General features: G+C 37.6%; 2 protein-coding genes and 1 long non-coding RNA gene across 3 annotated transcripts in view; 1 reads left to right on the plus strand and 2 right to left on the minus strand.

The window, feature by feature from the left end:
• Window positions 1–13595: 13595 nt before the first annotated feature.
• ca9 (carbonic anhydrase IX) lies at window positions 13596–46672 on the minus strand. The gene is made up of 11 exons (XM_689890.10): window positions 46503–46672; window positions 32398–32430; window positions 29354–29524; window positions 28102–28244; window positions 24925–25017; window positions 24737–24803; window positions 24506–24663; window positions 18487–18610; window positions 17581–17637; window positions 15659–15752; window positions 13596–15557 (listed from the first exon to the last, which is right to left on the minus strand). The coding sequence occupies exons 1-11, from the start codon at window positions 46609–46611 to the stop codon at window positions 15470–15472; spliced, it is 1137 nt and encodes a 378-aa protein (XP_694982.4). The 5' UTR covers window positions 46612–46672; the 3' UTR covers window positions 13596–15469.
• Window positions 46673–64049: 17377 nt separating this feature from the next.
• The window catches only part of dcp2 (decapping mRNA 2), a 20949-nt gene continuing 12909 nt past the window's right edge, over window positions 64050–72089 (minus strand). The window contains 4 exon segments of the mRNA NM_200152.1: window positions 64050–65048; window positions 67059–67110; window positions 67189–67269; window positions 70337–70466. Of these exon segments, the coding sequence (NP_956446.1) occupies window positions 64912–65048; window positions 67059–67110; window positions 67189–67269; window positions 70337–70466 (400 nt within the window). The 3' untranslated portion in view covers window positions 64050–64911.
• LOC141376297 (uncharacterized) lies at window positions 66545–71058 on the plus strand. The gene is made up of 3 exons (XR_012386100.1): window positions 66545–68997; window positions 69344–69721; window positions 69772–71058. It is a non-coding gene; the product is annotated as an uncharacterized lncRNA (long non-coding RNA).

Genomic DNA, 72089 nt, shown 5'->3' on the forward strand with positions numbered 1-72089 from the left:
TTGTTGCCTCAACAGTCTGTTGCTGTTTTTGTTCTGGTTTTTAAGTTCCAACTGTGAAACAAACAGGTTAAAGGCTCTGGTATACTTTAAACTGAGCTTTTTTTTTCGGTCCTCGTAAGAATATAAAGAATTTCGAAAAGGCTAAGTGACCGTTTTCGAACACTCCGACAACCCCACACTGCAAGAGACAGGGTTTTTTTTTAAGTGTCTGCTTGAGTTTAGGCTACTGCTAAATACAACAGTGGCAGTTGAGAAAGGATGTAGTTTTTTTTAAATATCTGACAACAGCCTTCTTCATCGAAATCGTCACCGCCGTATGCTACATTGCTTTACATTTGCAGTGGACAGACACCGACTGTAACAATGGTGTGCTGGATATTTTTCTCCTGTTTGATTCTGATCTCCAAATCACGTCTAAGATGGCAGTTCTGTGTTCCAGAACACACCCATTGATTGCGTAATCGACATGGACTAATGGTAGCTCAAAGGAGTTTGGGACCAAAAAGAAATCCCCTTAAACAGTTGGTTTTGGTGGGCTGTTTTAAACTACCAAAACAAGCTCAAAAATAGCTCGTTTTGGCTGGATTTTGTTCAGAATGATGTCATTTCAGTTTTTTTTTTCTTCGATAGTGTGTGAAGCATACCAGGGCTTTAAGTGTTGACGCTTTGTGAACAAATTAAAGGATGTAAAAACACCTGAAGCTGCAGGTGTGATCAGTGCTTATGTTGTATGAGCGGTTGAAATAAATGGGTTGTGAGCGTCACATGATGCACACTATTCTCATAATGTAGTGTACTGATAAAATCTGAAGTATGCTTTGGGCTTTAGGATGTTTCACCCTTTTTTACTAATGTTATTTTGACCATTTCACACATACATGTGTATTTATGCCAATGAGAGTCTAGAGCATTTCACTTACTGACATTTATAGTGTTGTCAAAAGTATCGGCTTTATATTAAAAATAATAATTTTAAGGTGACCTTTTACCTCTAACATTTAAAGCGCCTTTTCAAATGCTCCGATGTCTGGATCAGTGTCCAGAAATGATCATTGTAGCCAAACACAGGCAAATCTGTTGAAAAGTAAACACCATGGCAAATTAGGTGTGTAAAGTCCATATGAAATAAAATTTCAGTGTTTATATGGCTAACACACATTGTTAGGCTTTAGGTGAACAGTTAAAATGTGCAAGTTAATCCACTGGAGGGAAAAAAAGCAAGTATTTTGGTCAGCTTTAATCAAAAACTGACCGTTTTCTTCCTTTCTGGTGGCTCAGTGGTCAGCACAGTTGCCTTACAGCAAGAAGGGAATAAAGTTGTGGTCGCACTGCACTTTTCTTCCCATAGACTTCCATTCAAAAGCATGCAAATGTGTTAGACCGGAATTGCAAGCTCGTGCTGCAAGTTTCGCATTTCGATGCGTTGGAAAGTTCAAGCTTTGTGAACTCTGACCTGCGAAATCGAATCACATGATTGTGTGAAACACACTAGGATCAACACATGACCTCTCTGGACAGAAATGTAAAACATGGACCAATCGCTCCCTTTTTTAATTGTTTAATCATCTTGTTTAGTCCTGCCCATTTTGCAACGCCATGCGACAGAACTTCGCACACAAACTTTAGTGTGACCACAGCTTTAGAAGAAGGAAAATGAATGCTTCCTGTCTGAAATGACAGTCCTCCTGTAAACTACTCGATATTCAGTTTTAATTGGAAATACGTTTTTAAACTGACATAAAAGTCTGCAATAACTTCCAATTTACACAGACTTTAACTTACTGATTGGTCCAGCAAGTCACTACTTTTGACAACCCTTTCAAAGTTGTTTTAAAAAACAATTTTAAAACAAGTTCTTGGTGTTGTGACGACTGAATGCGCAATGTGAAATTGAACATCTCAAAAGGAACAACTGTCCTGCCCATCTCAATGTGTAATTATGCAGTTAATCAACCGAGTGGTCATCACAGTGTTTGTCAGTTTTCAGTGAAATGCTGAATCATATATATATAACACTTTATTTTACCGGGACCTTGTTGCACATGTGCTTACTATAGAAAATATGCATAATCACATGCAAACCAAAATCTAATCTTCTTAAGAAAAGTGCATGGTGTTTGATATTATCACTAAGTACAATTGAAGTCTGAATTATTAGCCCCCTGTACTTCCCCCCCACCCAAATTTCAGTTTGATGAAAATAAGTTTTTTTAAAGCTTTTCTAAACACAGTAGTTTTAAAACTGATTTATTTTATCTTTGCCATGATGACAGTACATAATATTGTACTAGAACATTTTCAAGAGACTAGTATTCAGCTTTAAGTGACACTTAAAGGCTTATCTAGGTCAGTTAGGCAGCTAAAAGGTCAGTTAAGGGAGCTAAAAATATTGATCTTAAAATGTTTCTTAAAAATTTAAAAAAACATTATTATTCAAATATTCTAGCCAAAATAAAACAAATAAGACTTTATTTAGAAGTAAAGAATATTATAGTAAATACTGTGAAAAATCCCTTGCTCTGCTAAACATCATTTGGGAAATAATTGAAAAAGAAAAAAAAACTCACAGTGGGGCCGAATCATTTTGACTTCAACTGTCAACTGTATATTTACACCCTAACAAGGACACTTTAAACTAAAGTGAACCGTCATTTGTTGTTTGTAGCTCAATTGTACAGTATAAAGCAGTTGAACGTTCATTTTTTAAATATTTCTGACAACTGAATGCAACCTTTACACACATACGGACAGAAAGCAATATCTGGATGTTCCAGAATCTTCGGTTCATAAAAGGGACAGTTCACCTAAAAATGAAAATTCGGTCATCCTTTACTCATCCAATGAGTTTCACTCTTGTGTTGAACACTAATGAAGATGTTTTGAAGAGCGTTGTAAACCATGAGCCATTGATATCCACACTTTTTCTTTTCTACACTCAAAAACAGTACATTTGTTGTTTGTTCAAACTACTTATACAATATGAGTTGAACCAACATAATTCTACATTTTTGTTTTATGTTCAGTCGACTTAAGTTTGTAAAAATGATTTGCTTAATCGATTTCTTTTGGCACAACATGAAGGATTGTGTGGAACCCAGTATTTTAAGAGTTCACACTTAGCTGATGATTTAAAGCTTGTTTGTATTAAAATTGATGAATTATATAAATTATAAAGCGGGTTTGGCATGCTGTCCCTGGAGAGAACCCTGAGCTCATAAGATCCTTGAGCCCGGGGCTTCCTACCGTTGTAAGGCAAGAGGGGAGTTTGAGCTCAGGTAGAATTCGAGAACTCCCCTGCTGTAGTTGGTAATGATTGAGTGATTGCTGTTAAGAGATGACTACTTACCAGGAGCATGTCTATGGTGCCGATTTGGATTAGTCAATTAACTTAAGTTGCATGTTTTTGGACGGTGGGAGGAAACCGGGGAATCTGGGGGAAATCCATGTGAGCATGGGGAGAACGTGTAAACTCTGCACGGAAATGTCAGCTGGCTTGGTAAGCACCAGTGACGTTCTTGCTGTGAGGCCAGTGCTAACCACTGGGCCACCGTGCCACCCAACGAAGAAAGGATGAGGAGAATGGGTGGAGGGGGAGGGGGGGGGGAGGGATTCTCCAAAAGGAAGATGGCTGTTATACGGAACTTAGGGTATTTATAGTGGCTTAGGAGTCATCTGATTTGTGAATCACAAATTGGATAATGCGAGACCAGCCGCAAGTAATCATAAGCATGTGATCCTCTCGAAATTAGTTTATAAATAAACTCCATTCAACATATTTGTGTTGGGACAACATGAAGAAATTGTGTTAACTTATTAGTTTTTACAAATGTAAGTGAATTGAACATAAAACGATAAAGTTAAATTGTGTAGTTTCAGCTCATTTCAAACAAGTAGTTTGAACAAACACACAGCAAACGGCATTTTTTTGTGTATGGTTGTCAATGGCTGTCCGTTTCCAACATTCTTCAAAATATCGTATTTTGTGTTCAACAGAAATAAAAAGAAACTCATTAAGGTTTGTAAGGGTCATTTTTGAGTGAACTTTCCCTTTAATATCTGCTTCATAACTGGTGCTGCCCGTCGGCCATGTTTTCTTCAGTTGTAGTATTTGAGACTTAGGCTGCGTCCAAAATCGCATACTTCCAAACTATGTAGTACGCTAAGTGAAGTTTATTTATAAACTAATTTCGAGATGAGCACGCGCTTATGATTGATAGCAGCTGGTCCTCATTAGCTAACGCATGATTCACCAATCAGATGATTCATAAATCACTATAAATAACCAGAGTATCTTATCTTAGCCATCTTTGTCTTGAAGAATCCCCCCCTTCCACCACTACTCCTCCCATTTCCTTGTCATGGCAGCACGGAGGCCTAATGGTTAGCATGATTACCTCACAGCATGAATGTCACTGGCTCAGATCTTACCTGGCCAAGTCGGCGTTTATGTGTGGAGTTTGCATGTTCTCCAGGTGTATGTGTGGGTTTTCCCCGGGCTCTCCGGTTTCCTTCCACAGACAAAAAAACATGTGACACAAGTTAATTGACAAAACTAAATTGACATCATAGACAAGCGTTGAATCCAGTATTCACTTTCTATAGCATTCATCTAATTCTACCATCATCAAGCAGGAGAGTTCTCGAGACCTACCTAAACTCAGGCCCCCGTTTACACTAATGCGTTTTAGTTTTAAAACGTGTAAGTTTTGCTACGGTCACGCCATCCGTCCACGCTACGCCAGAGTTTTCGAGCGCAGAAAACGGAGCGTTTTGGAAACGCTGGAGAGGCCGTTTTCATTCTAAAATGCTGCTGCTCCGTCTCAGTGTGGATGAGGGAAAACGGAGACATCTGAAAACGGAGGCGGGGCTGCTGAGATTCGCCTATCTGATTGGGGCTTTTGTGTCATTGCGTATCCCTCCCTTATTCGTCAAGCCCCTATCACATGACTATAACACATGGCTTTAACACTACCTGAAGACAGCAGACCAGCCTTCACTGTAAACAACAACATGGACACAGAAATGGGAGCGTTGTTTGCACTATTGTCTGTTTTAGGCGCCATTGTGCAGTTATTTATTTGCTACGTTTAGTAACAACTCGACCTCGTCGTCTGTTCACAAAAATACCTCTCGCTTTCTTTGCCATTGCGTTCATTGTTCAACCGGCGTTTGTTGACTAACAATAACCAAATGCCGAGCGAGACACATGCTTTCTGTTTATACTAGAACGCGCATGCCCAGAGTGTGGAATGGTCACGCTTTATACGTTTTTGGTGGCGTAGTGTAGGCGGAAATATTTTCTGAAACGCTAGTGTGGACACGGTTCGTTTTTGATCTAAAACACTGTTTTAAAACTAAAACGCACTAGTGTAAATGGGGCCTCAGCCTACCCTCTCACCCTGCAATGGGGTGGAGCCACAGGCTCAAGGATCTCTCAAGCTTAGAGCTCTCTCCCGGGACTGCATGCCAAACACGCTTTATAATCAACCATCAGCTAAAGGCGAACTCTTGAAAAACAGTATGCAGGCCGAGTAGTATGTCCGAATTCATAGGCTGCATCGGAAATCACCTACTACTCAGCAGGTACTCTGTTTGAATTTAAATGTACTACTCTGCCATTAGAAAAGTACATTCTATACAATATAAATGGAACTCGGACATACTACATCCGCTATTATGTAATCACTTGACCTACCTGTGCGAGTTTTGTCGCTTCACTCCCATTTATGAATCGAGGCATTGTGGAATAGTGCGACATCCATTCGATGCACACTTCAGGATCTTGCCATTAGTAGTAAGTCATGCGGATACTTCTCACATACTGGTTTTTGAATTGTTTTCGGCACATATTACTCGGCTTGCATACTATATAGTATGGAAGTATGCGATTTCGGACGCAGCTATACTCTACGCTGCTAGATTTTACACTTGTCTTTGCGGTTTAGCTTTAATTCTTATGCTAGCATATTAACTCCACAGCGATCACTTGCAGGGTTGTCCAGTCATTTAGCCTTAAAGCACATTGACCACGCTTATTGCGGTACATCACAGATTACAACTTTGTTTTTCTGGATGTTGGCAGCTCATTGTGTCGAGGCATGGCTTTTATTTCATTGTGTGTTGAATGTGATCAGCACTCTTCATCTCCACTTCAACACTTCTGTGCATTAATGTATTCTTTCCTGTACTCGTTTTATGCTCTACGTTTGACATTCTGTGTTAAAAACTGTGCAGATCAAACCCTCTCCACATTCTGTTCTGTATATTTGGACACAATAACTCGGTGCTTATCTGAATTTGAATTATAAAAGGACTTCTTGTAATTATGTAACATTTTAATGCTGCTTTATATACAGTTTCTAAAAAAAATACGATGTGCCAAACAGGGATTCGGATTACTGTTCATGCTAAATTGTAAAGAGATTAAAGACCCTGTCAATCAGTTCACGGAAGCAAGAGTTATTTTGGGGGAAACTGAAATATTTATACACATTGATACACATTTATGCGTGTGATGTTTGTTTTTACTCATATAGGACAGTGGTTTTCAAACTTTTTTCCACCAAGAACCACCTCAGAAAAATTGGTCCCTCCAAGTACCACCATAATGTCCAGTAATGAAATAAAGCAATGAAGTTGGCCAAATTAAGCAGCTACAGCACTGCACAGTTCAAAAACAAGTCATATTCATATTTATACAATTTTTAATAGATTTTAAAATATATGTTGCATGTATACATATGATGTATTTGTAAAACTTTTTGAAATCTAAACATTAATCTGCATGTAGATTGCTAGGGAACCCGCTTTTCTCAGAGCATTGCTGCACTCTGATGCGAGAATTATTTATGGAGAAAATTAAGCACTGCCGTGTAAGAGATAATAAGTCTAACGAAGTTATATTCTATATAAAATATGAAGCTGATCAGTTGATTCTTGTCACGTTACTCGCGGTGCGGCATTCTGAAAAGATGTTTTCAACTGGGTATGCCTGGAATACGCAAACACGTTGTGCCGCAGTTCTTACTCATTTTTTCTAGCCTGTGGGTTCAATTTTGACGCTCAAGTGACTGAGATGTAACAAGAGAATATGGTCATTTTTTTTTATTGTATTCATTTTTTCTTTCATTACTCAGTGATTCCTAAGCGTACCACTGGAAGTAAGCCCGCGCACCACTAGTGGCACACTTACCACAGTTTGAGAACCACTGCTAAACGATATTTTAGTAACACTTTGAGAACACAGTGATGATGACACAAAGAAAGAGGAAAAAGGAAATAAATGTGTAAAGACTTTTGCTTTACATTTTTATACAAATAGGCAAGGAGATAATATTCATATACACTGTAAAAAGAGATGAGCTACCTAAACCCTTTGTAATTTGTACTGTTAAGCTGAAGACTTCATTTGTAGAAATATGCACGTTTACTTAATTTTAAAACAACAGATTTACTAGTTTTTTTAATGTAAAGTCAACTAATCGCTTTAAAAGTGTAGCGGAGGCCAGTAGAGCAACCGACTCCCATGCAGAAGGTTGCCGGTTCAATACCAGCTCAGAGTGGGTTGAGTGGTGTAGAACCAATGGGGGTTACAGTGGCGCCGTGACTCGGATGGGAGTGAGGTTTAGGGGGGTGAGTGTTGCGGAGGCCAGCTAGTGAGTGCTGTGCAGGTAAACCTCACTCCTCTGACCTCTAAAGGTGCTCTAGCGAAAGATGCTATAGAGACCATGGTCTATAGCCTTCTTGGTAGAGCAACCGACTCCCATGCGGAAGGTTGCCGGTTCAATACCAGCTCAGAGTGGGTTGGGTGGTGTAGGACCAATGGGGGTTACAGTGGTGCCGTGACCCGGATGGGAGTGAGGTTTAGGGGGGTGAGTGTAGTGGAGGCCAGCTAGTGAATGCTGTGCAGGTAAACCTCACTCCTCTGACCTCTAAAGGTGCTCTAGCGACAGATGCTAGAGGCCATGGTCTTAAGCCTCCTTGGTAGAGCAACCGACTGCCATGCGGAAGGTCGCCAGTTCGATACCAGCTCAGAGTGGGTTGGGTGGTGTAGGACTGGTGGGGTTTACAAAACGAACAGGCTTATTCATTTGATAAAGTTCCTAATGTAAGTTTGGGAGGAGCCTGATAAGTCAGGTGGGTGAGTCAAAATGTTTGAAAAAAGGTGGGGGGTGGGGGACTGAGCAGGTGAACTCGTGAATTTATATAAAGTAAACTAATCGCTTATTGCAGTGTGTATTCATTTAGAATCATGTGACTTAGTTTAGTTTCAGGCAGAAATTGAGACATTTGAAGCAAACAACAGAACAGCATTCAAGAAATAGTTCACACAAAACAATGAATATGTTGTCTATCTCTAAAGGATCTGCTCATCTTTTACTTGCTCCATACACTTTTGAGTTTCCTTATTTTGTTGAAGATATTTTGAAGAATGTATTCAGTATATTATCTTTTGTGTTCATCAGTACAAAAAAAAAAAACAACTGGTTCTCTTTTATCATGTGTCAAAGCACCAGTTAGGACGCAGTACGGTGCTTCCACTAAAGCCATTTAGTGTCACTGGCAGCATTTCAACACAGGGCAGAGCACGCCTGTTCTTCCATTGTGTGCTTGCTAATTAACAAGATGGAAAACAGCGTGTTTACCAGGCGTTTTCATCACATGCATATTGTTTAATGGCTGCTTTGAAGAAATTATCAATGAATAAACACAGACATATGCGGATAATTCTTCAACTACGGGCACTTTTATATTCTGTGATCATATATCCAAATATATATCATTTAGTTCAAATTCCTCTTTTAAACTTCAACAGTGAAAATACCATTTTAAAATATTATTTATCTGATATCTATTAATGTATCTTAATTAAGCACTAGTGAAATAACTTAATTGTTTTATACCTATTAATGAGAGACTATTATCAATATTATTTTTAATGCACAATATAGCTGTCGTACAGTATCAGTGTCTTTTTCACCACATTGTAATGTCGCTTTAAAAAGTTTGTGTGAGATTATTTAGGTGGTTTCAATAAAAATGAATAGTGCCATCTGAGAACATCTTCAAGATGGAGGGAATTTAAATTTTTATCAACAACACGAAGAAAAATCAAGGTAAATATTGCTTGATAAGGAAATATATTTATTCTGCGTCATTTGCAAGCATGTTGTACCTTCAAAGATGTTTTTTTAAAAAAACAACCTAAATGAAGGTAAATAATAGTGTTGGTAACAATTTACAATAAGGTTCATTAGGTAATGCATTTACTAACATGAACTAATCATGAACAACACATGTACAGCATTTATTAATCATAGTTAATGCACCATGAGTTAACATGAACTAACAATGAACTACTGTATTTTCAATAACTAACGTTAACTAACATAAACAATTACAGTAGTAAATGTATTGTTCATTGTTTGTTCATGTTAGTAAATGCATTAATTAACATTAACTAATGAACCTTATTGTAAAGTGTGACCAGTGTTTGTATACATAAAAGGCAATCGGTGAAGCTATTTTGTAATTTCCACCTCTGTCATTTTCATCACCACACACATTTATAAAAAAATATTTCAAAAGGTCTCATCACACATTGAAAGTGTATTTACAATCTATAAGTTCATGCTCTATTTAATATACAAATTTAGTTTATTTATTTTCTAATAAGCTCTTAACCAGATTAATATTAAATGTTTGAGTGTGACAGGTGTACAATTCAGCCAACAACTAATTTATTTCATTGACAAATGTAATATTATTGTATATTTGTGGAAAGATTAGTTAAACTAGAAACAAAAATGATCTTAGACAATGTTTTACTGCCATAATTTAATTCATTTTGAAATAAAAGCTGTATATTGAGATGTGGCGGAATTGATATTTGTTCAGTTCATTCATTAATTTTCTTGTCGGCTTAGTCCCTTTATTAATCCGGGGTCGCCACAGTGGAATGAACCACCAACTTATCCAGCATGTTTTTTTACACAGCGCATGCCTTTCCAGCCGCAACCCATCTCTGGGAAACATCCACACACTAATACACTACAGACAATTTAGCCTACCCAATTCACCTGTACCGCATGTCTTTGGACTGTTGGGGAAACCGGAGCACCCGGAGGAAACCCACGCGAACGCAGGGAGAGCATGCAAACTCCACACAGAAACGCCAGCTGACCCGGCCGAGGCTCAAACCAGCGACCTTCTTGCTGTGAGGCGACAGCACTATCATGTACCGTATGTACAGTCACGTACCGTGGTTCAATGTGGCATGTGGGCCAAGCAAAAGCTGATTGTGTTGGCCAGAGCTAGGCCAGAGATATTTTGCTATGTGGGATGTCTTAACTCGACTTCTCTTTAGTTCCATTAAGACCCTAATTGGATTAAATTAATCAAAAATCGCTGTTTACATGGGTAACTCCTAATCAGAGTATTGTCTTAATCGCATTAAAATCGAATGATCGGTGTCCATATAAACTGATTGGGCCTCCAGCAGAGTTTGGACATCCCTGAAGTAGACAAATAACCAACTTTTCTGAGGCTTTCAATTCTATAAAGCACCGCACGAGCATCATCAAAGCTCAACTTCCATATGAATTGAAAAGCTGGCTCCACTGCACACTACGTGCCAGTGGAAACCTATGATGGAAACTCAGCATTAGACTTGTGTGATCTCTGACCTTCTGTATATAAATAGCCCTCTGACGTGTCAAGAGTATCACACTGTAAGTCGCAGAATTGTTAAAATTCACACAAATCCTCAACGTAACCTGCCTATAGGCCTGTATAATGTGTGTACAATTGAACGTACGGACCTTTATGTGAAAACAAAGAGCTTTCAGATTTCAAAGTTTAATCGTCTTAAGCGCTGCTGGTGCTGACAGGGATCCTCGTGTGAATGTTTAGTATTCTGCACCATGTTTCAAACAAACCTGCAGTAAAGAACAGCACAGTCTGAGGGATCATTATATAAACTGTAGTTTCTGAAGTCCACCTTTAGACACATAGACAGCAGTCACAATCTGAGTTCATCAAAACATACACTGGATTTTTGTTTAGTATTATACACTCACGGCCACTTTATTAGGTACACCTTACTAGTACTGTGTTGGACCCCCCCTTTTGCCTTCAGAACTGCCTTAATCCTTCGTGGCATAGATTCAACAAGGTACTGGAAATATTCCTCAGAGATTATTGACATGATAGCATCGCGCAGTTGCTGCAGATTTGTCAGCTTCTGCAGCTTCATTCACATCCATGATGTGAATCTCCCCGTTCCACCACATCCCAAAGGAGCTCTATTGGATTGAACTCTGGTGACTGTGGAGGCCATTTGAGTACAGTGAGCTCATTGTCATGTTCAGGAAACCAGTCTGAGATGATTTGCGCTTTATGACATGGTGCGTTATCCTGATGGAATTACCCATCAGAAGACGGCACACTGTGGTCATAAAGGGATGGACATGGTCAGCAACAATACTCAGGTAAGCTGTGGCGGTGACACGATGCTTAATTGGTACTAATGGGCCCAAAGTGGACCAAGAAAATACCCCCCACACCATTACACCACCAGCAGCAGCCTTAACTGTTGATACAAGGCAGGATGAATCCATGCTTTCATGTTGTTGATGCCAAATTCTGACCCTACCATCCGAATGTTCTGCAGAAATCGAGACTCATCAGACCAGGCAACGTTTCTCCAATCTTCTATTGTCCAGTTTTGGTGAGCCTGTGTGAATTGAAGCCTCAGTTTCCTGTTCTTAGCTGACAGGAGCGGCACTCGGTTTGGTCTTCTGCTGCTGTTGCCCATCTGCCTCAAGGTTAGACAGGTTGTATATTCAGAGATGCTCTTCTGCAGACCTTAGTTGTAATGAGTAGTTATTTGAGTTACTGTTGCCTTTCTATCAGCTCAAATCTGGGCATTCTCCTCTGACCTCTTGCATCAACATGGCACTTGCGCCCACAGAACTGCCGCTCACTAGATATTTTCTCTTTGTCGGATCATTTTCTGTAAACTCTAGAGATGGTTGTGCGTGAAAATCCCAGTAGATCAGCAGATTTTGAAATACTCAGACCAGCCCAACTGGCATCAACAACCATGCCACGTTCAAAGGCACTTAAATCCCCTTTCTTCCCCATTCTGATGCTTAGTTTGAACTGCAGCAGACCGTCTTGATCATGTCTACACGCATAAATGCGTTGAGTTGCTTCCATGTGATTGGCTGATTAGAAAGTTGCGTTAAGGAGCAGTTTAACAGCCTAATGAAGTGGCCGGTGAGTGTATTAATGTTATTGCACATGAAGAGTTTAGATGAAAAAACCTCTAAATGGCAGGTGATAGTTTTTTTATTTCCCTAAAATCTGCATTTTTCTCCTTCTCTTGTGTGTAGACCCAGTTTATAGTGATGAATAAATTCTTTTCATTGCCTTTAAAGTGAAATAACTGAACATAAACATAGGAGGCTGAAAAATAATATCCTTTAAGGAGAACAATTCAGACAGCATTTATACAGCAGGTGTTTGCATGTGAACGCTTCACATGTTGTGGATAGATGTGGGAAAATGTAAAAGATTATTTACAATCTTGTGTTTTTAATTACCTGAATACAAAGGTTTGAAAAAAAAAGTAATTGCGTTTATTCATGAGTCGCCACAGTGGAATGAACCGTCAACTTATCCAGCATATGTTTTACACAGTGGATGCCCTTCCAGTTGCAACCCATTACTAGTAAACACCAATACCCTCTCACATTCACACTCACACATTACAGCCAATTTAGTTTATTCAATGCCCCAATAGCGTATGTCTTTGGACTGTAGGGGAAACCGGAGCACCCGGAGGAAACCCACGCCAACACTGGAAGAACATGCAAACTCCACACAGAAATGCCAACTGGCTCAGCCAGGACTCGAACCATTGACCTTCTTGCGGTGAGGTGACTGTGCTAACCACTGAGCCATCGTGTCGCCCCAAATATTTTATTATTATTTTAAATAATAGATACTTGCAATCTTGTAAGCTTGGGAATGTATTTTCTTGACCCTAAACATGAGTTTGCATGTTCTCCCCGTGTTTGCGTGACTTTAACTAAATTGGCTGTCGAGTGTGTGTGTGAATTTGAGTGTGTATGGGTGTTTTCCAGTTTTGGGTTGCAGCCAGAAGGGCATCCACTTTGTAAAACATATGCCGGAATAATTGGCGGTTCATTCAGCAGTGGCGACCATTGATAAATAAGGGACTGAGCCAAAGGAAATTTAATTAATTACATTCAAATGATATTAATTTACATTAATAAATGCTAAAATTGAAATGTCTTGAACCTTATAGTTACAAAATATATTTAGTTTATAGTCTATATTTAAAATGCATATTCAGCTGAGTAGTTTTTAAAGAATCAATGGTAATGACAATCTGCCATGAGGATAATTTCTCTGATAATATTTAAACAATCAAGATTTCTGTCATTCAGTGCATAAATGAAATGAATAAATAAAGTGCTTTTTATTTAACTCATCAAAAAGGTTTGCAAATATCTCTGAATTGTTTTGTTTACTCATGCACTGAATAATTTTGTTTTCTCACGCAGTGATACTAAGGAAACATTTATTAAACCAAAAACAAAAAAGCCATGAAAGAAATGAACTTTTATCTACAATCCACTGTAAGAAACAGTAAAACAAAGGCAATATATCATTAAAACAAAGAGGTATTTTACAGATCTGAAACTGTATAACAGTTTTGGCTAAGAAACTGTGCATTTATATTTACAAAAAAAAAACGTTTTTCTACATTTTTTACTAATTTTTGTAACGCTTTCTTTTACAACCAACAAAGTACCGTGTAAGTACAGTACTTTTCTGTAAGTATAGTACCCAAGCATTTCAGTTTGTTCCCTTATACCTACACATACGTTCTTTAAACATACTCAGTGGTGTAAAGTAATACTTAAATGACTTTAATTGAGTAGTTTTTCTCAGAAATTGTAATTTACTAAGTAGTTTTAAAAATGTGTACTTTTATTTTCCCTTGAGTACATTTTTAGTGAAGTATTAATACTTTTACTCCACTACTTTTCTTCAACCTGCAGTCACTACTTTATTTCTTTCTTTCTTGTCTATGGAGATTGGCTAAAGTAGAGAAATCAGTCCTGTGGTTCATGTCTGATCAAATGGCACATAGTAAGTAAATCAGATGATACTGAACAACATCAACACATGAGTGCTTTATAAATGCAGCAAATCTTTTAGAAGCAGTAAAAATGTCCAAGTTCAAAATATTTACACACATTGAGACACAGACTTTTAAAAAACTGGATATCACTGATATCACAGAAAATATATGTTTGCTGTAAAAAAAAAAGGGATGTCGACTGTAAGATGACTGAAATCACCAAACAGCCTTAAATAATCACTAAATGGAATGAATGAAAAATGGAAGGACCGAACGAAGAAAGGACTGAACTAATGAAGGAAGGAAGGACCAAATGAATGAAGGAAGGATTCAAGGAAAGACTGAACAAACTAAGGAAGGAAGAAACCAACGAATGAATGAACAAAGGACCTAATGAGGGAGGGAACAAAAATTATGAACGTAAGAACGAATGAATGAGCGAACAAATTAAGGTAGCAACGAAAGAAGGGCCAAAGAAATAAAGGAAGGAATGAACAAACGAATAAAGGAAGAACAGAACAAAGTACCTAATGAGGGAAGGAACAAAAATTATGAACGAAAGAACGAACGAATGAGTGAACAAATATAGGAAGGAACACAAATATAAACGAACGAACAAACAAAGGACCAACTGAACGAAGTAAGGATTCAAGGAAGAACTGAACAAACTAAAAAGGAATGAACAAAGGACCTAATGAAGGGAGGAACAAAAATATGAAGAAATGAAGAAATGATAGGAGGAACAAAGGAAGGACCCAATGAATGAAGAAATGAACAAATGAAGGAATAATAGAAGGACAGAACAATCAAACAATGGAAGAAAGTTGGAAGGAACAAACGAATATAGGAAGATCGCTAAACGCACTACAGAATGTTACGTTTTCACATCCCTGCACAAACTGCATGTAAATGCAAAGCAACTTTTTAATACTCACTACTCACTACTCTTGAGTACTTTTGAAAGACCTACTATTTACCCATACTTTGCGTAATATTCATAACAGATACTTTTACTCGACTTGCACTACATTTTTGGGCAAGTAACGGTACTTTTACTTGAATATGATTTTTCAGTACTTATTCCACCACAGCTTATACTATACTTACAGAAAAGTACACTGTTATTTCACTGTCCTTACACCGTACTTAGCGGGTTGTAAAAGAAAGCGTTACTCTAATTTCATCATCTGAAATCATTTTTTTTTACTAATTTGCAAACGTAGAAATTCCAAAACGAACAACAAATCAAAATAAAATAAAATAAAAAAATCATCAACAATAAAAGTGACTTGTTCACGAGACAGTAACAGTAGTTTGATCAGTGTCTTTTCCTATTGGAGCTGGTTTATAAATGACATCTTGCTTGGAGTCTTTTTTGAACCTGTAAAAGTAAAAGTGAGAGAGAAACATGAGTTGTTTTGTGCGACTGCTTTGCTTTCCAGAAATGCAGTCAGAATGACCCTTGATAAATGATGAACATACTTTGAGTACTTTTTGTGCTGTCGATACGTGTAAATGGAGAAGATCAGGAACGTGGCGGCAAACAGAACACCGAAGGTCACTGCCAGAATGTGCCCTGTTAAAGAGGGATGAGCTTCAGAAACACAATGTTCATGTTACTAAAACTAAACTGTATTGTGAAGTTATTATAGTAGTTCGTTGTAAATACTATTGTGTTTTTGAACCATAATATAGTCAAATGCTTGAATTATTCTGCTGCATCACTATGAGAATACAACAACTATAATATAAACAAATTACCCAGTACTGAAGTCTTTCAACAACTATAAGGTGCAATATATTACAACACCTAAAGTAAACCTAAAGTACACTACAGTATTTATCACAGTTTATCAGTTCAGTTAATACTACATTATGCTGTAGTGTACAGTTGAAGTCGGAATTATTAGCCCCCCTTTGAATGTTTCTTTCTGTTTTAAATATTTCCCAAATGGTGTTTAACAGAGCAAGGAAATTTTCACAGTATGTCTGATAATATTTTTTCTTCTGGAAAAAGTCTTACTTGTTTTATTTCAGCTAGAATAAAAGCAGTTTTTTGTTTATTTTTTAAAAAATATTTTAAGGACAATATTATTAGCTCATTTAAGCTATGTTTTTTTTCATTAGTCTACAGAACAAACCATCGTAATGCAATAACTTGTCTAATTACCCTAACCTGCCTAGTTAACCTAATTAACCTAGTTAAGCCTTTAAATGTCACTTTAAGCTGTATAGAAGTGTCTTGAAAAATATCTAGTAAAATGTTATTTACTTTCATCATGGTACAGATAAAATATATCAGTTATTAGAAATGAGTTATTAAAACTATTATGTTGACAAATTTGTTGAAAAAAATCTTCTCTCGGTAAACAGAAATTGGGAGAAAATTAAACAAGCGGTCTAATAATTTAGGGGGGCTAATAATTCTGACTTCAACTGTATGTAACCAATGGCCATAGATTGACTCCATAAAATATTCCTTTAAGTTCAATAACAAACGTCTTTCATTCTTTTATCCCCACAGATTCTGATTACAGGGCACAATATTAATACCTACATCCACAATATTTCTTGCACAATGCAATGTTTATCCTTAAAACCCTAATAATTGTGACTTCAACTGAATACAGCATTTATAGCCTAAAGCAGCAAATAACATAAACTTGAGACAGTCAGCTAGAGACCATTTATATGATGTCAAGTAAAAATAGTAATAATCTTATAACGTTTAGACAAGGACGTTTGAAATTCCAAAATCTATTTTATGTTATATTATGTTTATGTTATTATACATTAAAAATACTGTTAAAACTATTCAAATGATTATATTTAAATTTAGTTTAGTTAATTAAGTGAAAATGTATTAACTAATTAAAAAGTAATTCATTGTAAATACTACAAAGTATTTGATTACTATAATAAAGTGTTTTGCATGCATTATAATATTTGCACATTTTAATAACTCATCTCTAGTAACTGATTTATTTTATCTTTGCCATGATGACAGTAAATAATATTTGACTAGATGTTTTTCAAGACACTTCTATACAACTTAACTAGGATAGTTAGGTTAACTGTGCTGGTTAGGGTAATTAGGCAAGTTATTGTATAATAGTAATTTGTTTTGTTGACTATCGAAAAATATAGCTTTAAGAGGTTAATCATTTTGACCTTAAAATTGTGTTTAAAAAGTAAAAAACTGCTTTTATTCTAGCCAAAATAAAACAAATAAGACTTTCTCCAAAAGAAAAAAAATATTATCAGACATACTGTGAAAATTTCCTTGCTCTGTTAAACATCATTTGGGAAATATTAAAAATGAAAAACTAATTCAAAGGGGGTGAATAATTCTAACTTCACCTGTCTGTATAGTACAAAAAAAGTTGCAAATTGTTGATGTATACCACTAGATTCCTTGATATTCTTGTCTTGTGTTTCTGTCGGTGTAGCTCCTCTGGTTTCTGTTAAAATCAACACAAAATCCACATGTAGATGTTATGTAATTCATAAATTATTCAAATGGCACCGTTAAAACAAATGAAGCTTTGTAGCATATGCGTGTCAAGCATCTGTGTTTGCACATACTTTGGGCTTATAATAAAAATGGTAACACTTTAGAGACCAATTCTCACTATTAACTAGCGCATAAATACCAGCCTATTATAAAAGTATTGACTGTTTATTAGTACTTTAAAAAGTACATATTCTGAATGACCTCATTTTCTGGAGTTTATTTATAAACTAATTTCGAGAGGATCATGTGCTTATGATTGCTTGCGGTCGGTCCTGCATTATCCAATTTATGATTCACCAATCAGACGATTCCTAAGCCAATATAAACAACCTAAGTTCCATATCACAGCCATCTTCGTTTTGAAGAATCCCCCCTTTCACCCATACTCCTCCTCCTATGCGAACACGGGGAGAACATGCAAACACCAACTGATTCAGCCGAGGCTCAAACTAGCAACCTTCTTGCTGTGAGGTGAAAGTGCTAACTACTGTGCAGCCGGTTTTCTTAATTTGTTAGTATTTGTCTATTTGTATGTGTTTCCGTAACTTGCAGCTGATTCGATCTCTCTAGGCCAGTGATTCTCAACCACATTCCTGGAGGAGCACTAATTCTGCACATGTTGCCATGTCTTCTTAACTGAACACACCCGATTCAGATCATCAGCTCATTAGCAGAGACTAAAAGACCTGCAATGGGTGACTGACAAAACATGCAGGGTTGGTGGTCCTCCAGAAATGTGGTTGAGAAACACTGCTCTGGGCCACCGTAAAAGAGAGATCAAAGACATTGCACATACTTCCACTATCAGATGTGTGAAAAGACGACTGTATCTTTCTCCCATGCAAAAGTTGTGGTGCTCTGAAGTTTTTGGACAGAAGCTTGTTGTGTTCAGTTTTCAGCGATTCCTCCAAGGCTGCGAGCTGATAAACAAAAAGAGAAGAAAACAGTCATCTAAATGCCTGATCTAAATGTTTCACTCTTTCTGTTTCTGATGAGATTTAAAGTGCACCTATCATGCAAAATCAACATTTGAAATGTGTGAAACGCCATAACCCGGTGCCATTGGAACCGGTATTCACCGGATCAAATCAGCATATTAATTTCGGTGCCTAATTTCGGTGCTGCAACTAGAACGTAAACCAGGTCGCACACCAGAAGTGCGCTAGGCGACGCCTAGCGCCATGCATTTTAGAATTCGCAAGTCAGCAGCTGTCCGCGGACCCAGCCACGACTCATGAATGTTTCTATTTCTGCCATGCCACAGTGCGCCATCTGAATAGTTTTAAATAAAATAATAAGTGAATGTGCACGTCTGGTGTGTGATACTATCAACTGTCATGTGCGCGCCGTGCCGCGGCTCTGAGCGGCGTATGCGCTGTGTGATGTGCTTAAGAAGCCTAAAGGGGTAAATTAAAACCACACATTTAAATTAAAGACAACATTAAAGCCGAACTGAGTCTGGTTTCTCTCAAGGTTTTGTTTTCTTCACTCTCCTATTGGTGAAGTTTTTTTCCCTCTCGGCTTCCATGGTTCAGGATCTGTAGAGTTACACATCGATGGATTTGCTCTTCAGTGCTTGGACTCTCAGTAATGACTTTAAACCACACTGAACTGAGCTAAACTAAACTGAACTTAAAGGGCCATGAAACCCCCTCGTTTCAGCAGGGTTTTTTCACACCTCTACTTTGGAAAAAGTCAGAAAAGTGGGCGTGTCCAGCTCTGTTTAGGGGGGAGTGTCGGAGGAAGAAAAGAGGCTTGGTGTGGGAGTGTCTATTTGGGCACGTGACTGTGTTTACATGGGCATTTGTAGTCGAATTATTTGCCAAATTATTAAATGGTGGACTTTAACTGCAGTTTGGCTCTTTCATTCAGGGAATTCATTCATGCCCCTCGCGACAAACGAGATATTTGATTCGAGGAACTGCTCTAAGCGTGTATTTTTCATGCAATGTTTGATACCGCACGACGAATGAGAGAAGAAAAAAAACTCAGCATTTCCCGGAAACTTAGATGCACACGGCAGGTAGCGTCAGAAAGCCGTGTGTGTTAATCCGGTCACAAAATGCGGTAAAAATCCTACACGGGGTTAAAGTTGGGTTGTTGTGCTAACATGATTACACTCTGTGCAATAGTTTGTTCGATACGAACAAACTGAATAAACAAAGAGCACTGGCTGCTCACTTACCAAATCTGTAGAGACAGGACAATCACCAGCAACTAGAGCCGCGTCTTTATTAAGAGGAGACTACAAGCGAATCCGGATCTCAGCGTTTGCAGATGAAAACAACTCTCAGGTGAACAATAATCCTCCTTAGACACGCAAGTTATTGTTGTCGAGCGTCGCGTACACTGTTAATCCACACGTGAGCCTGAGCTCTCACAGAAAGAAAATGAAAACAAAACTTAACTGCAGCAAACTATAAAAGCAACACTTCATGCTTGTTTTGCCAACACAATGTGGCGTCTCTGTCGTCTAAACATGGTGACAGTAATGTCAATATTAATTAATAATGTAAATATTAATGAAGTTGCACAATAGAGCGCGCTGATTGGTTTGAACCAAGCCTTACTCATGCTTTAATGCAACACACTGTAAGACGTCATAAGACTCACTCTGGCACAGACGCCCAGTCTGCACGCTGGAATACACGCTATTATGTCATGACCGTGACGCAGCTTCAAAAATTCGTTTCAAACCGGAAGTACGAATTTGCTTGAAATAACGCAAAAACAACCAATTTACACTTTTTAGTGAAATATAGGTGTCTTAATAGGGTTTTTAGCAGTGTGGGACACATATACGACTGTCAACAGCTCAAAAAATGTGTTTTGCTGTTTCGTGACCATTTAAACACTAAAAACGGAACTACCCTGATCTAGTTACTAAGACCATTTATGGGAAGCCGCTTTGACACAATATACATTGTAAAAGCGCTATACAAATAAAGCTCAATTGAATTGAATTGAATAAGTATGCCTTGTTGTGTCACACCATCTCTAAATGTTTAATTCTAAACAGCTTTGTCAGGTGTTTGTTATTGTAGCTTATAGAAGGCAAAGCGCGCAGTACGGTGCATGCGGCGAGCGACTCACTTCATCAACACGCATGATCACGGATTCTGACACACCAACATGCAGCAGATGTTTTACAAAAGGTGCGTGTAAGGGAGAAACACGTCAAACTTCTGAAATGTGAGGGCTCATGGAATCAACTTAAAGGTGAGGAATGGACTCTGTCTTTAACAGCTTGTGTCATCATCTGGCACATTATCTGAGTACGTTTACATGGACACCAATTCTCTGATTTAAAGACAATACTCTGATCAAGATTCTACCACGCAAACAGTGATTTTTGATTATCTTAAAGGACCACAGACACAAACTGTGGAGGAAACATTTATAGGCTGGTGACGCAATGACAATGATGAATCTATGTGCTATAACATGTAACTGGGAATCATGAATGTAACACTCCAAAAGCAGCTCATGTGAACACCTGAATCATATTATTGTCTCATTCAGATTAAGGCAAATCATTAGATCACTGATGTCCATGTAAAAGTAGTCACAAGCACCAAACCCAGAAAAAAGGTGCTCCCTGATTTTGATGACAGCCTTTCCACCACAGGTTAGTAGTAAGCTGATGTAATGTTAATGGCATAATGCAAATCTTTCATTCATGCAAACAAACAAATGATCAAAAAATATATGTTAAAGCAATTCCAATAAATAAAGTATGAATTGATGTTTACTTTAAATATATATATATATATATATAAATTTTGTCGATTAATTTTGTGTCTAAAAAGTATGGGTTCAGGCACCATTTTGGCACCGGCACCGTTTTAAAAGTATCGATTTAGCACCGGTATAGAAAAAAAAAAAAAAAACGATACCCAACCCTAGTGTAGGTATAGTGTGTCCACTGATGGATTTAGATTTCATCCTTTCAATCTGTCCCAGCATGGATCAACATTAATCCATTTTCTCATAACTTTATTAATGTGATTATTTGAATAAGGAATAAGGTTAACACATTGCTTAATATAAAAATGTTCAGTGCATTTGTCTCTTTGTTACTCTATTTTCAGCCACCAAACTAGGTCAGAGGTCATGGAGACCTCGAGTGGAACTGAAGGTCTTAATAATTGAAAACAACTGAACAACTGTTTTAATATTTGTATTGCTATGTGTTAATACTGTCTAAAGTGATTTTGATATTATTATTATTATTATGTCTTAATTATAGTGGCTTGAGAAAGCCAAAATACTGTTATACTACATAAACGTATTATTCTTCTGTCTTCTTCCTCTTTTTCTGCTTGTTCTTCTTCTTCTTCTTCTTCTTCTTCTTAGACTGTTTTAAGAACGCATCTCCTCCTAGACCGTTCAAACTACAACAACCAAACTTACTCCAAACCTCCAAACTATACTCAAATAAGTTGCTATTTCTTTTCCAACTGATCCGACTTTCGGTTTTCTGACCCGGAAAACTCTGAAAAGTCTCATTGACTTAACACTGGACCAAACTTTGTGACCTCATAAATTTGCGTTAAACTGTCATACAGAATTTGATCATTTAATTCAGACTACCAATCTGCCAATCACTGATGACTTTTCAACTTACTAACCACACCCTAGCAACCACTTACAGCACCCTAGCAACTGTCCCATAGACTTCCATTGTAAAATAATCTGCCATTGACTTTACGTAGGACATACTAACAACATACCAATATGTACTTATAATATACTAATCTAAATTAGACACATACTAACAAGATATCAATCCATACTAGAAACATACCAAACCATACTAGAAACATACAGTTGAAACCAGAAGTTTACATACACTGTATAAAAAGGCACATAACCATTATGTGACTAAACTTTTTCTCTTTTAGGTAGGTTAGGGTTATCACATTAGTTTCTGTTATGCTTAATAGCAGAATAATAAGATAGATATTTTTTGAGAAACTGTAAAAACTTTTTTTGAAAGTCAAGTTTACATCTAATAAGATTAATATGCCTCTGAAAAAGCTGAGATGATGATGACAAGGTTTTGGAAGGCTCAGATTGGCTAATTGACAACATTTGAGTTAATTGAATTGGATTACAATTAGCGAAATTACACTGGGAAAAATAATCATTTTTGGAGGAATGTCCTGTGGTCTGATGGAACTAAAATTGAACTGTTTGGCCATAATGACCAGTGTTACATTTGGAGGACAAAGGGGGAAGCTTATAAGCCAAAGAACACAATCCCAACTGTGAAGTATGAGGGTGGCAGCATCATGTTGTGGGGCTGTTTTGCTGCAGGAGGGACTGCTCCACTTCACAGCATAGATGGCATCATGAAGAAAGAACATTATGTAGAAATACTGAAGCAACATCTCAAGACATCAGCCAGGAAATTAAAACTTTGCCACCAATGGGTCTTCCACACAGACCATGACCCTAAGCATACTGCCAAATGAGTTCAAATTTGCTTTTAAGGACAACAGAGTGAATGTTTTGGAGTGACCATCACAAAGCCCTGATCTCAATCCTATAGAAAATTTGTGGGCAGAGTTGAAAAAGCTTGTGTGAGTAAGACAGCCAACAAATCTGACTCAGTTACACAAATTCTGTATGGAGGAATGGGCCAAAATTCCTTCAAACTATTGTGAGAAGCTTTTGGAAGGATACCCAAAACATCTGACCAAAATTATACAGTTTAAAAGCAAAGCTAAAAATGCCAAGGAAATGTATGTAAACTTTTGACTGTCTAGAAATAATACAAAATCCTCAAAAAATAAATAAATAAATAAATCTCTTGCACTATTCTGGCATTTAGCAATTGTAAATCATTTAGGTAATCCTAACAGACCTAAAATAGTAAACGTTTAGTATGATTTACCATCAGACATTTTTTTTAAACTGGTTATGTTCCTTTTCTTAGAGTGTATGTAAACTTCTGGTTTCAACTGTACTAACAATATGCCACTCCATACTAGAACCATACTAACAAACAGACTAACATGCTATTTTATACTAAATTCATGCTAACAACATGCTAGTTTATATTAAAAACATGCTAGCAACATTAATTCATACTAAAACCATGCTAATTTATGCTAACAACATGCTAATTCATAGTGGAACCATGCTAGTTTATGTTAGCAACTGCCTAGCAACTACTCAGAACACCTTAGCAACCACTTTGGAACACCTTAGCAACCACTCAACCCCCTGTCAACTGCTTAGCAAGAAACATGCCAATCCATACTAGAAACCTATATATTCTCATCTATCTATGCCAAGTGTTTCAAGGTTCTTAAAAACTCCTTCAATTATTTAAACTTTAAAACTACTTCAAACTTTCAGACTAGGCTTTCTCAAGCCACCATAAAGTTTCTGTACGAACTTAACCTTTTAGTTCTTTTTAAAGTGATTTCCTTTTTATGCAAAATAGACCTTGTGTGTAGTAAGAAGACAGCAGTCTGAAGGCTGTTTATACCAGTTTTGAAACTAGTTTGATAAGACAGCTGAGAGTATGAAGAAACAACCTTGGGTTTTTATAACAGATTGTCTCTTGCGTGTGGAAATGCATCCGATAGGTCAGTTCTACATGTCTGAGACTAGCTCTTAACTGTCTACGGGCGACCTGACCCAAGCCTCCTGTCACCATCCCTATCGGGATTCAGATACGAACACGCATTGACGTAAATATTTAGAATTGTCTATCTTTGTTTTAACCAATTACCTGTTACCAATTACCAATTACATCTTCTTAAAAGGCCTACATTGGAGCCCTTGAAGACTGAGAGTCTAACCTGTCTTCTGGATACTCTGATGGAGTCATTGAAGAGAGTCCAGCTGACCGTCTGCAGACAAGGAGGGGTCGTCAGAGACCCGCTGTACCTATAAAACCTCTCCAAGCTGTTCGGCAGAAGGTGGCGCACATTAAAACCAGGAATCACAGTGAGAGACTCTGAAAGAAGATCATTAGATCAGGTTAGATGAATGTCTTCCAGCATCTTTTTATGTTCTTTCCCGTGTCTTACCCTCTGTGCTGACGTCTGATAAAGCAGACAGGATCTTTTCATAGTTGTCATTTTCATGAAGGCCAATCTGTTGGGAAACAGTCAAAAGGAAATGCTAACCAATGTATCGCAAAGACTTTGTAGGCAGTGGTCAAACCACATTCTGTTGGAAAACTTTATTGTAGTCATAAAAAGGCTTAAGGACTTACAGCTATGAATCCTCCTAACACTGCCAATCCATCAGCTTTACTAGCTGCCTCCGTCAGATTTGCGTATTTGGAGTTATAATGGACCACGTGGATCTGAGGAAATGAGGAAATTGTCTTAGCATTTGCTTATGCAATGTGTCACACATTACTCAATGATTTAATCACTTATGACTAGGGTTCTGACAGCCGTTTTGTGGGATTTTTTATTTAAACGAATTGAATCTTTTGTTTAACAGAAATCTAGGGAGGTGAAACATCTTTTTTATTGCTTCTTTTAATCAAAATTCTAACTATTAATCACAAAACACGTTGAAACAAACCAACAGAAAATGCCTATTTTAACAATGCAAAGCTAAAGAAAAACTGAATAAATTAATAAACAGTACATACATACATAAAATATTATAATAAATAAATAATAGCATAATAGCAATATTAATAGTAAGTAAATAAATAAAATAAAATACACAAATTCAGTTATGACACACCATAACTCAAATTCAGCTTAAAGAAACATCAATAAAGTCCAAGTAAGGAGTCCAGACTTGATGAAAAGCCTTAGTGGACATATGAATGACACAGGTAAGGAATCCTAAGGGAATCATTTCCCTAATAATATTGTGCCACCCTTTTAAGGATGGGGGTTTGTCACTGATCACTGATCCAGTTTATCAGTATATTTATCTTGGCAGCGAAGGCTAAAATGTCAAATAAGCGATTAGTGAATTTGTCAGGCAAACATCCAATCGGCAGACCTAAAATTGAAGGCAATGGATCCAACTGTAGTTGAAGTCCAAACATACGGCTCATAAAAAGGGACCAATAAGTTTTAATAACATGACAATTCCATAAAAAATAAGTGTAATCTTCCATTTCCACCTTACATTTAACACGAAACATCTTTTAACATCTTACTGTAAATAGTTAGTTACTTTATTTTATTACATTGCCTTAAAAGCAATGACTGTAAAAAATATGGACGACGCGACAGCCCTTTTTCCCATTGAACGCCTTGAGGGCAAAACGCCTGCTTGACGGGCACAAACTGTCGCAAAAGACTGCTGAAATTGGAGCCAGACATGCGCAGAAGGATTGTCTGATGGAGCCAGAGGAGGAGCCGCGAAAATGAGCAGAGTCAAGCTTCCAATCAAACGCTTTATGTAAAATCAACTACGCCCCCCGAACTTCTCAGCATGCGTTTGCTGTCATATCAACACAAATGGATGTAATAACGTTAACAAATATGAGGGTTTTATATATTCAATCGCGCCAGCTCCAGGCCGCAGCGCATAACTTACTCGCGGCGTCGCGGGCTGATTCCGGCTCGCATGCGGCAGCGCCTGCTCGCTCGGCCGCCGCATCTGGCTCGATTGACTCGGGCTGGAATTGGGTAGTGAGTCCAGGCATCCGGAGTAGGTCCAGCAGAGGTAACATTAGTCAGTCTGAGCTCTAAGAGATAAGTCTCCGGCAGGCGAGAATCTAGCCGGAACTGTGTTTTGCTATCTGGGTGGCTAGGCGTGTATCAGCAAACTAATAAAGCCCGAAAAAAGCCCTGAACTTAGCGAATAAACAGTGTTCCACCAGGATCATGTATGTCAGAAACTGTAGTTTACTGCTGAACTCATTTTGTCATGGTAAAATAACACAGAAATCGAATAATAACATTTCAGTCTACTTCAGTCTCCTGCCGAAGCTCAGACGCCGCGCTTTGAGAAACTGTCAATCACAGCTGTCAATCACGATGACACGCCCAGCATTAAATTACTGCTAAAAACAAACTGTTTATAAAAATGAAGATCTGCACCTATTTCAGCACAATTACCAGTACCTTAATCGACCAGAACTATCTTTCGGGACATTTTATTGCAAGTGTAATATTTTTTTTATTTGGGCTCAAGTCTCCTTCATTAACACGGAGGAGGCGGGCTTTATGACTTGTACTGCAGCCAGCCCCCAGGGGGCGATCTAACGGCCGAAACCTTCACTCAAACGTAGGCTTGCGGCACACTTGCTTAAAAGCAACAAGCAGACTTTATCTTTTTACTTGAAAAAGTGTGTAAACAACTTGTAACAAAACTTAAGTTTATTACTTAATAATTTTAAGGCTGTGGGCTCACGCACTTTATGAAAAAGTCAACTAATCGCTTTCAACAGCACTAATAGGCCAATGGGACTCATTCACTAATAATTCTGTATGTTTTTCACATTTATACTCACATTTAATTTATACAAACAAAAATTCACAAAACATGCAAAATTCGTCAAAACACAAGGTGCAGCAGGAGAGCGCAAGATGTGCACAGGGCAAATAAGTGAAGTTTATTTATAAGCTAATTTCGAGAGGATCACATGCTTACGATTGCTCGCATTATTGCTTGCCTCGCATTATTCAATTTATGATTCACCAATCAGACGACTCCTAAACCACTTTGTCACAGCCATGTCACCCTGTAGCCCAAGACTTGTTACTCACTGAAGCTAAGCAGGGCTGAGCCTGGTCAGTACCTAGATGGGAGACCACTAAGGAACACTAGGTTGCTGTTGGAAGTGGTGTTAGTGAGGCCAGCAGGGGGCGCTCAACCTGTGGTCTGTGTGAGTCCTAATGCTCCAGTAAAAGTGAAGGGGACACTACACTGTCAGTGGGCCTCGTCTTCCGGATGAGACGTTAAACCGAGGTCCTGACTCGTCATTAAAAATCCCATGGCACTTCTCAAGAAAGAGCAGGGGTGTAACCCCGGTGTCCTGGCCAAAGTCCCTCTATCGGCCCTTACGATCATGGCCGCCCAATCATCCCCTTCCACCGAATTGGCTCTATCATTGTCTCTCCACTCCACCAATAGCTAGTGTGTGGTGACACGTTCTCCCCGCGCTCACGTAAGTTTCCCCCAGGTTCCCCAGTTTCCTCCCACCGTCCAAAAACATGTAACTTAAGTTAATTGACTAATCCAAAAAAAGAATTGTGCCAGCTTTAGGCCAAATCTGGGCCAGAATTCTTTGCTACCTAGTAGGTAAACAAGTGGAGGATGAGAAAATTATGACAGGCTTTTTATTTTTGAGTGAACTCTCTGTTTAATATAATAAAATGTAAAGTAGGTTTATGAAAAAGGCTGCAAGTGTGAAAGTAGCTATATAGGTCATTGAGAGGCATTGTGTTAAGCAGTGTGTTTCTCTGCTCACCTCCGCAGGGTAGTGTATGTTGTCTATGGTGTGCTCTGAACCAGGAACCTCTGTGGTTCCCCAGTGAAAGTGAAGCTGAGCTGCGACATAAACGTGATCAAATCCCCTCCTGATGCGCATGCTGCTGGGCAGACTCAACTGCACTGACAGAAGAACAGAAAACAGGCACTTCAGACCTCTTTCATTCACCAGCAGAAGGAAAATAGAAGAGCTTTCATAGCCTCAAAACGTAACAACTAAAGACTAATGATGAAAGGATGTCAATGAGCGCTGGTTTCCAAAATTCTCCAGAATATCTTGTTTTGTTTTCAAAGGAATTAAAAAGTTTATAAAAGTTGAGAATCGCCTGAGTGTGAGAAGGAATGTTTTCATTTTTTGGGGTGAATCCCTTTAAATTTGAAAAAAAAAAAAAAGGGGGAAACAACTTATTTTTTGTGTGCACTGTGGTCATCTATCACAATATCATGTGTATAAACTGACAACTTTGAATGGAAAAACACAACTACTGGAATAATAAAAGCTGAATAAATATATATATACATATATATATATATGTATATATATATATATATATATATATATATATATATATATATATATATATATATATATATATATATATATACATACATACATATACATACAGTTGAAGTCAGAATTATTAGCCCCCTTTTGATTTTTTTTTCTCTTTTAAATATTTCCCAAATGATGATTAACAGAGCAAGGAAATTTTCACAGTGTCTGATAATATTTTTTCTTCTGGAGAAAGTCTTATTTGTTTTATTTCAGCTACAATAAAGGCAGTTATTAATTTTTTTTAAAACATTTTTGGGACAAAATTATTAGCCCCTTTAAGCTAATTTTTTTTTTCGATAATCTCCGGAACAAACCATTGTTATACAATAACTTGCCTAATTACCCTAACCTGCTTAGTTCACCTTATTAACCCAGTTAAGCCTTTAAATGTCACTTTAAGCTGTATAGAAGTGTCTTGAAAAATATCTAGTAAAATATTATTTACTGTCATCATGGCAAAGATAAAATAAATCAGTTATTAGAAATGAGTTATTAAAACTATTATGCTTAGAAATGTGCTGAAACAATCTTCCCTCTGTTAAACAGAAATTGGGGAAAAAAATAAACAGGGGCCCTAATAATTCAGGGGGGCTAATAATTCTGACTTCAACTGTATATATATATATATATAATATATTGAACGTCTAGTGTTTGTTGTGAACGGGTCTTGACTTACGTGTGTGTCCGTTGTTGAGGAGGGTCAAAGAGTGTGAGCCAGTAAGATCGTAACCATCCAGCTGAATGGGGGGCAGTCGGGGCTCATGCAAAACCTTATGAGTGTCAATGTTGATCGGAGACTGAGATTTCCCACCACAGTATTCAAATGCAGATAACCATGCGTCCTGATCTGAAGCACACAATGAAAAACATTAACACACAACAGCCATGTTTAATTATTTAAAGTATTTAATTGTATTACTTTATTTAGATATTTAGTTTCCTTTATAGTGCCTTGTAGGAAACCTATAAAGTACAAATAAGGAGCTTATTAATGGAATAATAATTGTTTGGTTTGAACGACACTTCAATATGGTGTCCATGAGTGTTTTACTCTGAGCCTGAAGTGCCCTTTGAAGAGTGGTATATCCTGATTTTAATGCACTGTTAATTAATTATTTAAATGCTGCATTCATCTTTATTAAGCTGCGGTCAAACTAGAGTTTGTGCGTGCGAAATTCTGCCATACGGCGGTGCGAAAAGGGGCAGGAATAAACAAGATTATTAGACATTAAAAAAAGTCAGCAATTGCTCCATATTTTAAATTTCTGTCCAGAGAGGTCATGTTTTGATCCTCAATTGGTCTCACGCAGTCATGTGATGCGATTTCGCAGGTCAGAGTTGACGCATGACCCTGCGTTTCCGGTCTGATGCATTCGTGTGCGTATGAATGGAAGTCTATGGGAGGAAAAGCCCAGTGTGACCGCAGCTAAATTCAGTACACTAGATCAGCGGTTCTCAAACTTTTTTCATCAAGTACCACCTCAGAAAACAATTGTCTCTCCAAGTACCAGCATAATGAGCAGTATTGAAATACAGTGGTGTAGTAGGCCCAGTAAAGCAGCTACAGCTCTGCACAGTTCTAAAAGGTGGCAGATTAATTGCTATTATTAAGAAAATGTATTATTGTCAGCCTGATCGTAAAGTTGGAACGTAAACACTGTACCTTGCTTATGTAAACAAACAAACTGAAAATGTCAACATTTAAATTAAAATGTGCTTTTAAAAGTTAAAAATGGTAGGTTAATGTTCGTAAAAAGTACAAAGAAAAGTGCTGTACTTAAATGTAAAGTATTAACATATAGTAGCCCATTCATGAACACCTGGAAATGTTGCCTGGACCTCAAGAAATATAGGGTATATGTCATATAATAAATATTATTTTATGTCATTTTCATATATAAATCATTTTTGATAAATTTTGAAATATATGGAGCATATACATGACACATTTGATATCTAGAAGGAAGCCTGCCTACCACAAGTGGTACACGTACCACAGTTTGAGAACCACTGCACTAGACCAACTAGCAGTGTATTCCGCACAGCTTCATAACACAATCATGTTATTACAAGGATACTCATTAACATGTTTTATATCATCTAAGAAAATGAAAATTGAAGACAAATAATAATTATTCTATGTAAAATAATTATTTCTTATATATAACAATAATTTCTCAAGGGGACTAGTAATATTGATATTAGCAGTTACCATGAAAAAGGAGCAATACATCAAAATTCTGGCATCAGGCAGTCTGCAGAGAAACTTGGTCTTTGGCACCAGTGGGCATTTCAGCACAATAACACACAGCAAAATTGCTGAAAAATGATTAGCAAACTAAAATATTGAGATTTTGCATTGGCCCAGCCAGAGTCCTGACTTAAATCCAATTGAGAATCCGTGGAAGGAGCTAAAGATCAGGGTGATGGCAAGAAAAACTTTCAACCAGACAGAATTGGAGCTCTTTTCTGTTGATCACTAAGAAGTGTGTAAATCATTTTGGACAATTTAAACTTTTTTTTTACATTCATTCATTTATTTTATTTTCGGCTTTGTCCCTTTATTAATCTGGGGTCACCACAGCGGAATGAACCGCCAACTTATCCAGCATGTTTTACGCAGCGGATGCCCTTTCAGCTGCAACCCATCACTGGAAAACATCCATACCCAAAAACTACGGACAATTCAGCTTACCCAATTCACCTGTACCACATGTCTTTGGACTGTGTGGGAAATGGGAGCACCCGGAGGAAACCCACGCAAACACATGGGAGAACATGCAAACTCCACACAGAAACACCAACTGACCCAGCTGGGTCTTGACCTGTTACCTTTTAACTTTAAGTTAGAATTTTCCTGGGCTTTTAACAATTTGGTGTTGGCTGTATATGTAAATATTGAATTATTATTATATGTATATCATTCCAAATTAAACTAAGTGAAGTTTATTTATAAACTAATTTCCAGAGGATCATGTGCTTATGATTGCTTGTGGTCGGTCCAGCATAATTCAATTTATGATTTACCAATCAGATGATTCCTAAGCCAATATAAATACCCTAACTTCCATATAACAGCCGTCTGAGAGTTTCCCCCCTTCCACCCCAACTCCTCCTCCTTTCCTAGATGAGTGGTTATGAGTGGTTACCACTGTTGCCTCACAGCAAGAACGTCACTGGTTGTAGTCCTTACCAAGCCAGCCGACGTTTCTGTGCAGAGTTTACATGTTTTCTCCGTGGGTTTCCCCCAGGTTCCCCGGTTTCCTCCCACCGTCCAAAAACATGCAACTTAATTTAATTGACTAATCCAAATCAGCACCATAGACATGCTCCCTAGTAAGTAGTCATCTAAGAACAATCACTATCTGTTCATTAGCTACTACAACAGGGGAGTTCTCGAGACCTACCTGAGCTCAAACTCCCCACTCACCCTGCAAATGGGAGGAAGCCCCGAGCTTGAGGATCTTATGAGCTCAGGGCTCTCTCCCGGGACAGCATGCCAAACAAGCTTTATAATCAATCATCAGCTAAGTGTGAACTCTTGAAAAGAAAAAGCAGGCAATGCAGGTAATGCAGTTTATCAGTGTATTGTACTAGAGAAAGTCTATCCTATAGACATGTCTGCTTTGCTCCACTTGTAAGTGTGAGCTATATACAAAAATGTCAGGAAAAAAAATCTATGCTGAAGGTGACTGTTGGTAGTTATAATAATATATTTACCTTGGTAACCCCAGTGATGCTGATGAGAAGAACCTGTAAAAAGAAAAAAAAATATGTCAAGAAAACAAGGCATTGAGACTTGATTCTCAAACATGGTTTGTGTTGTAGTTGGATGACATTTAGTTATAATAGACATGTCTATGTCAGATATTTGCACATATGAGACTTACAGTTGAATTCAGAATTATTAGCCCGCCATAGTTTTTTTTCTTTTTTAAATATTTCCCAAATGACGATTAACAGAACAAGGAAATATTCACGGAATGTCTTATAATATTTTTTCTTCTGGAGAAAGTCTTATTTGTTTTATTTTGGCTAGAATAAAAGCAGTTTTTCATTTTTAATAGCCATTTTAAGGTCAAAATTGTTAGCTCTTTTAAGCAATATGTTTTTTCGATAATCTACAGAACAAACCATTGTTGACAACTTGCCTAATTACCCTAACCTGCCTAGTTAACCTAGTTAAGCCTTTAAATGTCACTTTAGGCTGTATAGAAGTGTCTTGAACAATATCTAGTCAAATACTATGTACTGTCATCATGGCAAAGATAAAATAAATCAATTATTAGAGATGAATAATTATTAACTATTAACTATTATGATTAGAAATGTGTTGAAATTATCTGCTCGTCGTTAAACAGAAATCGGGGAAAAAAATAAACAGGGGGGCTAATAATTCTGACTTCAACTGTATGTTGCATGTGAATAGTTATGACTATAGCCTAAATAAATTGTAGGGTTTGAAAATCATAGGTTTTTCTTTATACTTAAATCAATAGAATATTAAGTAAATATAATGTTCCAGGAAGATATTTAGTATGTCCTATATTAAATGCAGACTATCAAAACATAATATGCATTGCTAAGAACTTAATCTGGACAAATTTAAAGACCATTTTCTCTAATTTCAGATTTTTTTAAATATCTGTATCTCAGCCAAACACTGTCCTTTACATTCATTCATTCAATTTCCTTTCGGATTAGTCGCTTATTTATAAGGGGTCGCAACAGTGGAATGATCCACCAACCATTTCAGCATATGTTTTACACAGTGGATGCCCTTCCAGCTACAACCCAGTACTGGGAAACACCCTTACACTCTTGCATTCACACGCATGCCAATTTATTCAATTCAATTCACCAATAGCGCATGTCTTTGGACTGTGGGGGAAACCGGAGCACCCAGTGGAAACCCCCGTAACACAGGGAGAACATGCAAACTCCACACAAAAACGCCAACTGATCCAGCCAGGACTCATTAGTATAAATGTCTATTATAATTTCCTAAATGGACAGCGGCGACGCAGTGGTTTGAGCCTCTGCTGGCATTTCTGTGTGGAGTTTGCATGTTCTCCCTGCGTTCGGGTGGGTTTCCTCCGGGTGCTCCGGTTTCCCCCACAGTCCAAAGACATGCTGTACAGGTGAATTGGGTAAGCTGAATTGTCAGTAGTGTATGGGTGTGAATGAGTGTGTGTGGATGCTTCCCAGAGATGGGTTGCGGCTGGAAGGGCATCCCTTGCGTAAAAACCTACTGGATAAGTTGGCGGTTCATTCCGCTGTGGCAACCACGGATTAATAAAGGGACTAAGCTGAAAAGAACATGAATGAATGAATGAATGAATGAATGAATGAATGAATGAATGAATGAATGAATGAATGAGCTGCTTCTGTGGTTCAGAGTCATATATTGTTTCATTGTTGTATTATTTAACTTTTTAAATGCTTCTGATATTGCTGTAACTGCAGTAACAGCAAAGAGTTTTAGACTTTTAAAGGAACAGTTCACCCAAAAACGACATTTTTGTCTTGCAGAAAACGGAAAACTTCTAACCGTTGACTTTCATAGTATTTGTTTTTCCCTACTATGGAAGTCAATGGTTACAGGTTTTCAACTTTGTTCCAAGCCTCTTCTTTTTGTTTTTCAACCCATAAAGGTTAGGAACCACTTCAAAGAGAGTAAATAGTGAGATGTTTTTCATTTTTGGGTGAACTATCCCTTCAAGTTCAATAACAAACGTCTTTCATTCTTTTTTCCCCACAGATTCTGATTACAGGGCACAATATCAATACCTACATCCACAGGATTTCTTGCACGATGCAATGTTTATCCTTAAAACCCTTTGACCACAGTAAATGAGCGTGGTTGATTCAGCATTGTTATCATCACTTTATCTTCACCACTATCAGTTAACTTAATAAAGCAACAACATTTTAGAGATACTCATCAGTCATCCCGCTATGTGGATGAAGCAAGATAATAAAACTCTGCCACATTTAGCCATTTCTGAGAAAACTGTACACCTTTTTAGAGGCACTCGCTGGAAATCTACATGTTTTTACATGTTTAAGAACAGCTTAACAAAATTTGTGAAGTATTTTTCATAAGCCTGGCTTAATAAAAGTAAAACCTTAAACTCAAACACTTCAACAAGTAATTATGATTCATATTATGACCTTAGGGCGACGCAGTGGCGCAGTAGGTAGTGCTGTCGCCTCACAGCAAGAAGGTCGCAGGTTCGAGCTTCGGCATGGTCAGTTGGCGTTTCTGTGTGGAGTTTGCATGTTCTCCCTGCGTTCGTGTGGGTTTCCTCCGGGTTCTCCGGTTTCCCCCACAGTCCAAAGACATGCGGTACAGGTGAATTGGGTAGGCTTAATTGTACGTAGAGTGTGAATGTGTGTGTGGATGTTTCCCAGAGATGGGTTGCGGCTGGAAGGGCATCCGCTGTGTAAAAATGTGCTGGATAAGTTGGCGGTTTATTCCGCTGTGGCGACCCCGGATTAATAAAGGGTCTAAGCCGACAAGGAAATGAATAAATGAATTATGAAAATAATAAGTTGAACGTGGTCAGAAATGTCTTTTCTTAAGTGTTTATATTTAGTATTTCTGGATTTGGCCAGCAGCATGCTTTTTTTCTTCTTACACTGAAATAAGTGAAACTGTCTTGTATTTAAAGTATTTTTTATATTGGATTAAGTGAAAAATTATGTTTCGTGATTATAAAATATTTTATTCAATTTCTCTTAAAGCAAAAAAGAAACCACTTATAGGTAAAAATTCAAAGCATTCGTCTGTCTCTAAGTTATATTTTTACTTCAATCCTGCAGTATTTGTTTTTTTATTTAATTAAATTTTTTGTATTTCTGGCGACATGGCGGTTTACAGCAAGAAGGCTGGTTTGTGTCCCAGCTGGGTCAGTTGACATTTCTGTCTGGAGTTTGCATGTGCTCCCCATGTTGGCGTGGGTTTCCCCCACAGTCCAAAGACATGCGGTACAGGTGAATTGATAAGCTAAATTGTCTGTAGTGTATGAGTGTGAATTTCTCAGAGATGGGTTGCAGCTGGAAGGGCATTCATTGCATAAAACATGTGCTGGAAAAGTTGGTGATTCATTCCGCTGTGGCGACCCTAGATCAATAAAAGGACTAAGCCGAAAAGAAAATGAATGAATGAATAAAATTGGCCTTAGTCTATGTATGTGTTTGTATGAGTGCGTATGGGTGTTTACTATTACTGGGTCACAGCTGGAAGGGCACCTACTGTGTAAAACATATAAGTTGGAGGTTCATTCCACTGTGGCGAGCCCTGATGAATAAAGGGACTAAGCCGAAGGAAAATAAATGAATGTATTTTTGTATTTTGCGTGGCATTTATAGCCATTCTGAAAGCACCCGCAGATATTTTACATGGCAATAGCATATCCCAACCTGACATGTATTTATTATAGTTTAATCCAAAATACAACTTTACTTTGATTTTAGTGAAAAATAAATAAATAAATAAATATTTAAAGGAGGCAGCATGGTGGTGCAGTGGGAAGCACTTTCACCTCACAGCAAGAAGATCGCTGGTTTGAGCCTCGGCTGGGTCAGTTGGCGTTTCTGTGTGGAGTTTGCATGCTCTTCCCGTGTTCGCATGGGTTTCCTCCGGGTGCTCCAGTTTCCCCCACAAGTCCAAAGACATGCGGTACAGGTGAATTGGGTATGCTAAAATTGTCCGTAGTGTATGTTTGTGAATGAGTGTGTATGGATGTTTCCCGGTGATGAGTTGCAGCTGGTAGGGCATCCGCTGCATAAAACAAATGCTTGATAAGTTGGCGGTTCATTCTGCTGTGGTGACCCCTGATTACTTAAGGCACTAAGCCGAAAAGAAAATGAATGAATGAATGAGGTCGTTTAGTATTAACTATCTGTGTGATTTGATTGGACTGGAATCACAAGATTGGGCTGGTTTTCTACTCAGCCAGACAAGAAAAAATAAAGTAGCGACTGCAGGTTGAAGGAAAATAGTGTAGCAAAAGTACTGATACAGCACCAAAAATCTACTCGAGAGCAAAGAAAATTAAATATTTTACAATATTTGTAATCTGTTACTTCACACCACTGATTTTTACTTTATGTGAATCAATTTTTTGATCACAATAGTTTTGATTTAAATTACATTAGATTAATATTTATTTGTTATATTTCATATATTTACACTTTTATATTTTAGCTGTAACAAAGTTTACTTTTTGTATGTTATTGTATGCGCAGCAGGTTCTCTTATAGTGGACTGAGGCATTAGGTCTGATGCACGTGAGCAGCGAATGCTGAAATCTGCCTGGCGTCTGTACTGCTGCACATAAAGCTCACATTCACTGCGCTCCATGAAGGAGGGATTGTGTGAGTGCGCTGATGTGTGTGAATAAGAAAAGATACTGTCCGCTATCTCAGTCTTTCACTCACAATAACAAAACCTGTTCTCACAGTTTCTTCATCTTTGCTTGTGTCTGGACGGCTCTGAAAAGACCGTATTGAACGTTACAAGTAGTGCGCTGGAATATTATAATATTCAATACAATTCTTCATTGCTATAGCAGTTTTATAATGTAGATTGAGTCAAAGCAGCTTAACATGGATCAAGTTCTAGTAAATTGAAACTGCTTCAGTCCAGTTTTCACAGTTGAAGTTCAGTTCAGTGTAATGTAAATGTCACTGCTGAAAGCCCCAAAACTAAAGAGCAAATCCAACAATGCGCAGCTCCACAAGTCCCAAATATAGCTGAATAGCTGATTTCATACTAGTTTGCAAAACAATTGTTGAATGTTTGTACAAACCAACTTAAACACAGTCTTACTAATTTAACTACAGCGACTGCAGAATTATAGGATTGGACCAGTTATTCAAGAGACGTCCATTTTGTCAAATGATGAAATCCTTCACAGAGAAAGAAGTTTGCTGAAGTTTGTTATTAGTATAGTTTTTAAACAAAAAGCTTTCAGTCTACTATTTGTATACGCTTCCCATGATAGTATTTAAAACTGCAATTAGATATACCTGAGTCATTCTGACTGAAGAGTATGCTGACTGAAGAGTATGCTCCATTGTTTTGATGGAGAGCCGGCTAACAGGGAATGTTCTCAAAACATTTGTTAAAAGTTTGGTCCCACTTTATATTAAGTGGCCTTAACTAATATGTACTTACACAGGAATTAATAGTTTGTTACAATGTACTTATTGTGTAAATACATGTATTTACTGTGTACTTATGCTTGATTAAATACATGTATGTAATTACATCTGTAATTAACTCCTGTAATTACATTTGTAAATTTGACCATCCCTTACACCTTAACCCACCCTTAAACCTACCCATACCACCAAACCTGTCCATAACACAACCCATATGCCAACTCAAAAGCACCACAAGTGTTCTCAAATACATTATAAACACAGTAAGTACATTGTATTTATGTTTTGATGTAAGTACATAGTAGTTAAGGACACTTAATATAAAGTGGGACCGAAATTTTTTTAAATGTTAGCAGATGCACATAACATATTTACAATCATGTTCTTTTAAGGTTGAAAGAAAGGAATAATAATAATATGTTTTTATATATTACCATTTTCCTAGAATATTAATTTATAATGAATTGAGAAGGTTTTAAGCAACGTTCTGAGAACATTTAAGTAACATGAGACTGAAATGTGTGAGGGGAAATTGAATTGACATCTGGATGAACAACATATTTTGTTGAACGCAGACAGAATCAGAATGTACCGGCCAAGGCCAGAGTCACACACAGCACTCATGAGTTAGAAAAGCACAACAAGATCATTTCTTTCCCACCAGAAATGTAGCTTTCCTGGAGTTTGGCACAAATGTGAGCGTATGTGCACTGAGGGGTATAAAACTGACAGTTGGAAAGACTAAAACCCAGTCTTTTATACATTCACTCCGTGTGTTTTGTGTGTGTAACAGGTATCATCCTGTAGGATTGTTTAAATAAAAACATTTTTGCTTTGTTTTTAATCCAGTGGTTCTCAATTCCGGTCCTGGGTCCTGCACATTTAGTATGTCTTCCATACTTACACCTGATTCAGACCATCAGCCTGTTAACAGAGAGATCCATGAACTGATCCTTGTGCGTCAAATAAGGGAGATGCGTCAAAATGTGAGGGCAGGGGAGCCTGCGGACTGGAATTGAGAACCACTGCTCTAACCCATGTCTGACTGAAGTCGTTTTAGCAGACTTTCATGGCAAATATTATGAAAACATTTTGAGTAACTTTACTATATTCATTCATTCATTTTCTTTTCAGCTTAGTCCCTTTATTAATCCAGGGTCGACACCCTGAATTAATGAACCGCCAACCAGCACGTTTTTACGCAGCGGATGGCCTTCCAGCCGCAACCCATCTCTAGGAAACATCTACACACACACTCACACTTATACACAATTTAGCCTACCCAATTCACCTGTACAGCATGTCTTTGCACTGTGGGGGAAACCAGAGCACCCGGAGGAAACCCACACAAACGCAGGGAGAACATGCAAACTCCACACAGAAACACCAACTGAGCCAAGGTTCGAACCAGCAACCCAGTGACCTTCTTGCTGTGTGACCACTACGTCGCCAACTTTACTATAACCAAAAAATAATGTTAATACATTGTCCAAAAAAATAAAAAATAAAAATGAATCATCTAAGAACCCTAAGCAATAATGTTTTATTATAAACCTATTGAGAACGATAGAGAAAGTTTCTAGAACTTTAGTATAATGTGGATGGAACAATCTCTATGTTTTAAACCATGTTCTAAGAACACTAACGTAACATGAGCCTGAAACATTTTGAAAACATTTTGAGAAATGCTCTTATAGCAAAAAATAAATGAATAAATACATAATAATGACGTTTATCGTCTAAAGACATGACAAAACAATGTTATATTACTTAAAAGCAACATTTTTAAAACCAAAATTGCTAACTGAGGGTATAAGTAAAAGTACTTATTAGGTACAGAATTATGTATTCCACGTTTACTTAACCAAATAAATATATTTTTTTTTACCCAGTTATTCCAAATTCATAACTTATACTGTATGCTCAATTTTCAATAACAGGTCAATTTATGGGTGGAATAATCTTAAGTAAATAAAACATGAATGGAATTGGACCTATTCCAGAGTGTTCAAAGCAAGTGACTCCAAATCTACTTATAGAGTATATAGCTAAACATAAATTTCAAGTATTAAAATGCAGGTGCAAATCTACTGTGTTTGAAAACGCAAAACTACACACTGGGCATATTGGCTGCAAAATGTTCTAGAAATCTGCATGTAGTCAGGGAGATGAAGGCAAAACCGAAAATCAAACTGAAGGCGTTCATTTATTCAGAATCTGATTTGATCATTTTTATACCTAAACTGAGAACTTTGATTTACAGTTATTAATTCAGCAGAAGTTGACCAGAGAGTTGCAAAAGCTGATTTCAAGCTCTGGTTACTAATCTTTAACTAATTAAAGTTAAATTATCAGTATAAATATAAGTTCACTATTGCAGTGCATATGCAAAAAATCTATAATAATTGTGCACTCGAAATTTGCTAAGTATACTTATAAGTGGCCCACTTTAGTCCCAAGTAGTATTCGAAAAGAAAATGAATTAGAGTGATTTCTGAAGGATCATATGACTCTGGAGTATTAAAGCTGCAAATTCAGCTCTAAAATCAGTGGAATAAATTATTAAATCAAACTACAAACTACTTTTAAACTGTTATTTTATAGCTCAATAACATTTCACTATTTTACCATTTGTACTGTATTTTTGATGAAATTAATGCAGCTTTGGTGAGCAGGAGAAGCTTATTTTAGAACATTTAAAAAATCCTGCTGACCACAAACTTTTTACTGCTAGTGTATATGTAAATAGTTGCAACATTAAAAGTTAGCTAAGGAGTTCCATAATGCAGTTCAAAAGAGCAAACAAAGGGAAAAATACCCCTAAATCACAAAATACAGGTAACGGTTAACCGTTCTTTTTTTAACATTGTTCTATAATTTGTACATAATACTACATGTATTCTCCATTTACATATTCCTCCACTCACCGCTATTTAATTGCAGTTGCTTTGAATTTGTACTGAATTTGTACTACACCAAGAAATTGTGTTTAATTGTGTTTTAATCATGTTTAAAAGACCTCTAATAGACATCTAAACAGACATCTTGACTAAAACGAGGTTTAATGCGGTCACTGGACATTTAACAACAACCCAAAAATGTCCTAGTCATCAAATGAACAGAATAGACAGACTCCACATGTCAAGTCATTCCTTCCTGTCTGGTTGATGACTATAGTTTTGGACCATTGTTAGTAACTTTTAGACCACATTGTTTTAGCCAAGATGTCTATGTTTAGATGTCTACACTGTAAATGTGATTAGTTACTTAAAGTGAGCAAACCAATTGCCTTAAAACCAACAAGTTGACTTCACCATAATGTAAACCCACTGTAACTTGGAACTGTAAAGTCAACGCAATCTCACGTCAAGTAACTTTTTGATTTAGTGGCTAATTCGTACGATTTCGTACAATCTAATTTGTACAATTTAGTATGATTTGCTCATCACCCAATGAGGATTGGGTTTAGGGCGGGGTTGAGTGTCACGCCTCATTTTTAAAAGCTTACATTTTTGTACAACTCAACTCGGACGAATTAGCCACTAAACTGACAAAACGTAACGATGTGAGATCAGCTTAGTTAAGTTGACTTTATTTTTATAATTATGCTAATTGTACTCACTTTTTAAAAGTCAACTAATCTCTTTTTACATTGTCAGACTATTTCAGCACGTTTGTTTTCAAACAATTACTGTAAGTTTTACAAAATTACATATTTGGTGCTTCATTAATACTATAAAATCTACAATTATAGCCTGTATTGAATTTAGAAGCAGGCACGTGCACACATAGGGCTCAACCTGCACATGCCCTTTTTAGTATTGGATAGAAAGTGCCCTTCCAAAAGGATCAGAAGTGCCCCAGCGACACCCCCCCCCCCCCCCCCCCCCATGTTCTTCAGTTCTCGCACGACATACCACCCCCTCGCTCTTCAGTTTGTGCGCAATTTCCAAATAACACCCCCCCTGCTCTTCAGTTCGCGCGCGATTTCCAAATAACAACCCCCCCCTGCTCTTCACAGTTCGCGCGCGATTTCCAACTTACCAACCACCAACCACCAACCACCAACCATAATTATAAAAATTAAGTCAACTTAACAGTTCCAAGTTACAATGGGTTTACTTATATTATTTTTGTAAAGTCAACTTGTTGCTTTTAAGGCAATTGGTTTACTCACTTTAAGTAACTAAGCACTTTTTTACAGTGTATTAGGGTCTTTTAAACAGACACAAAGAAATAAAAACGCTTGCTGGGTAACTACATTCATAAACAGATTTTTGCTGCTTTTTTATGGACTTAAAATGAGCTGAATCAACACAATTCTTGAGTTTTGGGGGACAGTTTAATTGTTTTATCCACTTAAATTTGTGATAATTTATTTTAACTTAATTGATTTTGTGTTTTTTACAGTGTGAGATTCAGTAAAGTCAGTTTCCTCCCACTTTCTCAATATATACCACTTCAGCAGATGACTTACTCAACATTAATTACTAATATGTCTGTCGCAGACGTAATTCAAATTTCGTTGATGTGACTAGAAATTATTTCTCATGCTTATATTCATTTCAGATACTGGGATTATCCAGTGCTTCAACAGAACTGTATAATTTGTCAGATTTTCCTCAGAATCAGGATGTGCGTGTCTTTATGGGAACTGCTGACATCATCATGGTGTGAATGGTGAGTTGGAGATGCTGGTACACTCAGAGCGGCACGTAGACCAAACCCTCTCCAACCAGGAGAAACCACAAACACTAGCATCCAGGAATACTTGGTGAGTGTGTTACGCTGGCAGTAAACTCCAGCATGAGAGAGGTTGAGTTTTAATGTTTCTTCATCACTACTAATTGCATTTAATGATTTGGTGGATAATTTTATGATTTGGGTTTTAAAGGAACAGTTCACTCCAAAATTAAATATTTAACATTATTTACTCATTTCACCATCTAAAAAAGAAAGATATTTTGAAGAATGTTCACTGTAAATTAATAAAAAACTAAGTTTGGACAACTTGCTGTTTGAGTTTATTCAACTTAAATCGAGTCAACTGCGGCACTTGGGTTTAAGCTGGATTTATACTTTCGCCTGGCGCCCATGGCAAACCTCCGCTAATAGAAAGTTTCCGGAACTATGTTATATCATTGATAGCATTCAATATTTTTAAATTAATTATTTTTATAAATTATTTTATTAATTACAAGGATTTTTACAACCATTTAAGATTTTTTTTTATCAAACTTCTATGCATCACTTGCTTTTGATCACATCTCGGACAGTTTTACCTATTAAAGTTTATTACAATATTAATAACAGCACAACACAGGTTGCTCTACAAATATATTTTTATTATGGCTAGAATAAAAGCAACAAAAAAAGTACACTTACTGAAAAAAAACAGATGTTTTTTTTTTATTTAGCCTACTCCACAATTTACACATTACTGTCTGGCTAGTCTCTGTCCTCTTCTTATGCTAAAAAGGCAATAATGGTCCAACATTCCTGACCGTAATTACCAATAAAACCAAGAAAAGCAGGTCATCAGTATATTGTAAATCGATAGGTTCAAATATTTCTTTGTAGTTATCAAAGAAATAATTTGTACTTTTATAATAGTTTTGTAACAATTAAAAAGCTTTAAATTTAAAATTGTAATATATACAGTAAATAAGTGTAAAACCTATGACTGGTGGAAAAACATATTCTGTAATTATGTACCTGGGTCTCCACTTTTGCCATGGTCTTCTTCGGCTTTAACAACCTTATCACTCAGGTTTTTCCAAACTTTTTAACAAAAACTTCCTCCTTTCCCACAGCTGGTGCAATTTCTAACCAAGAATTATTGGTCATCTGGTTTTCTCTATGATCTCTTAAAAGTGTTTCATATAAAACTCAAATAAAACATGGCGCCGTGCGAACTCTCCAGTGGAGTCTTAAAACAAATGATGCACTCCGCCAGCTAAAATCATGTTGCGCGCTCCCAAAGCGAACCTTCGCAAACACAGCCATGACGCCACACATTGAGTGCAGCCATGTGCACTCAAGCAAACTAGCGGACGCGTCGAGCATAAACCAGGCTTTACCAGTTGAGTGAACTCAAAAAAAGCTGTGCAGCAATTTGCTTTGCAATTTTATTTTGTCTACTTTTTCTTGGCTTCCATGGTAATTTTTGTTTTCCTATGAGTGTTGATGGCTACCAGACTCAAAAATTGTTCAACATTTTTTTCTTTGCATTGGATTATGGATAAAGAAGCAGATTAAGGGTTGGAACCACTTGAGGGTGATTAAATAGTGAGTGAACTATCCCTTTAATGCTTTAATTATTATTAACAGCATCACTAAAGAAGGACATCCTGTTTGCTGAACTATTTCGTTTAATTCTCAATATCAGTAATGTCTTGAACTGTTTCACAATAAGCTATATCAAACATTAACCACAGCCCAACACCATAGCAAATACACACCCTTCCTTGATTACTGGTGAAGTTAACAAAGCAATAAAGATCTCCAGATACAAATGGCATTAATTCTTCTGAAGATATATATGTATGCATCTATCAGTCTATGCCCCAGAATGGATTAAAATCAAGGATACATGGAGGAAATCCAACAGTCACTCAAAGTAAACAGCCATAATACAATCTAATGTTCAGCAGTGGAAAACAAATGTTATCGTAGCCCTTATCTAGCTTTCAGTAAATTTTGCATAGTTACTTTATTGGTTTATTTTTGTCTAGTCTTTGATGAATTTTACTGCACAGAAATAAATCAAACTGATTGAAACAAATAAACTGTCAAATTTTATTATGCAAACAATGATAAAGCAAGCAATAAGTACTCTAATACATACTTTTACGTATGCCGCCAGCTACACTGTAAAAAAATGTAGGGTTGCACACAGTTCATTCTTGTTGTCATTCATTTAACACAAATCGATTGAGTTAACTTAACAAATTTAAGTGGATTAAATTGACAACAATTAAGATTTTCCTGCAAAGAATCTCACAAATTGTTTTGTTTCAGCTCATTTTGAATTGGTAGTTTGATTAGGATTTAAAAAAATTCCCATTAAGTTATATATATCCTGTAAAACCCAATAAGTTAAGGGAACTCAACAATAGTATCTGGATGCAGCCTTTATGATGCAAGCTGAGATTGCATTACTTAGCGATGCAATGTGAGACACAATGCATTCAAATGGAGTGAGTGATGTCACTGTGATGGGTAGGGTTATGGGTGGGGTTAGGTGAGCCCATTAAAAAGCATTGGATGCAGATAAGATTGCACAGCACCAGGTCTGCATCCAGACCCCTCTCGAACTCAAACCATTTGAGGAAACCGATTGCAACAAACCATTTACGTTTATCTTAATGAGTACTGTGTACTTAATCCGCTTGAGTAAACAAAGCAATTTTAGCACAGTAAATCCAATAAATGACAAGAACTCAAATCAAGTACTGTAAAACCTGATAAGTTGAGCCAACTCAAACTGTTTGAGGAAACCGATTGTTACAAACCATTTGAGCTAAAAAAATAAACAAATCTATATGAGTACTGTGAATTTACTCCATTTAAGTGGAAGTAATGAGGGATTTTATTAACTCATTTCCTTAAATACTAAGTTCAAAACTCTTTTCAAATGACTAGAATTAACTCTCAGTCAATTTTGAGCTAATTCTAAACGTCTTGTTCTGTAGTCGATAAACAGGCTTTTGTCTCGCTCGCAGTTCATTTGGCATAGTTTATTAGTTCATTTGTGTCTGTCTTTTTTGATGAATTTTACTGCACAGAAATAAAACTGATTTAAACAAAGAAAAAATGACAAATTTAATTAAGCAAAAAAAAAAAAAAAAAAAAACATTCAGGACTGAAACCTCAGTCAGATCTCCTGAGAAAACGTAACTATTTTACGAATTGGAAAGTGGCTTACTTGTATTAATTTCATTCATATGAAAACATGCCATTTTTAAAGGAGCCATGCCCCAAAACCACACTCCTGAACCTCATTGGGGATAAACAAGTCATGCTAAAATTCATACGAAATATCGAGACGTTAAGAATTGCCATTAGACTGCATTGGAAACTCTGAATAACGATGAAAACTAATAGTATTTTCTAGAAACACCAATAATCTTTGTTTCAATTCAACTTTTTACCATTATTTCTGAAAACAAGACAATATTTTTTTTACTTATCTGGAAAATGCTTCTTGATTTAAGACTTTTTAAATATTTGGACTAGAAACAAGACACAAAATCCAAGTAAGAAAAGCATTTTTGAAGTGTAAAGTTGTCTAAAAGATGTGATTAGCAATTCACATTATCAATCAAAATGATTTGATACGCACTACATCTTGATGGAACAGCCTGGCACATGGCATACAAGAAAACTATATAATTTTGACCCATACATTGTATTTTTGGCCATTGTGCATCATAAAGATTTGTGGTCCAGGGTACCAAAAATGGCAACTTCAAGTTTTAGTGACAATTTTTAGTGATTTTTAGTGACAATTTGACTAAAACCTGAATAAATAAACATAAAATAATATCAGCTCTTCTCTTTCCGCAAAGTCTGAGGTGCCTCACACTGGAGAAAACCAGGAGAGCATTCATTCATTCAGGACACTGATGGACGCTTCACTGATTTACACTCACCTTTACTGTGCTGTCTGTCTCTCTCGCTGCTCTTGTCTTCCTCAGAGGAGGATGAAGATGCGACAAGCAGCAGCTGAAGATGAAGGATGAGAAGGAAACTCAGCAGCATGATGAAGAACTCCACTGTTCTGCTGCTGCTGTCCACAGGTAACTCTTTCTGCTTATTTCTCACAGAATCTCAGTCTCAGCCTCTACTTTAGTGACTCTGGGGTCCGTAGACTGGGCTGGACTTCACAGATCAGCCAATCACAGTACTCAAGGTGCCAGGAGATCTCTCTCTTTCTTTCTCTCTCTCTCTCTCTCTCTCTCTCACTCTCTCTCTCTCTCTCTCTCTTTTTTCTTTTCTTAGAGTTAGAATGTAACCAAATCTCTCTCTCATAAACTTTGTGCCTTTATCCTTCCATGGTCAAAGTTCAGCAAATGAACTACAAAACAGAGCAGCTTATTCTGTATTAGGCTTTTTTCTACACCTAATACAGGCTATTTTTTATTATTTGTAAGGGTATTACAATGCTATTAAAGTATTAAAAACAAACGTTTTTTGTTTGTGGGTCATTGTATTGTCCTTTTACATTTACCATTACTGTTCTCTGGAAATATGATTGCTTATTTTATTTATATTTACTTTTTTAACGATTAGTAACATGCTTATGTCAATACCTTTTAACCCTGTATACCATAGAGTGTTAACTGGGGGTTATGATATATGAACTTTTATTCATTCATTCATTCATTTTCTATTCGGCTTAGTTCAATTCAATTCAATTCAGCTTTATTTGTATTGTGCTTTTACAATGTATATTGTGTCAAAGCAGTTTCACATAAATGGTCATAGTAACTGGATCAGGGTAGTTCAGTTTTTAGTGTTTAAGTTCAGTTCAGTTTAGCTCAGTTCAGTGTGGCTTGAAATCATTACTGAGAGACCAAACATTGAAGAGCAAATTCATTGATGCATAGCTTAGTCCCTTTATAAATCAGGGGTCGCCACCGTGGAATGAACGCAGCGGATGCCCTTCCAGCTGCAACCTATCAACGGGAAACACACACACACTCTCATTTACACACATACACTATGTACAATTTAGCCTACCCAATTCACCCATAGCGCATGTCTTTGGACTGTGGTGGAAACTGGAGCACCCGAAGGAAACCCACGCGAACTTGAGGAGAACATGCAAACTCCACACAAAAATGCCAACTGACCCAGCCGAGGCTCAAACCAGTGACATTCTTGCTTATGAGGCGATTGTGCTACCCACTGCACCACTGTGACGCCCTGAACTTTTATAACGTTAAATTATATTGTAAATAGGCAGTTCTAAGCGCTGTGGTGACCCATGATAAATCAGGCACCAAGCTGAAATAAAATGAATGAATGAATGAATATTGTAAGTAATGAAATTGAAGTTGCCCTGGACCACAAATCTTTATGTTGCACTATGGCCAAAAATACATAGTATGGGTCAAAATTATAGTTTTTTTAATAATCAAACCCTTTTTTGATTAATAATGAGCATTGCTAAGCACATCTTTTACACAACTTTAAACTGCAAAAAACACTTTTCTTACTTAGATTTTGTGTCTTGTTTCTAGTCCAAATATTTAAAAAGTCCTAAATCAAGAAGCATTTTCTAGAAAAGCAAAAAATATTGTTTTGGTTTTAGAAATAATAAGTTTAAGAGTTATAAGTCATTTGATTCTCTAAAAGCAGCAAAATAATCTAACAAATAAGGAAAATGCTAAAAGCTTCTTGATTATTTAGCTTGCTTCAGGACAAAAACTCACTTAATTTTGCTAGATTATCTCTTTAAACAATACAATATGTTTTACTTGTATAAAAATGCTTCTTGATTTAATTAGATATTTGCACTAGAAAAAAGACAAAAAACTAAGAATAGTCTGTTTTGTTTAATATTTTGATATTTTTGTACTCTCAGATCCCAGATATCAAGTAGTTGTACCTCAATGAAGTATTGTCCTATTACAGCAAACCATAAATAACCAAATCATATTTATTCAGAAATATTGTCCTTACAACAAATTATACAGCTTTCAGAGTTACTCCCCAAAAAAGTAACTACCCACGCAGCAAAATATCTGGCCCACACAATCAGCTTTTACTTGGCCCACATGCAGCAGTGAATTACGGTAGATGATTGGACTGAGTCTGTCTTCCAGAAAAGCGCCACACATGGACCATATCAGGGCCTAGTCTCAGCCAAGTTAAAAACCCATAACTGAACCTGAACTGGGCCAGATATGTTGGTGTGTCTTGACTGCAATGAAATTGATAAACCCATGAAGCACTGCTCTTTAGACGTGCTATGGCTGTGCTTTTTACCTGATTGGTAGACAATTTTTTTTGTATTTGAAATAATTAAAATGTATTTTAAATGTGAATCAAGTCAAACTTACGTGACCCACATATCAATTATTAACATCTGGGCCAAATACTACAATTTACATCTGGCCCAAGTATTGTGTGCCACCTTAAAGATGGCCCACATGCTGTGTGCCAGTGCCGGATGAATGCCTGCTGTGCCAGAATATGGGCCAGAATTCTTTGCTACCTGGGTAGTTGCGTTACTTTTTATGCTAAGTATTGCGCTACGTTACTTTTGAGTTACTTTTGCATTACTTTTTCTGTTCGCGTTTTGCGACTTTTGTACTTTTTGTCTTATTAATAAATAAAATCACTGTCAGTTCAGATAACCCTCCTTTCATTTTCTTCCATGTGTTCAAAATAATGAGAATATTTCCATCGCAGTAATGTAAGGCTCTGCCGATCTCCTTTCTGTCTGTTCCTGCATTTTCTCATTGCGTGCAGGATTCCTTCATTTTAATAAATTTTAATTAATTTTTTTAAAGTGAATTAACTAAACTAAAAAGTAAATTAAGTTACATTTTTTAAAAAGTAACTCAAATATTATGAATTAACTTTGAAAAGTATTGCATCACTTTACTTATTATTTACTTGTTATTACGTACCTCACGTTACTTGCATTACCCCCAACACTGGTAATATATAGACCTTTTCTTTGCTTTTTTTTTGCTGGTTTTGTGTTCCAGAGTCACTACAAATTGTACAGACAGGAGGCTTTTTTGTCAGCTATTCTTTGCGAACCAAGAGTATGAATTGTAAGGCTGAAAGAAGCCCAGATACTTTGATCTCTTTAGTTACGGACTACACAAAGACTGTATTAGCATACAGGCGTCTGCCTCCACACCCCCGCTGAGGAAAAGATGCGGGAAAGCTTCTTTCTCAACGATCCTTCCTTCACATTTGCTCATTCTCCCCCACTTCCTTCCCTTTATTCATCCATCAATTCATTCAGTTTCCTCAGAATAATCAGCTTCAATATAATATTCGTGTATGGTATCATTTTGAAAGTCTCATTCTGACTCAATGGTCTGACTCCAAATTATAAGATTGTGAGTATTTAGAGATATTTTGCTTACTGTATGGTGTTCCTTTACCTATTGTTTTCCATGCAAATCACATTCTGTCACCATAAGGTGTCCTGATGGTTAATGCTAATTTTAATGGTTCGTTCCTGCATCTAATTAGAGGAGGTTTTGTCTTGGACGAGTTGCAAAAAGCTCACAGGGATTACTCTACAATGAAGTTCACAATTAGAGAATGAGCTATAATTTCCTTGATGTCCAAGGCATTGTTTACCCTTAGGAAAAGGAAGCTTGCCAAACTATAAAAATGTTCTCCCTACTGAAAAAACCATCTTAAACCAGCCCAGGCTGGTTGGCTGGTTTTAGTTGGTCGACCAGGCTGGTTTTAGAGGGGTTTTGGCCATTTTCAGGCTGGTTTAAGCTGGTCAGGCTGGGAGATGACCAGCTAAACCCAGCTTGACCAGCCTAGCCAGGCTGGGAGCCCAGCCAAAACCAGCTATGTCCAGCTTAGACCAGGCTGGTCAAGCTGGTTTTAGCTGGATTTAGCCGGTCATTTTCCAGCCTGACCAGCTAAGACCAGGCTGGAAATGGCTGGAAACCAGCCTGGAAATGGCCAAAACCCCTCTAAAACCAGCCTGGTCAACCAGCTAAAACCAGCCAACCAGCCTAGGCTGGTTTAAGCTGGATTTTTCAGCAGGGCTTTCAGTCTACTTTTTAAATACTTCTCTGAAATATGATTAATATTGCACTTAAGTAAACTTGACTTATAATGGCAGAAACATATTATTTTCCCTAATCTTGTTCACTGACATATTCTTAAAGAAACACTTAAAAACAATTTCATCTCATTTTACAACTCCCCCAGAGCTGCATTCAGCTGATCTCCAGGTCTAGCAGGAGAACTTTTAGCTTAGCTTAGCATAGATGGATGAATTAAGTTATTAGACAACTAGCTATGATAATTTTCCACTTAAGCACAGAATTAACTGAAATCTAAGTTGTGTGAGATTATTAGCATGACCTCACAGGACACTGTGACAGTGTCACTAGCAGTGGCAAATTTAGACATGGGCAATATGAGCGATCGCCCAGGACTGCATCTTGCGGTGAGGTGGCACGAGACCAACCCTGCCCGACTAAACCCTTTCAAACAATAACTGCAGTAAACTGAAGTAAAACTGCAGTACAACAGCAGCTTACAGAAGTATAACTGCAATAAAATACGTACAATTACAAATTCGTATTATAAACACAATTCAAATACAATAAAGTTCAACAGCAGTGTAAGTCACAAGCACCGCCGTGTAACACAAGTTGCAACAATGAACAGATGAAGACATGAGGGAAGAGAGCACATTATAAGGGAGGAAAAAACATGAGGACCAGGTGTAAACACTGAGACTAACGAGGACTAGATGAGGGCGTGTAAGCTGGAAACAAGGAGGGAGGAACAGAGGAGCACATGGTGAACACAAACACAGGTTAAGCCATGTGCTCAGACACAAGATAAACATACACACATTGAACAAGGACAACACAGACACAACATGCTACATAGACCCATGACAACATCACATTTCAGACAACACATAATCTACAAACAACCCATTCACATGTAAAAACACAACACACCCATCAGGTTAAGATTTCATCACACTAACAACAAAGAAAAGCTGTTTTATTTTGACAGCTATACTCTGAACCCATGCCTTGAGGGTACCAATACAGACCCTTTATTTTCAAAGGCACTGAGCTTCTCTACCTGTAGTTTACTATTTTATGTGCTATTGTATTATTTACTGTAACTTATTCCATTCAAAATATTTTTTTTTTTGCTTTATAAACTTAAAAAATATTAAGTGGAAGACTAGTTAATTCACCCAAAAATGAAAATTGTTATTAATTACTTAACCTCATATCTCATAAACATGACCTCATAACCTTAATAACCCCTGAGACCTTTGTTTGTCTTTGGAGCACAAACTAAATTATTTGAGATGAGCTCTCTCCTCCTTCACAGACAGCAACTTGTTCAATGTCCAGTAAAATACTAAAAACATCCTCCAAACAGACCATATGCTGTGTAGACCAAAAGCTACAACAATACTTTCAAGAGTTCACACTTAGATAATGATTGATAATAAAGCGTGATTGGCATGCTGACCTGGGAGAGAGCCCTGAGCTCAGAATATACTTGAGCCGGGACTCCCTCCCATTTAAAGGGCGAGAGGAAAGTTTGAGCAGAGGTAGGTCTCGAGAACTCCCCAAAATGCTTTTTAGCTTGGGACAGCAGCCGCATATTGAAGAAACCCCCCAACAAGCTTAGGATCATGCTATATCCGGCAGCTGGATATAAATTTAAGGTGGAGAAGGAAAAGAGGCTTTAGGGGGGTGGGTGTGGGAGGCAGGGGGGCGTTATATTTGACTCTGGGGGAGTCAGAGCTCTGGGGGCGACTCCGTGAGAGTTAGGCCGTACTCACACTAGGTACAGTTGCCTTGAACCGGGCCAAAGCACGCTTGTCCCCCCTCCCGTCTCCCCCGACGGCCCGCACTCACACCACAAACGGGCCTCAGCACGCTTACGTCATCGCTGCTACGCTGTTCAGTGAGAAGCGCTCTCTCACTCAGCAGCACAGTGGAGATTTCTCTTGTTATATCGTTTCAGTCGTTTGATATGTAGTGACATGCAATCAAATATTTCGCCAAACAGTCCTTAGGGATGCGGTGACACGCAGTCAGATATTTCGCCGAAGAGATCCTCCACTTTTGGCGCTCTTAAACAATCATAAAGCCCTCGTAAAAAGTCACGTCTCGCTTTCAGTTTCGGGCTTTGGCGCGTTTTGCACTCACACACAAGCGTACCTGAACAAGCCTTAGTGAACCACGCTCAGGCACACCTCTTCCAACCAGGCCTGGGCCGGCCAGGTGAACCACGCTCAGGCACACCTTTTCCAACCAGGCCAGGGCCGGCAAAGTTAACCGTGCTTGAGCCCGATTCAGCGCACTCACACTTCGCAAACGATCCGGGAAACAGGCCTGGGCACAGTACGGATGGTATAGTGTGAGTAGGCCCTTAGAGATGTAGGTTTGGCCTCCTGCAGTAGGCTAAATGGAGGGGGCGGTCGAGACTCCTGTGGGAGGTGGATTGGGCAGGACTCTGAGGGAGTTAGAGCCTGGGGAGTGAGGGCTTATGCGAAAGAAGAAAAGAGTAGCGAAATACTCAACACTAGAAAAAGTTGGAGTAGCGGAGCAACTCGACACTGAAAAAAGAAAAGTAGCGGAGTAACCAGATGCTGGAAGGGAATTGGGGAGTTGGGTTTGGGTTGAGGAAAAAGCATAAGTAATCGACGCTTGAAGGAAGGGAAGAAGATACAGAGAAACTCGACACTAAGAAGTAGGAAAGGAGATGAGGAGAAACGGGGGAAAACCCTCCCGGAACACAGGGAGAACATGCAAACTCCGCACAGAAACACCATCCGGCTCGGAGAGGGCCGGACCAGCGGTGTTCTTGCTGTGAGGCAACAGTGCTGAGCCACCGTGCTGCACTATCAGAGAAGGGGGTGAGTAGGGGTGGAAGGGGGGGATTCTTCAAGACGAAGATGACTAGAGTGGAAAGCTCTGTTAATTCATAGTGTGTCAGTATTCATCTGATTGGTGCAAATATACGGAGATAATGCGGTATCAGCTGTGTTCAATCATAAGCACGGGATCCTCTCAAAATTAGTTTATAAATAAACCACACTTTGCGTGCACATTAAACAAAAATAGCGACTTCATTCAACAGTTTCTTCTCTTCAGTGTCAGTATAGGGTTCACGTTCACATGTCTTGGTCAAGCCTGGGCCATCCATCAGTGCACAGTACTTAAATAAAGTGAATAAAGTTATAGAAACTGTCAGCAAAAGCATACTTGAATAAACAAAATGTATTAAATGGGCACAAATGAGAGGACAAGAGATGCTGATTTTTTTGTAAGGTTGCGTAAGAAGATGCCAAATGAAACTAAGTATGATCCCAGAGCAGCTGGAAGAGGAAAGGGATTTCTCCTTTTTTTTCCTCAATAGTGTGAAGCTCATCAAACAGATGTCATGACAATTAGACTTCTAATCCCTGTTATAGCTGGGGTAGGCAACATCAGAGAGGTTAGTATTGAAAGCAGCAGAGTGTTAGTATTAAACCAATGTTCATTCTCTTAAAGCAGGGTTTTTCAAAGTCTAAGACAGTGAGCCTCCCTTTTGACACAACTTATCCATTGGCGCCGCCCTCCTCCCAAACTTGCACGCACACACGCGCACGCACACACACACACACACACACTCACACAAAATTCTGGAGGTTTTCCAGCTACCTCATCATGCTTGGTTTCAAGGTGTCGCCGAAGTTTAGCGGGTCTCATGCTGTCATTAGCCAAAATATCTTGACAAACCACACATAAAGGTCGTGGTTCATCAGCTGGTCCTGTCCACGTAAATCCTAAACTCAAATACTGATCATCATATCGTCGTCTTTTGGGTTTAAGCCCTGAACTTGAAGGCTTTGAATCGGGGGGTCTCAGAAACCGATCCATTGTATTAGCAGCATGATTAGCAGGCTTGCCAAACAGAAACGAATTCACAGCTATGGCCTTCTGGGTAAAAAAGGTTTTCTTATTTTTGACGTATTATTTTTTTTTTGCTTTGTTTAATTAAAACGTTTAAAAATATTTTAAAAACATATAATTAAACTTAATAATTATATATTTTTTATATAATATTTTTTTCCGCCCCTCCCCTGATATGCTCTGGCGCCCCCTAGGGGAGGCACGCCTCACACTTTGAAAACCCCTGTCTCAGAGGAACCAGAGAGTTCTTTAAGCCACACCTCCTCCAAAGTTTACTGAGAATAATTTATCTATGAACTGTACTTAATGTCAGTCGATTAATGAGATATTTATGGCGTTGTGATATTAAACTGTTCACAACTTTGGACTGTTGTCCACATCTAATGATAAGACATAATATTTGTTAGAACCATTAGGCTGATCATCAACTTTCTATGTTAACTCAGATGCACAAGAAGACATCACATCAGAAAAAAACAGCTAATAACATGCCTTGAAACATAAATATACTGTGATAGGCTCGTTTGAGATGCACATTGCCTGAAATAGGCAAGAGTAGAAGTAGTAGGTCAAAAAAAAAAATTAAGTCAGATACTTCTTGAATCGTCAGGAGATTGCATTCACATTCTTTATCACTAATGAAGTGGATGCAATCAAAATATCACAGTTTGCATCAAGATGATCACAACTGAAGGTGAACAATGCTCATTACTGTACTTAAAAGAGCTTATTTAATATAGAAAATCCGTATGTTCATTGTATAATTTGTGGCACAAAAACTTAGGAAGAGATGCAGTCAGTCAGAGTCTTGACTTTTTATGTGAACAATGGTGAATCAATAACTCCAATAACAGATATGCTGTAATAGCTAAGAACTGTAATAACTGAAGAACTAGTCTAAGAAAGTTTAATTAATCTACAATCCAAAGTAATATTCTAAGAATCTATATCTGAAATCTGAAATAAGCCTATAGCAAATAAAAGACTATGGCAGAATGTGGTGAAGAGCAAGAGAACTTCCAGAAAAAATTTCACAGGCAGGAGATGTTACATCCACCAATGTCAGCACTCGATGTTTATGCTGATCAGTAGAGGTCAAAGGCACTTATCCATTATGCCATTAATAATTATCTTACAAGATGTTTTCTCCACCTAAGTCGGGTCAGGGTGAATGTCAGGCCATGTCAATGTGACGCATGAAGCACAATAGGTGAAGTCTGATGAGTGTAGACAAACTTTACACCTTTGAGCAAAAAATCACCAGGTCAGCACTTTGCAAAGGCTACCAGCTCTTGGAAGGACTATCTAATGCAAATCTAAAGACATACATATAGCATGTTTCAAAGGTCTAATTAAAGAAATGCACCTTACGTCTATGAAATGTACAAGACAGGAAAAGAACAGTAATTGAATAACATTGAAGATATAGGTAGCATAATATGAATATGATTAAAACTGTGCATTCAATTACTCTCTCTTTTTATATCTGCGATTAAGATCGGGTATAAAGGCCTATGGGGTTCCCTGGGGGGACAATCTTCCCACTCATCCAATCATTGCTTGGTTTGATCTGTCCTTTACTAATCATTTTACCTCATGGATATACAGAAAGGCCTTAGAGCAGGGGTCACCAATACTGGTCCTGGAGGGCCGGTGTCCCTACAGCAGGGGTCGGCAACCCAAAATGTTGAAAGAGCCATATTGGACCAAAAATAACAAAAAACAAATATGTCTGGAGCCACAAAAAATGTAAAGCCTTATATAAGCCTTATAATGAAGGAAACACATGCTGTATGTATCTATATTAGCTATATTAGCCTACTATCAAAATGACTAAATTGGCTACAAATACATAATGAGCCTTCATGATTAAATAGCTTAGATTAAATTAAATTTGTTGTCATTAAAACACTTCAGCACAGCCTCTTGTCTTTTAGTGTTATTAATTTAATCATTTCTTCTTGCGGCCCATCAGAGTTCACATACCTGCATAAAAGCGCGTTGAATATCGGTCACATCACAGGCAATTGAGTATGCTGGCACTGAATTAATGTCCTTGGTTTGCTGATCGGTGATATTACCTACCATTTTAATAGCCCTTTCCTTCACTGTCTTAGTGGAGAAAGGTATATCTTTATTTTTTTGAATTATCTTGGTTTTGTTTTTAAAGTTTGCAAATAGGTGTTCTAATATGTCATTCCATCTTTGAACGGTTTTCCATGCTTTATAATCTCCTGGTTTGTTTACAACAGCCACTTGCCTGGCATCCCACCCTGCTGATAGAAACGTGTGTCGCAGGCTATGACGCAAATCTTCGTTGACAGAAATGTTGAAATTAAATACTAATTCTACACACTTTGACAGCATTTGAAAACGTTAATAATGTTTGTCCTCCTATAGAAATCATATTAAAACAAAAAAATATATTAACCTCCCCCATCTTTTTGCATTTTCAAACATTTTTGAAAAAGCTCCAGGGAGCCACAAGGGCAGCGCTAAAGAGCCGCATGCGGCTCTAGAGCCGCGGGTTGCTGACCCCTGCCCTACAGGGTTTTGCTCCAACTTGCCTCAACACACCTGCCTGGATGTTTCAAGTATACCAAGTAAGAGCTCGATTAGCTTGTTCAGGTGTGTTTGATTAGGGTTGGAGCTAAAATCTGCAGGACACCGGCCCTCCAGGAACAAGTTTGGTGACCACTGCCTTAGAGGGTACAGCAAAGAATTTAGCTATACAGCGCTGTTGGGAAACTGACTGTCAACTAGAAGAGGGTGTCACAGACTGGGAAAGAGTAGGGCAGAACATTTTCACTTTATCTGAAAATCCCAATCACCAACTCATTCACTATAACTTTTGTCACAGAACCTATTGGACCCCACTCAAAATACATCGTATCAGTGACTCCTTTAGTCCTTTCTGTGATAAATGTCCCGACCAAAAATTTGGATCTTTTTTTCCATGTGATGTGGGAATGTGAGAAAGTACAAAGATTTTGGAATGAGATGTGTGTCATACTATCAAAATTATTGATTATCCTGTACCATTGAATCCCTCTGTTCTATTACTGAGTGATGATTCTACGTATAACCTTACCATCTACAAAAAGCTGTTTGGCTTGCTGGCTTAACTTCTGCTAAAAAATTACTAGCCCATTGGCTGCCTCCACATAATTTGGACATGTACAAGTGGTTGGTACACCTTCAAGACATTATAATGTTGGAGTTATCCACGACGCAAGTGAACTTGGTACAAATGAGTACATTACAGATCTGGAATTTAGCTGCTGACAAAATCTCCTTGTTTATTGCACAAAGAAATGATCAGGATTCAGAATAATTGCCTTGCTTTGTATAATTGATATTCAATTTTGTATTCTGTTTTTGATTTTATGTTAACTTCTATTCATTGTCAAGCCTAGTTTCAACAGACCGCAGGGGAGGGGGGTGGGGGTATTTGAATTGATATGTTTCATTATATAGGGTTTTCAGCTTGTATGTTTTGTTAACAATTAATAATAAAACAATAAATAAATAAAATAAACTAAAAAAAAAATGCATTTAAAATGATTGCCTTCATCTAACATGGACCTTCAGCAGGCACTGGGGTGGTTTGCTGCCGAGTGTGACTCGGCTGGGATGAACATCAGCACCTCTAAAATGGTTTGCCATCTCCAGGATGGAGGAAAGTCCTAACCCCAGGTGGAAGAGTTCAAGTATCTTTGGGTTTTGTTCACAAGTGAGGGAAGGATGGAGCGTGAGACTGACAGGCGGATTGGTGCAGAGGCAGCAGTAATGCGGTCATGACCTATAGTCATGAGCTTTGGGTCATTCATTAATTTTTTTTTTGGCTTAGTCTCTTTATTAATCTGGGGTTGCCACCAGCTTATCCAGCATATTTTTCACGGGCATATTGGATGCCCTTCCAGCTGCAACCCATCACTGGAAAACACACACACACTACAAACAATTTAGCCTACCCAATTCACCTGTACCGCATGTCTTTGGACTTGTGAGGGAAACCGGAGCAAACCCACGCAAACATGGGGAGAGCATGCAAACTCCACACAGAAATGCCAACTGACCCAGCTGAGGCTTGAACCAGCGACCTTCTTGCTGTGAGGTGACAGCACTACCTACTGCGCCCCAGCGTCCCCTATTTATATTGGGTTTAAGAATTGGGCTTGTTTTGGGTTAGTTTGATTGGCCGTTGGCCTGATTTTGATTGGCCATTGGGCTACTTATGTTGTAAAAACCTGGCAATCCTGTATGACTAATTACTTACATTTTTAAATGTGTTTTAAGGTCTTCATTTTGCAGTGTAAATAAATGCAAATACAGATTTCCATTTAAAGCTTGACTCCCAAATGAACCTGATAAATAGAGACAGGTGTGTTTGGTCAGAATTACAATAAAATCTGCAGTAAGGATCTCCAAAAACAAGGTTGGTGACCACTGTAGTTAAGCATTCGATCCTCTTTTGTCTAGAGCTGCCTTTTTTTTTTTTTAGATTATTTCAAATTCTGATGCTCAGTTTGAACTTCAGCAGATCGTCTTGGCCACATTTACATACCTACAGTAAATACATTAAGCCGCATTGCCTCATGATCCAACAAAGGACAACAGTTTAGAGAATGATTGTATATCTGGTCATTCATTGCTGTACATTTCTTAGAACTTAACGCTCATATGTATGACAGATATCTCTAAAGCCTTCAACAGATTTACAGCTGACTTTAAAGTTCTTATAAGCACTTATGATTCCCATTTTTGACCCGACAGTATAACCTAATGTCATTGCCTTGTCTTTTGTCATTAAGTGCGATATACGAATGGAAATAGTGTTCCTGAAGTGGACTTGAAACTGAAATCTTGTAATCCTTGTTATATAAAAGCTCCACTGAGAGAAACTTTAACAAGTACCTTGTGTCACATCAATTACCAATAAGACGTGCACAGATCCCGGCTGACAAATCCTGTCTAATGAGCTGGAATCCGGGTCATTTAAAACATTAAATCATCTTATTTGAGATTTTTTGATTATTAAAGTTTGATTATTAAACATCAGCTATTAGTTAAATATTAGTTATGTAAAGCTATTGTTTGTTCAATTATCAAAGCATTGTCAAATAATCAATCATTGTGTCCCAACACAATCTGGAATCAATGCCACACTCTTAAAATATTGTTTAGACAAAACAAAAAAAAAGAACGCAACAGTTTGCATTATTTAAGATACAACGGCATCTAACAAAATGAAGTTCAGACAACAAACTTTATTATGATAGCTAAATATTTTCCTATTCAGAGTCATTTTTACACAGCAAAATCCTCAAATCTGTAAGTTGAGTACTCAAAAATGTTGTTTCAGTTAGTTTTTTATTTTAAAATTGAAAACAAATCCAGTGTTTTGTACTTAATTAAAGGCACATTTTCAAGTTTAGAATCCCAAATAAATTAAGTAGATAAAAATGTTTGATTTTTAGTTTGTTTTCAAATTTAGAGTTCATGCTTGTAAGAAATATATTTAACAACATTTTTACATATATTAAACCACAGGTTTTCATTGTTTTACAAAACAATAACATGCTCTGTCCCATATTACTGTAAAAAATAACAAAAAACATTAGTGTGTGGACTTAAAAATACAAAACAACTCCATTAGTGTGAGTTATCAACCCAATTTCTTTGGGTTGCTACAAGTTAAATATTGTTTCAAAGCAACTGACAGACATATTTACCTTTGAATTAGCTGCATTTTCTTAATTTATGTAATTATCAATATTTTCCTGTTTTGAAAATGTGATAAAATTATTCTGGCAGTTTAAAAGTTTTAATCTAATCAGCATTTTAGAATTTTTAAGTTACAGATCTCTTGAGTTATTTTTTTAGAGTGCATGTACAAATGAAACTGGAGGGTTATTCATATTATCTTGCAACTCCAATCTTTGGAAACTTTACAATAACAGTACATGAATAATGACCCATGTTGTAGGGATAATTTACAGTTTGAACCCAAAATTGACCAGTCTGTTAGATGAGGATGAGCCGGAGTCTTAGATTCAATTAAAAATACAGTTTACTAAAGCTAGTTTGCAGTCTCAAGCATACAAATGTCAGACAGCCACTTCAGAGCTGCCCCCAGACCTGTGAAATGATCCAAAAATAAATAGAACAGGCATTCAAAGTACAGGAAACTGTTTCTTACCTAAGGATGAGTGTACACTTAGCCATCTTATCAAAACTGGTTAAAAAGCAGTAAAATCTACATCCAAGCTGGCAGCTTACATACAAAGGAACTAACTTTAAAATATTTTAAACTTAAAATGGCACATATCACTTTAGACATAATTAATACAGCAAATACCAATAGGAACAGTTGTTTCAGATTCTTCAAGAATCCAGGTCTACTCAACAGGTCTCCATGACCTCAAAGAAAGTCATAAAGAAACTCCAAGTGAACATTCCTTCATATAATCTGAAATTTGGTAATTCATTCTTTTCGGCTTAGTCCCTTATTTAATCTGGGGTCGCCACAGCGGAATGAACCGCCAACTTATCCACCACATGTTCCACACAGCACAGGCCCTTCCAGCTGCGACCCATTACAGGGAAACATCCATACACACTTATTCACACACACACACTACTGACAATTTAGTCTAGCCAATTCACCTATAGTGCATGTCTTTGCAATAGTATCTGGATGCAGCCTTTATGATGCAAGCTGAGATTCCATCACTCAGCGATGCAATGTCAGACACAATGCACTCAAATGGAGTGAGTGACGTCACTGTGATGGGTAGGCTGATTAGGGTTGAGGTTAGGTGAGCCCATTAAAAAGCATTGGATGCAGCTTAGATTGCACTGCACCAGGTCTGCAGCCAGACCCCTCTCTGTCTTTGGACGCGGGGAGAACATGCAAACTCCACACAGAAACGCCAACTGGCCCAGCCGAGGCTCAAACCAGCGACCTTCTTGACGTGAGGCGGACCTGCTACCCACTGCACCACCGTGCAGCTGAAAATAGGTAATGTTTAACTTTATTCAATAGTCAAAATCATATGACAAAATTAATGTGAAACAGCATGAATGATGATCCTTTCTAAATAAAAAGTGTGCGATCTCAGTCAATCAGCTACGTCGGTGGCGCTGATCAATACACAATAATTTAGTGGCTGCATTTTATTGATGTTTTGAAATATTTAAAATTTACGCAAATATATTTTCAAGAGTTCCCACTTAGATATGCTTAGCATTTATAGCAGGTTTAACATGCTGTCCTGGGAGAGAACCCTGAGCTCAGAGATAGTTGAGCTCAGGGCTCCCGCCCAGTCAATGAGCATATCAGATTATCCGAGATCAGGTAGGTCTTGATAGTTCCCCCTTTAGAAAGAGGAGAAAAAGGAAAAGGTGTGGAAGGGGGGATTCTTCCGAAATGAAGATAGGGAAAAAAGGAGGAAGTGATCCATTTATAGTAAGCTAGGATCACTCGGATTGGATTATTACTGATTACAAATGAGTGGCCAGCTGTGCTCAATCATATCACGTGCTCCTCAGAATTTACACAAGAGTGGCTGTAGCCATGCACACCCTGGCCCAAACCAATCGTGTGGATCGGGCACTATGTTGTAAATATTAATAATAATAATTCCTTACATTTATTTAGCGCGTTTCTGGCCACACAGAGCTTTACAAATATGGGGGAATGTCCTCATCCACCAGCAGTGTGCAGCATTCACATGGATGACACGATGGCAGCCATTTTGCGCCAGAATGCACACCAGGGGCCTCATGTACGTAGACTTGCGTGTAAATCATACTAAAACATTGCGTACACACAAAGCTGTAAATGTGCGTACGCAGAAAAAAATTCAGATGTATGAAACAGCGTACGCCGAATCTCACGTATATTCTTTTGTACATCTGAATGAACGTGAAACTGAGCGCAACATGCACGAGCACAAAACCCCTCCCTGCCTCCTCCCCCGTATGAATATGCTAATGACTCTACTTTGGCAAAACCCAACGAAAAAGCAAAGGCAAAATCAAGCCAAAAGAGAAACTTTGAACAGAATGTGAATTGAAGGTGCTCCTGTTGGAGGTAGACCGGAGAAAAGCTGTGTTATTTGCAAGTTTTTTTTTTCGGTATTAACAACAAAAGAAAAAAATAGAGTGGGAGAGTTTAGCTGATGTTAACACAGTTGGGTCTGAACATCGCACTGTGGAGTTTAAAGAAAAATAGTGTGGTTTATAGGTGTAAAATGTTGTTGTACCCTTAACAGTCTCACTGGCGCAGCTCTTAAAACGCATGTTAACATGTTTTGACACGTTCGAGCATGAACTCGATTCGAATCCGGCGTCTGATGAACTCATACTTCTTTTTTTCCCCGCTACATATCAGATTTTGCCTACTATTTATCACGATAAAGACAAGTAAGAATCATTAATAAGTCTATGCATCATATTTTATTTGCACATTTATTGAATGGAAAGGTTTCTGATTCACGTATGCAAATTCATCTTCAGATAGTGTCTTTATAGCAATGTGCGTGCAGTAGATCGCTCCCATTACGATGGGAAAATAGGCGACCGCTGCAAATTGCGCTTTAATGTTTAGCTGGTCATCTGTATGGTATGGAAATCTTATATACCTGCTACATGAACCCGTCTCATACAGCTGCCATTGCAAGACTCAAAGACACTTTGTAGAGAGCAATTTAACACAACTGCCTCTAGGAGTCGCCTATGGAAATAAAACAGACACGCACAAAAATGTTCGTACGCCAGCCAAAAAGCTGGCGTGGAGCTGCGCACATTCCCACGTTCAGTTCATCGTTAGTAAATCCAAACGTGAGTGATTCTGAGCGTGAAACCTGACGTATGCAAAGTTTTTGTGCGTACGCAGCGTTGATACATGAGGCCCCAGATGATTGGTGGAGGAAGACAGAGTGATGAAGCCAATTATGATATGAGGAGGGTTAGGAGGCCATGATGGACAGAGTCCAGTGGGCAAATTTGGCCAGGATGAAACCCCTACTCTTTTTCGAAGGACATCTTGGTTTTTTTTTAATCGACCACAAACAGTCCCCGTCACTATACTGCAGCATTCGGACCCACACAGACCGCAGGTTGGGCACCCCCTGTTGGTCTCACTAACACCACTTCCGGCAGCAACCACCATGTGGTCTCCCATCCAGGTACTGACCAGGCACAGCTCTGCTTAGCTTCAGTGTGCGACCATGTAAGAGTTAAAGAGCACTAACTGCTGGCACAATATTAAGAGGAAAATAAATATGCTTTTTTTTTGGAGGCAAACACTTCTGATGACGCTTGCACAAAATTTAAGACCTCTTAAAAACTTGTTCAAGACCTTTTAAAGGGCCTTAAATTCCTCATAATTGATTTATCAACTTTTAATACATTTAAAGACCCCACGGACACCCTAAAAGAGGTAATCCCTAATTATCTCAGATGAGAAGTACTTTAATTACACTAACTAATTACTTTGTAAATAATTACACCCAACAATGAAATAAGAAAATCACATTTACGAAAAAAAGTGTCTTTATTTACCAAAAAAAGAAGAACTGAAGAAAATAAATGACAATACAGACCACTGATAATACGGTTAAGCGAATCACATTGCATAATTTAAAGTCGACTTACCACAGATGTCAGTGCTATTTCACAGAGACAAATATTAATAATATTGTATCATAAACACGGACGGTGTGAAATCCATGATAAACAACATAAACGAAGAAGAACAGAAAACAAATGGCTCCATTGCACAGAAATAAAGAGGAAACAGATTAAACATTATTCACCAAAACAGCAAAATGTGATATGACAAAAATCACAAAGTACGCTGACATTTGGCGACTCTGGACTGCATATAGTGCTTGAACGTGTTTTCTGCTTTAGCACTATGAGTAACATTGACCAATCTGTACAGTACCAGTCATATGATGCTCTTTTTGAGCAGCTTAAACGTCTTATACTTTCACGGTTGTATGTTTAACACAGCAGTGAATACTGAAATGATTCAGCCATAGGAAGTCAACATACAGCTGGTCTGATTGAATCACAATGATAAAACATGAGCAGAATATGCACTTCAGGTGCTCTGAATCCAAGCATTGTTAAACGGGTTAGTTTCTTGACAGAGCACCAAGCGGGATTACCAAGAACAAGTTCTTTAATGACTCAAATGTTCGCCTTTATCATGAAAATCTCATGATTGGAAGTTTTAGCAGAATTATCAAGAACTCAAACTAACAGCATTACAGATCCAGATTAACAGGAACTGACATTTGCGTGTGAAAAAGGAATATTCTGATATATCTGTAGTCTTGGTCCAACAAACAAAACATGTTTGCAGCTCAGAAGATCCAGTTTTAAAAACTAATTAGGACTCGAAGCAGGATTTCATGATGGCGTCTTTGTCGAATTTGAAGCTGAGAAAGGACCGTGAAGAGAGGATGCCCTCGTTTTCCCCATAGCAGTCTGCCTGTCCGTTATAAAGGTAAACATCACCAGCTGCATCTGAAAAACAATAGTGGACAATGTGAGATGAACGCAGTTTAATATGCAGTAAATATTTGATGAACTGGAAGCTCACCGAGACATTAACTTCAATATGATGATGTACTTCCAATTGAAACTGAATATTGAGTAGGAGGCGTGTCCTATGTCCACATAGGGGGATGTGTTCTTTTTACGCATCATGCCCTCATAGCAAACTAACAATAAGAGGGGTGTGGTTCAAAATACTGTGTCTGAAGCATATTGTCAACAGAAAAGGATCGCCACTCCAAATGTGGAAGCAAATGGCCAGACTTTGATTAAAGATGACCAAAACAAACATTTCTTTCAGTGGATTAACTTGCAAAAAATAATTATTTACCTAATGTATGCTAGCAAAATTGGTCAGTGTGTCTTTTTTAGAAACAGATATTGAAAAACGAGTCGTTTTTCGATTTTCATTTTAAAATTAAAAAACAAAAATTGAAATTCAGTGCGTTATTTGAATTTTAAAACGAAAATTAAAAAAAAAACGGCTCGTTTTTTTTTCATGATGAAAAACGGAAAAGCAAAATACAAAAATTATTTGATTTTCACTTTATATTCTGAATAACCAAAAATAAAATGTTTAACAATTATCTTTGTACTTGAATACATTTGAGATGATAAAATTGGGTGAAAATTTTCACTGATTTTTTTTTCGGTGAAAAGTTTGCTGTCTGTTGTATTTGAATTTGAGGATGGGTAGATAATAGCGTTCATGTGTCTTCTGAATACCTGTATCAAAAAATGTATGGCTGAGTTTTTATTATACAATAATTATTCTGTTGATTTTGAATCTTGCACCTAGCAAACATCCTTATTTAGAAAAAAAAAACTAAAACTAATACTGAAACTAATAAAACTAGTAAATCTGCCTCTAAAAACTAATTAAAACTAACTGAATTTGAAAACAAAAAGTCAAAATGAAATAGAAACTAAAACTAATGAAAAATCCAAAGGTATTACAATCTAGGTTCATGAGAGCAAAAGAAAGCAGATGAATACCTACAGTCTATGGCTTGAAGCAACCGTGCCTAGAAACGCAACTGGTGTGTTCGGTTCTTTTTCATATAGACTAGACAAAAAGTTATGCTCCTGCACCCACAGTTCTGCTGCTTTCAAGAGGTCTAGATTTGTCGTTTTTGTAAGCAGCACCGGTTGTTTTCGCTTTAACTATTATTTGAACAGTTTATTATGGCCTAACATTGATCGCGTGTGCGTGATTATCCATCATTCATTGTCACACAGTATGTTTGTCACCTGCTTTCTTTTGCATACAGCTATTTTAGGGGTGAATTATAATTCTTTTCACAGTTATATTGCTTTAATAATATATTAACTTCCCATTTATGTGTAGTTAACTGGTGAACTGAGATCTTTAGCCAGGAAAAAATGCTGTGCATATTTTACATACATGACAATAATTATATTTTTTTGTATGTCAACTGTTTTTTTTTTTTTTTTGTTTGTTTTTTAAGAAATGTTTTGTTAAATAATTACAGTAGACAGACATATTTTGCTTGTTTTGACGCATTTGAAATTTGTGGCTAAGAAATAATTCTTTATTTTTAGTGTAGTTAGAGATAAATTTGGTAAATCCTTAATTTTGAACTCTGAAAAGTCATGTGAAATAAAAAATAATTGTAATATGACACTATGAAACCATAATCCATTTGCTCATGCTCATTCAGTAAACTCATATACACAACACACAAAAAGTGAAATGAATGAGGAGGCATGTGGACATAACACAACATCTAAATCAAGTAAACTTAGCAAGTCAAAGTCAAATTCATGCATATAAAATATATTTTCCCAACAAAATTGTGGCTAGTGAAAATGGCGAGTGGCTAGTAACGTTGGAAAACTACTAGCCACAGTGGCTGGTGATCAAAAAAGTTAATGACAAGCCCTGATAATAAGTATATATGAATATTTCTTGTTATACAATCCTATCAGTTATTTCAGAAACTCCAGATTGTAAAGTACCTGCATCAAAGTTATCCTGCAGTCTTCTGGGCTGAAGCTTCTTGTCATCTTTCTACAAGACATTACAGTATTACAGAGCTGTACAGTAAAGCACAGTAAATAATGTGTGTAGCAAGATGACGGATTTTACCTGCTGCTGACTGACACCATTGACTCTTTTCTTCAGGTTTGGAGACTCTTGGTGTTTCCTCCCATTGCCTTTAACATGATTCTGCAATGAAACCCCAGAGCTAATCAACAAATCAGGATTAAAGCCATCCATTCACTTCACAAAGATGTTATCAGGTCACTCATCTATTAAGTTTATTTAATCTGTACAAAAGCAAACCAACTGAACAAATAATTGGTAACGCTTTAGTTTAGGCCACAATTGATACAATTAACTTCTGGCTTATTACCTGCTTAGTATTAAGACATTAACTGTTCATTAGTAGTTATAAAGTATAGTCTTATTCTGCATCCCTAATCCAACTCAAAACCTAAACCCAACTTCTACCTTACTAACAAGAGATGCATCGATCCTGATATATGGATCGGATATCGGTTCAAAACCTCATATTTTTGCTGGATAGAGTATTAGCCAGGTGGCACCGATCCAAATTCAATCTAGCGTGTGCGCTATATTCTGTGTATTATATTCTTGTTCCTATTAGCACAAGAAAGTTATCATGTATGCCCGCTATAAATGTTTTGAGGCCATTCTATTCACTTTATTCTCTGCCGACGAGAGGGCGCTGCCATTTGAATCTTTCGAGACTTCCGGTCTCATTTACTTCCATTCATTTTTTGACGTTAAAAACTGCTCGTTACGCTGCTTGATGTTGCAATTTGATATTTTCTTATTATATTATTCTACTTGGTCTGTATAGTCATGCAAACATTTGTTTGTAGAGCAAGTAGTCTGACAGTTTTCCGCCGTTAATTATTCCTAGTCATTTCTCCCATAGGCGACTGAATCGGAAGTTCTAAGACAATCGTGAAAACAGGCGCTCTTCCGCATTTTAGAATAAGGTCAATAGTTTAATGTTAAATACTGATGAATATTCAAGTGGTTAAATTAATGTTTACTTCAGCGCTTCCCACCGCTGCACCTGTCAATCATTCTCCTTTCATTTACAATCAAACTGTGTGCTCCGATCGTTAATGACAACACAAAAAACTTTTTCCAAGACTATTCGTTCTTTTTAGTTTAAATAATTTACGGGGAAATGGATTTAGTTTTGCATTAAATGGGTAATTTGACCAGCAACAAGGAGTTCATTGACGTTTCTAAATCATGTTGCGCTGTGTCTGTTAGATCAGCAGATTGCATTCGCAACACTGGAGTAAAGAGGGTTATTACCTGCTATTCACACACAAAGTAGGCGTACCTGAAATTATCAATTAGAAAAGGCTCTATAATACATTGGACAGATCCTCGACGCACTGACTTCTTCCCTGCGTGCTGTTCAGATTTGGAAGTGTCTGCAGATACCGGAGGGCTGCATGCTGTGTCTCAGTGATGCATCAAGGGAATCATTCACGCACCGGCTGCGCAGACGTGATGTGCGCCGCTTTGTAAAACAATCCTCACAATGCGTTTCTGTTCTCTCACCTTCCTACTGAGTTTATTCTTCTGAGGAGTGTTGCAAATAGCGAATTTGTAAAGTCTTGTTATTGTGATAAAAGTAGTTGATTAATTAAAAAAAAAAATTTTAACTGACGAGCGCTATATGGATTTAATAAGTAAAACTGGCCTCAGACAATTTAGTCTGCATCAAACCTGCAGGAAAATATCAGGCTTTACTAAAAGCCTGGCTATTTTACCAACAATAAGGGTGAATAGTGTTAGCCTATTATAGATTTTTTTTAAAAATCTGAAAAAAAAAATACATAAGCTGGATCACAAAAGATTATATCAACAGCTATGTTTCCATCCAAAAATGCGATTTGACTTTATGTGCAAAACTGGAATTACGCATAAAAGATGTGCGAATAAAGCAGCGTTTCCATGCAAGTCAAAGCGAACAATATCGTCACACCTCAGAAGGCAATCCTGACACGCAGTGAACGTGCGGTGGCGTTTGAAGGCATGAGACGCGGAGTACAGACGCTCTTGATTCTGGAGGTCATTAATAATAAAATAACGCTGATACTGAGGCGGTTAAGGTGTTTTAGAATGACCAAAACAACATTTTGAAAACAGATGTTTTACAATGTGCTCGGCCACATTATTATCATCACATGATCTCTTATAACAAAGTAATATGACTTTAATGCGCATAATGGAATTTGTTCGGTAAAAGTTTGCATCATAGTTTATGCACAATTTTTTTAATTATTAATTTTTAATTATTAATTTTTATAATTAATAAAAAGTTTTTCCTCATCAGTTATGTTTTATGTGCATTTTCAAAATGTATGCACATCTTGCCGTATCCATCAACCGTTTTTTATGCGCATATCCAAAATTAACAAAAAAAAAAAAGGTGGATGGAAACGTAGCTATTGTCATAACGAATGCTCAAATAATGTAGCCTATAGTTTACAGCAAGCATTATGTTTTTAATTAGATTGTGCTGTCTGTCATATACAGTAGGCCTATAGGTGTTATTTTTACTAAAGAAGATATATTATTTGAGTTCATCACCAGAACTATAGAAACTGTTTTATACTTATTTTATGCTTAGATAGATAGACAGACAGACAGACAGACAGACAGACAGACAGACAGACAGACAGACAGACAGATAGATAGATAGATAGATAGATAGTTAGTTAAGTAATAGTTAGTAATAGTGTTAGTTAAGAGTTTGTTAATACAGTATATTGTGGTCCAAACTAAAGTGTTACCAAATAATTGATATATGAACTGCAAACACAATTCTAGCTTTTTTGGCTATTTTCCTAGTAATTACCATTTTCATAGTAATTACCACTTTTTTTTTTTAAATGGCCACCTTGGTCACCACCCATCTTAAAAAGTTAACCCCCTCACATATACTAATGGGCCACAAACAGGACGGTAATATCACCAACCATTCTGATTTTATTAAGGTGTATCAAAATAAATGGCCCACCCTGTAGTATAAATACCCTCATCATGTCTTGAATTAAAAAGAACAATTAGATTTTCTTCCTACTAAGGGCTGAATTCCAAAACGCTTATTTGACTTAAATGTTAATCTGGTTTCAAGTCTGAAGGTGCGATTTTGCAACGCTTAAAGTTTACCGTAAGAGCTGTTTTACTAATTTTGGTTTAATTTATGTACAAATGTTATTTAATGATCTGAACCTACCTTGGGTTTAAGCACATCTGCTAACTCGCTCTGGGAGGTTTGTACAAATATTTTCTGTTTCTGCTTTGACCAGCTGTCAGCGGACACTGGAGACGATTCCACCAATAACTGAGATCTCCTGGGCTTAGAGCTGAGCAGAGGAAAAAAACAGAATTGTGTCATAATCACAACAATCATCTGATCGCATAAATGACAGCCAAACCCAGAAGGTCCAACAAACACAATGTAACTCACTAGTAAACACCATTTAGAGCGCATGCGTCAAACTCTGCAGTTAAGTTTCATCCCTAATTAAACACATCTGATCAAACTAATTGAGTCCTTCAGGCTTGTTTGAAACCTACAGGTAAATCAGTGGTCACACTGGACTTTTCTCCCCACAGACTTCCATTCATACGCATGCAAATTCGTCAGACCGGAAACGCAAGGTCATGTGTCAAATTTCGCAGTTCACTGCATTGCAAAGTTCAAGCTTGGTGAACTCTGACCTGCGAAATCACATCACTTGACTGCATGAGACCAATTGAGGATTAAAACATGCCCTCTCAAAAATTTTTAATATGGAGCAATCACTCACTTTTTTAAATGTCTAATCATCTTGTTTAATCCCGCCCCTTTTAACAGCGCCGTATGACAGAATTTCGCAAGCTCAGACTCTAGTGTGACCGCAGCTTAAGTGTGTTGGAGCAGGGTTGGAACTAAACTGTGCAGGGCTGTGACCCTCCAGAAATTGAGTGTGACACCCCTGATTTAGAGGTTCAGGGGAAATGAGAATAAAGAGAAAAGAAAACTAAAACTGTAACATTTACTTCTAAAAAGAGATTTAAAGGTGCAGTGTAGATCTAGGTATTGCAGTTCAAATTGAAAATATTGAATAGGTTTTTTTTTTTCCTGGCCAATATCCCTCCAACATGGTGCATATGCATGTTGCCAGATTTATGACACCAACAGATCACGAGTGTGCTTAGCCATAGAGTCTTACAATGTAAGCTACTAAGCTAGTGTTTACATATGTAATACTTTATTCTGCGTCTCACTTTGATGCTGCTGCTGCTGTGACATTCTCAGCGGCGCACACATATATTGAAGCAGCCTTCATGACTTAAATGAATTAAGCAGTGTTTTCTACCAACGCAACCCTGGGTGCCAAAACATAATTGGCTGAACTGCCAGAGGGCGGGATATAGAGACCAAAACAAACTGACATGGATCACCCTTTTTCAAAAGGACAATAACCGACTTTAGCATAGTTTTTTCAGGTAAACTAGTAGGTTCAATTAGCATGTTTCTTAAATATCTGCTCATATATTATGGTGTTTTTATGCTTAACCTCCTAGGGCTTAGGCCGTACTCACACTAGGTACAGTTGCCTCGAACCGGGCCAAAGCACGCTTGTCCCCCCTCCCGTCTCCCGCGACGGCCTGCGCTCACACCACAAATGGGCCTCGGCACGCTTACGTCATCGCTGCTGTGCTGTTTACTGAGAAGCGCTCTCTCACTCAGCAGCACAGTGCAGATTTCTCTAGTTATATCGTTTCAGTGGTTTGTTATGTAGTGACATGCAGTCAAATATTTTGCCAAACAGTCCTTAAGAATGCGGTGACACGCAGTCAGATATTTCGCCAAAGAGATCCGCCACTTTTGGTGCTCATAAACAATCATAAAGCCCTCGTGCTGCAGGAATGAGAAGGTCTGCTGAAGCCGCGCAGCTGTCTTGCTGCGAGGAGTTCTCATCTTTAATAATCTACGGCAG

Source organism: Danio rerio, chromosome 10 (assembly GCF_049306965.1).
Source record: "Danio rerio strain Tuebingen ecotype United States chromosome 10, GRCz12tu, whole genome shotgun sequence".
NCBI classification, from domain to species: Eukaryota; Metazoa; Chordata; class Actinopteri; order Cypriniformes; family Danionidae; genus Danio; species Danio rerio.

Coding starts and splice junctions, on each gene's coding strand:
- ca9 (XM_689890.10), bottom strand. CDS start 46,611: ATGCTGCTGAGTTTCCTTCTCATCCTTCATCTTCAGCTGCTGCTTGTC. Junction 32,431..46,502: donor AGACAGACAGCACAGTAAAG/GTGAGTGTAAAT, acceptor TTCTTTTTACAG/GTTCTTCTCATCAGCATCAC. Junction 24,664..24,736: donor ATCAGACGTCAGCACAGAGG/GTAAGACACGGG, acceptor ATCTTCTTTCAG/AGTCTCTCACTGTGATTCCT.